The 72,089-nt window shown below is 52.6% G+C and overlaps 1 protein-coding gene across 1 annotated transcript; it reads right to left on the bottom strand.

Annotated features, from left to right (window-relative positions):
* Positions 1 to 15,611: 15,611 nt before the first annotated feature.
* LOC137319223 (rho GTPase-activating protein 30-like) lies at positions 15,612 to 60,876 on the bottom strand. Its single transcript, XM_067981527.1, has 4 exons — positions 60,813 to 60,876; positions 53,976 to 54,411; positions 52,269 to 52,548; positions 15,612 to 18,800 (listed from the first exon to the last, which is right to left on the bottom strand). The coding sequence occupies exons 3-4, from the start codon at positions 52,392 to 52,394 to the stop codon at positions 17,424 to 17,426; spliced, it is 1,503 nt and encodes a 500-aa protein (XP_067837628.1). The 5' UTR covers positions 52,395 to 52,548; positions 53,976 to 54,411; positions 60,813 to 60,876; the 3' UTR covers positions 15,612 to 17,423.
* Positions 60,877 to 72,089: the final 11,213 nt, after the last annotated feature.

Raw genomic sequence — 72,089 nt, 5'->3', positions numbered from 1 at the left:
TTCTATATATAAACCCCCTGAACCCCTCGATTAGATTCCAGTCTGTAACTCACTCCAGGGTATCTGTTATTCTATATATAAACCCCCTGAACCCCTCGATTAGATTCCAGTCTGTAACTCACTCCCGGGTATCTGTTATTCTATATATAAACCCCCCGAACCCCTCGATTAGATTCCAGTCTGTAATTCACTCCCGGGTATCTGTTATTCTATATATAAATCCCCCGAACCCCTAGATTAGATTCCAGTCTGTAACTCACTCCCGGGTATCTGTTATTCTGTATATAAACCCCCCCCGAACCCCTCGATTAGATTCCAGTCTGTAACTCACTCCCGGGTATCTGTTATTCTATATATAAACCCCCCGAACCCCTCGATTAGATTCCAGTCTGTAACTCACTCCCGGGTATCTGTTATTCGATATATAAACCCCCCGAACCCCTCGATTAGATTCCAGTCTGTAACTCACTCCCGGGTATCTGTTATTCTATATATAAACCCCCCGAACCCCTCGATTAGATTCCAGTCTGCAACTCACTCCCGGGTATCTGTTATTCTATAGATAAACCCCCCAAACCCCTCGATTAGATTCCAGTCTGTAACTCACTCCCGGGTATCTGTTATTCTATATATAAACCCCCACCGAACCCCTCGATTAGATTCCAGTCTGTAACTCACTCCCGGGTATCTGTTATTCGAAATATAAACCCTCCGAACCCCTCGATTAGATTCCAGTCTGTAACTCACTCCCGGGTATCTGTTATTCTATATATAAACCCCCCGAACCCCTCGATTAGATTCCAGTCTGTAAGTCACTCCCGGGTATCTGTTATTCTATATATAAACCCCCCGAACCCCTCGATTAGATTCCAGTCTGTAATTCACTCCCGGGTATCTGTTATTCTATATATAAACCCCCCGAACCCCTCGATTAGATTCCAGTCTGTAACTCACTCCCGGGTATCTGTTATTCTATATATAAACCCCCCCGAACCCCTCGATTAGATTCCAGTCTGTAACTCACTCCCGGGTATCTGTTATTCCATATATAAACCGCCCCGAACCCCTCGATTAGATTCCAGTCTGTAACTCACTCCCGGGGATCTGTTATTCTATATATAAATCCCCCGAACCCCTCGATTAGATTCCAGCCTGTAACTCACTCCCGGGTATCTGTTATTCTATATATAAACCCCCAGAACCCCTCGATTAGATTCCAGTCTGTAACTCACTCCCGGGTATCTGTTATTCTATATATAAACCCCCAGAACCACTCGATTAGATTCCAGTCTGTAACTCACTCCCGGGTATCTGTTATTCTATATATAAACCCCCCGAACCCCTCGATTAGATTCCAGTCCGTAACTCACTCCCGGGTATCTGTTATTCTATATATAAACCCCCCGAACCCCTCGATTAGATTCCAGTCTGTAACTCACTCCCGGGTATCTGTTATTCTACATATGAACCCCCCGAAACCCTCGATTAGATTCCAGTCTGTAACTCACTCCCGGGTATCTGTTATTCTATATATAAACCCCCCCGAACCCCTCGATTAGATTCCAGCCTGTAACTCACTCCCGGGTATCTGTTATTCTATACATAAACCCCCCGAACCCCTCGATTAGATTCCAGTCTGTAACTCACTCCCGGGTATCTGTCATTCTATATATAAACCCTCCCGAACCCCTCGATTAGATTCCAGTCTGTAACTCACTCCCGGGTATCTGTTATTCTATATATAAACCCCCCGAACCCCTCGATTAGATTCCAGTCTGTAACTCACTCCTGGGTATCTGTTATTCTATATATAAACCCCCACCGAACCCCTCGATTAGATTCCAGTCTGTAACTCACTCCCGGGTATCTGTTATTCTATATATAAACCCCCCGAACCCCTCGATTAGATTCCAGTCTGTAACTCACTCCCGGGTATCTGTTATTCTATATATAAACCCCCCGAACCCCTCGATTAGATTCCAGTCTGTAACTCACTCCCGGGTATCTGTTATTCTATATATAAACCCCCCGAACCCCTCGATTAGATTCCAGTCTGTAACTCACTCCTGGGTATCTGTTATTCTATATATAAACCCCCACCGAACCCCTCGATTAGATTCCAGTCTGTAACTCACTCCCGGGTATCTGTTATTCTATATATAAACCCTCCGAACCCCTCGATTAGATTCCAGTCTGTAACTCACTCCCGGGTATCTGTTATTCTATATATAAACCCCCCGAACCCCTCGATTAGATTCCAGTCTGTAACTCACTCCCGGGTATCTGTTATTCTATATATAAACCCCCCGAACCCCTCGATTAGATTCCAGTCTGTAATTCACTCCCGGGTATCTGTTATTCTATATATAAACCCCCCGAACCCCTCGATTAGATTCCAGTCTGTAACTCACTCCCGGGTATCTGTTATTCTATATATAAACCCCCCCGAACCCCTCGATTAGATTCCAGTCTGTAACTCACTCCCGGGTATCTGTTATTCTATATATAAACCGCCCCGAACCCCTCGATTAGATTCCAGTCTGTAACTCACTCCCGGGGATCTGTTATTCTATATATAAATCCCCCGAACCCCTCGATTAGATTCCAGCCTGTAACTCACTCCCGGGTATCTGTTATTCTATATATAAACCCCCCGAACCCCTCGATTAGATTCCAGTCTGTAACTCACTCCCGGGTATCTGTTATTCTATATATAAACCCCCCGAACCCCTCGATTAGATTCCAGTCCGTAACTCACTCCCGGGTATCTGTTATTCTATATATAAACCCCCCGAACCCCTCGATTAGATTCCAGTCTGTAACTCACTCCCGGGTATCTGTTATTCTACATATGAACCCCCCGAAACCCTCGATTAGATTCCAGTCTGGAACTCACTCCCGGGTATCTGTTATTCTATATATAAACCCCCCCGAACCCCTCGATTAGATTCCAGCCTGTAACTCACTCCCGGGTATCTGTTATTCTATACATAAACCCCCCGAACCCCTCGATTGGATTCCAGTCTGTAATTCACTCCCGGGTATCTGTCATTCTATATATAAACCCTCCCGAACCCCTCGATTAGATTCCAGTCTGTAACTCACTCCCGGGTATCTGTCATTCTATATATAAACCCCCCGAACCCCTCGATTAGATTCCAGTCTGTAACTCACTCCCGGGTATCTGTTATTCTATATATAAACCCCCCCCGAACCCCTCGATTAGATTCCAGTCTGTAACTCACTCCCGGGTATCTGTTATTCTATATATAAACTCCCCCGAACCCCTCGATTAGATTCCATCCTGTAACTCACTCCCGGGTACCTGTTATTCTATATATAAACCCCCCGAACCCCTCGATTAGATTCCAGTCTGTAACTCACTCCCGGGTATCTGTTATTCTGCAGATAAACCCCCCGAACCCCTCGATTAGATTCCAGTCTGTAACTCACTCCCGGGTATCTGTTATTCTATATATAAACCCCCCCGAACCCCTCGATTAGATTCCAGTCTGTAACTCACTCCCGGGTATCTGTTATTCTATATATAAACCCCCCGAACCCCTCGATTAGATTCCAGCCTGTAACTCACTCCCGGGTATCTGTTATTCTATATATAAACCCCCCGAACCCCTCGATTAGATTCCAGTCTGTAACTCACTCCCGGGTATCTGTTATTCTATATATAAACCCCCCGAACCCCTCGATTAGATTCCAGTCTGTAACTCACTCCCGGGTATCTGTTATTCTATATATAAACCCCCCGAACCCCTCGATTAGATTCCAGTCTGTAACTCACTCCCTGGTATCTGTTATTCTGTACATAAACCCCCCCGAACCCCTCGATTAGATTCCAGTCTGTAACTCACTCCCGGGTATCTGTTATTCTATATATAAACCCCCCGAACCCCTCGATTAGATTCCAGTCTGTAACTCACTCCCGGGTATCTGTTATTCTATATATAAACCCCCCGAACCCCTCGATTAGATTCCAGTCTGTAACTCACTCCCGGGTATCTGTTATTCTACATATGAACCCCCCGAAACCCTCGATTAGATTCCAGTCTGTAACTCACTCCCGGGTATCTGTTATTCTATATATAAACCCCCCCGAACCCCTCGATTAGATTCCAGCCTGTAACTCACTCCCGGGTATCTGTTATTCTATATATAAACCCCCCGAACCCCTCGATTGGATTCCAGTCTGTAATTCACTCCCGGGTATCTGTCATTCTATATATAAACCCTCCCGAACCCCTCGATTAGATTCCAGTCTGTAACTCACTCCCGGGTATCTGTCATTCTATATATAAACCCCCCGAACCCCTCGATTAGATTCCAGTCTGTAACTCACTCCCGGGTATCTGTTATTCTATATATAAACCCCCCCCGAACCCCTCGATTAGATTCCAGTCTGTAACTCACTCCCGGGTATCTGTTATTCTATATATAAACTCCCCCGAACCCCTCGATTAGATTCCATCCTGTAACTCACTCCCGGGTACCTGTTATTCTATATATAAACCCCCCCGAACCCCTCGATTAGATTCCAGTCTGTAACTCACTCCCGGGTATCTGTTATTCTGCAGATAAACCCCCCGAACCCCTCGATTAGATTCCAGTCTGTAACTCACTCCCGGGTATCTGTTATTCTATATATAAACCCCCCCGAACCCCTCGATTAGATTCCAGTCTGTAACTCACTCCCGGGTATCTGTTATTCTATATATAAACCCCCGAACCCCTCGATTAGATTCCAGTCTGTAACTCACTCCCGGGTATCTGTTATTCTATATATAAACCCCCCGAACCCCTCGATTAGATTCCAGTCTGTAACTCACTCCCGGGTATCTGTTATTCTATATATAAACCCCCCGAACCCCTCGATTAGATTCCAGTCTGTAACTCACTCCCGGGTATCTGTCATTCTATATATAAACCCCCCGAACCCCTCGATTAGATTCCAGTCTGTAACTCACTCCCGGGTATCTGTTATTCTATATATAAACCCCCGAACCCCTCGATTAGATTCCAGTCTGTAACTCACTCCCGGGTATCTGTTATTCTATATATAAACCCCCCCGAACCCCTCGATTAGATTCCAGTCTGTAACTCACTCCAGGGTATCTGTTATTCTATATATAAACCCCCCGAACCCCTCGATTAGATTCCAGTCTGTAACTCACTCCCGGGTATCTGTTATTCTATATATAAACCCCACGAACCCCTCGATTAGATTCCAGTCTGTAACTCACTCCCGGGTATCTGTTATTCTATATATAAACCCCCCGAACCCCTCGATTAGATTCCAGTCTGTAACTCACTCCCGGGTATCTGTTATTCTATATATAAACCCCCCGAACCCCGAGATTAGATCGCAGTCTTTAACTCACTCCCGGGTATCTGTTATTCTATATATAAACCCCCCCAAACCCCACGATTAGATTCCAGTCTGTAACTCACTCCCGGGTATCTGTTATTCTATATATAAACCCCCCGAACCCCTCGATTAGATTCCAGTCTGTAACTCACTCCCGGGTATCTGTTATTCTATATATAAACCCCCCGAACCCCTCGATTAGATTCCAGTCTGTAACTCACTCCCGGGTATCTGTTATTCTATATATAAACCCCCCGAACCCCTCGATTAGATTCCAGTCTGTAACTCACTCCAGGGTATCTGTTATTCTATATTTCAACCCCCCCGAACCCCTCGATTAGATTCCAGTCTGTAACTCACTCCCGGGTATCTGTTATTATATATATAAACCCCCCCGAACCCCTCGATTAGATTCCAGTCTGGAACTCAATCCCGGGTATCTGTTATTCTATATATAAACCCCCCGAACCCCTCGATTAGATTCCAGTCTGTAACTCACTCCCGGGTATCTGTTATTCTATATATAAACCCCCCGAACCCCTCGATTAGATTCCAGTCTGTAACTCACTCCCGGGTATCTGTTATTCTATATATAAACCCCCCGAACCCCTCGATTAGATTCCAGTCTGTAACTCACTCCCGGGTATCTGTTATTCTATATATAAACCCCCCGAACCCCTCGATGAGATTCCAGTCTGTAACTCACTCCCGGGTATCTGTTATTCTATATATAAACCCCCCGAACCCCTCGATTAGATTCCAGTCTGTAACTCACTCCCGGGTATCTGTTATTCTATATATAAACCCCCCGAACCCCTCGATTGAATTCCAGTCTGTCGCTCACTCCCGGGTATCTGTTATTCTATATATAAACCCCCCGAACCCCTCGATTAGATTCCAGTCTGTCACTCACTCCAGGGTATCTGTTATTCTATATATGAACCCCCCCGAACCCCTCAATTAGATTCCAGTCTGTAACTCACTCCCGGGTATCTGTTATTCTATATATGAACCCCCCGAACCCCTCGATTCGATTCCAGTCTGGAACTCACTCCCGGGTATCTGTTATTCTATATATAAACCCCCGAACCCCTCGATTAGATTCCAGTCTGTAACTCACTCCCGGGTATCTGTTATTCTATATATAAACCCCCCGAACCCCTCGATTAGATTCCAGTCTGTAACTCACTCCCGGGTATCTGTTATTCTATATATAAACCCCCCGAACCCCTCGATTAGATTCCAGTCTGTAACTCACTCCCGGGTATCTGTCATTCTATATATAAACCCCCCGAACCCCTCGATTAGATTCCAGTCTGTAACTCACTCCCGGGTATCTGTTATTCTATATATAAACCCCCGAACCCCTCGATTAGATTCCAGTCTGTAACTCACTCCCGGGTATCTGTTATTCTATATATAAACCCCCCCGAACCCCTCGATTAGATTCCAGTCTGTAACTCACTCCAGGGTATCTGTTATTCTATATATAAACCCCCCGAACCCCTCGATTAGATTCCAGTCTGTAACTCACTCCCGGGTATCTGTTATTCTATATATAAACCCCACGAACCCCTCGATTAGATTCCAGTCTGTAACTCACTCCCGGGTATCTGTTATTCTATATATAAACCCCCCGAACCCCTCGATTAGATTCCAGTCTGTAACTCACTCCCGGGTATCTGTTATTCTATATATAAACCCCCCGAACCCCGAGATTAGATCGCAGTCTTTAACTCACTCCCGGGTATCTGTTATTCTATATATAAACCCCCCCAAACCCCACGATTAGATTCCAGTCTGTAACTCACTCCCGGGTATCTGTTATTCTATATATAAACCCCCCGAACCCCTCGATTAGATTCCAGTCTGTAACTCACTCCCGGGTATCTGTTATTCTATATATAAACCCCCCGAACCCCTCGATTAGATTCCAGTCTGTAACTCACTCCCGGGTATCTGTTATTCTATATATAAACCCCCCGAACCCCTCGATTAGATTCCAGTCTGTAACTCACTCCAGGGTATCTGTTATTCTATATTTCAACCCCCCCGAACCCCTCGATTAGATTCCAGTCTGTAACTCACTCCCGGGTATCTGTTATTATATATATAAACCCCCCCGAACCCCTCGATTAGATTCCAGTCTGGAACTCAATCCCGGGTATCTGTTATTCTATATATAAACCCCCCGAACCCCTCGATTAGATTCCAGTCTGTAACTCACTCCCGGGTATCTGTTATTCTATATATAAACCCCCCGAACCCCTCGATTAGATTCCAGTCTGTAACTCACTCCCGGGTATCTGTTATTCTATATATAAACCCCCCGAACCCCTCGATTAGATTCCAGTCTGTAACTCACTCCCGGGTATCTGTTATTCTATATATAAACCCCCCGAACCCCTCGATGAGATTCCAGTCTGTAACTCACTCCCGGGTATCTGTTATTCTATATATAAACCCCCCGAACCCCTCGATTAGATTCCAGTCTGTAACTCACTCCCGGGTATCTGTTATTCTATATATAAACCCCCCGAACCCCTCGATTGAATTCCAGTCTGTCGCTCACTCCCGGGTATCTGTTATTCTATATATAAACCCCCCGAACCCCTCGATTAGATTCCAGTCTGTCACTCACTCCAGGGTATCTGTTATTCTATATATGAACCCCCCCGAACCCCTCAATTAGATTCCAGTCTGTAACTCACTCCCGGGTATCTGTTATTCTATATATGAACCCCCCGAACCCCTCGATTCGATTCCAGTCTGGAACTCACTCCCGGGTATCTGTTATTCTATATATAAACCCCCCGAACCCCTCGATTAGATTCCAGTCTGTAACTCACTCCAGGATATCTGTTGTTCTATATATAAACCCCCCGAACCCCTCGATTAGATTCCAGTCTGTAACTCACTCCCGGGTATCTGTCATTCTATATATAAACCCCCCGAACCCCTCGATTAGATTCCAGTCTGTAACTCACTCCCGGGTATCTGTTATTCTATATATAAACCCCCCGAACCCCTCGATTAGATTCCAGTCTGTAACTCACTCCCGGGTATCTGTTATTCTATATATAAACCCCCCCCGAACCCCTCGATTAGATTCCAGTCTGTAACTCACTCCCGGGTATCTGTTATTCTATATATAAACCCCCCGAACCCCTCGATTAGATTCCAGTCTGTAACTCACTCCCGGGTATCTGTTATTCTATATATAAACCCCCCGAACCCCTCGATTAGATTCCAGTCTGTAACTCACTCCAGGATATCTGTTATTCTATATATAAACCCCCCCCGAACCCCTCGATTAGATTCCAGTCTGCAACTCACTCCCGGGTATCTGTTATTCTAAAAAAAACCCCCCCGAACCCCTCGATTAGATTCCAGGCTGTAACTCACTCCCGGGTATCTGTTATTCTATATATAAACCCCCCCGAACCCCTCGATTAGATTCCAGTCTGTAACTCTCTCCTGGGTATCTGTTATTCGATATATGAACCCCCCCGAATCCCTCGATTAGATTCCAGTCTGTAACTCACTCCCGGGTATCTGTTATTCTATATATAAACCCCCCGAACCCCTCGATTAGATTCCAGTCTGTAACTCACTCCTGGGTATCTGTTATTCTATATATAAACACCCCCGAATCCCTCGATTAGATTCCAGTCTGTAACTCACTCCCGGATATCTGTTATTCTATATATAAACACCCGAACCCCTCGATTAGATTCCAGTCTGTTGCACACTCCCGGGTATCTGTTATTCTATATATGAACCCACCCGAACCCCTCGATTAGATTCCAGTCTGTAACTCACTCCCGGATATCTGTTATTCTATATATAAACCCCCGAACCCCTCGATTAGATTCCAGTCTGTAACTCACTCCCGGGTATCTGTTATTCTATATATAAATCCCCCGAACCCCTCGATTAGATTCCAGTCTGTAACTCACTCCCGGGTATCTGTTATTCTATATATAAACCCCCCCAAACCCCTCGATTAGATTCCAGTCTGTAACTCACTCCCGGGTATCTGTTATTCTATATATAAATCCCCCTGAACCCCTCGATTAGATTCCAGTCTGTAACTCACTCCCGGGTATCTGTTATTCTATATATAAACCCCCTGAACCCCTCGATTAGATTCCAGTCTGAAACTCACTCCCGGGTATCTGTTATTCTGTATTTAAACCCCCCGAACCCCTCGATTAGATTCCAGTCTGTAACTCACTCCCGGGTATCTGTTATTCTATATATAAACCCCCCGAACCCCTCGATTCGATTCCAGTCTGTAACTCACTCCCGGGTATCTGTTATTCTATATATAAACCCCCCCGAACCCCTCGATTAGATTCCAGGCTGTAACTCACTCCCGGGTATCTGTTATTCTATATATAAACCCCCCGAACCCCTCGATTAGATTCCAGTCTGTAACTCACTCCCGGGTATCTGTTATTCTATATATAAACCCCCCCGAACCCCTCGATTAGATTCCAGTCTGTAACTCACTCCCGGGTATCTGTTATTCTCTGTATAAACCCCCCGAACCCCTCGATTAGATTCCAGTCTGTAACTCACTCCCGGGTATCTGTTATTCGAAATATAAACCCCCCGAACCCCTCGATTAGATTCCAGTCTGTAACTCACTCCCGGGTATCTGTTATTCTATGTATAAACCACCCCGAACCCCTCGATTAGATTCCAGTCTGTAACTCACTCCCGGGTATCTGTTATTCTATATATAACCCCCCCGAACCCCTCGATTAGATTCCAGTCTGTAACTCACTCCCGGGTATCTGTTATTCTATATATAAACCCCCCCGAACCCCTCGATTAGATTCCAGTCTGTAACTCACTCCCGGGTATCTGTTATTCTATATATAAACCCCCCGAACCCCTCGATTAGATTCCAGTCTGTAACTCACTCCCGGGTATCTGTTATTCTATATATAAACCCCCCGAACCCCTCGATTAGATTCCAGTCTGTAACTCACTCCCGGGTATCTGTTATTCTATATATAAACCCCCGAACCCCTCGATTAGATTCCAGACTGTAACTCACTCCCGGATATCTGTTATTCTGTATATAAACCCCCCGAACCCCTCGATTAGATTCCAGTCTGTAACTCACTCCCGGGTATCTGTTATTCTATATATAAATCCCCCCCCGAACCCCTCGATTAGATTCCAGTTTGTAACTCACTCCCGGGTATCTGTTATTCTATATATAAATCCCCCCCCGAACCCCTCGATTAGATTCCAGTCTGTAACTCACTCCCGGGTATCTGTTATTCTATATATAAACCCCGCCGAACCCCTCGATTAGATTCCAGTCTGTAACTCACTCCCGGGTATCTGTTATTCTATATATAAACCCCCCCGAACCCCTCGATTAGATTCCAGTCTGTAACTCACTCCCGGGTATCTGTTATTCTATATATAAACCCCCCGAACCCCTCGATTAGATTCCAGTCTGTAACTCACTCCCGGGTATCTGTTATTCGATATATAAACCACCCGAACCCCTCGATTAGATTCCAGTCTGTAACTCACTCCCGGGTATCTGTTATTCTATATATAAACCCCCCGAACCCCTCGATTAGATTCCAGTCTGCAACTCACTCCCAGGTATCTGTTATTCTATATATAAACCCCCCGAACCCCTCGATTAGATTCCAGTCTGTAACTCACTCCCGGGTATCTGTTATTCTATATATAAACCCCCCCCCGAACCCCTCGATTAGATTCCAGTCTGTAACTCACTCCCGGGTATCTGTTATTCTATATATAAATCCCCCCGAACCCCTCTATTAGATTCCAGTCTGTAACTCACTCCCGGGTATCTGTTATTCTATATAAAAACCCCCCGAACCCCTCGATTAGATTCCAGTCTGTAACTCACTCCCGGGTATCTGTTATTCTATATATAAACCCCCCGAACCCCTCGATTAGATTCCAGTCTGTAACTCACTCCCGGGTATCTGTTATTCTATATATAAACCGCCCCGAACCCCTCGATTAGATTCCAGCCTGTAACTCACTCCCGGGTATCTGTTATTCTATATATAAACCCCCCCGAACCCCTCGATTAGATTCCAGTCTGTAACTCACTCCCGGGTATCTGTTATTCTATATATAAACCCCCCGAACCCCTCGATTAGATTCCAGTCTGTAACTCACTCCCGGGTATCTGTTATTCTATATATAAACCCCCCGAACCCCTCGATTAGATTCCAGTCTGTAACTCACTCCCGGGTATCTGTTATTCGATATATAAACCGCCCCGAACCCCTCGATTAGATTCCAGCCTGTAACTCACTCCCGGGTATCTGTTATTCTATATATAAACCCCCCGAACTCCTCGATTAGATTCCAGCCTGTCACTCACTCCTGGGTATCTGTTATTCTATATATAAACCCACCCGAACCCCTCGATTAGATTCCAGTCTGCAACTCACTCCCGGGCATCTGTTATTCTATATATAAACCCCCCCGAACCCCTCGATTAGATTCCAGTCTGTAACTCACTCCCGGGTATCTGTTATTCTATATATAAACCCCACGAACCCCTCGATTAGATTCCAGTCTGTAACTCACTCCCGGGTATCTGTTATTCTATATATAAACCCCCCCGAACCCCTCGATTAGATTCCAGTCTGTAACTCACTCCCGGGTATCTGTTATTCTATATATAAACCCCCCCGAACCCCTCGATTAGATTCCAGTCTGTAACTCACTCCCGGGTATCTGTTATTCTATATATAAACCCCCCGAACCCCTCGATTAGATTCCAGTCTGTAACTCACTCCCGGGTATCTGTTATTCTATATATAAACCCCCCGAACCCCTCAATTAGACCCCAGTCTGCAACTCACTCCCGGGTATCTGTTATTCTATATATAAACCCCCCGAACCCCTCGATTAGATTCCAGTCTGTAACTCACTCCCGGGTATCTGTTATTCTATATATAAACCCCCCCGAACCCCTCGATTAGATTCCAGTCTGTAACTCACTCCCGGGTATCTGTTATTCTATATATAAACCCCCCGAACCCCTCGATCAGATTCCAGTCTGTAACTCACTCCCGGGTATCTGTTATTCTATATATAAACCCCCCGAACCCCTCGATCAGATTCCAGTCTGTAACTCACTCCCGGGTATCTGTTATTCTATATATAAACCCCCCGAACCCCTCGATCAGATTCCAGTCTGTAACTCACTCCCGGGTATCTGTTATTCTATATATAAACCCCCCGAACCCCTCGATTAGATTCCAGTCTGTAACTCAATCCCGGGTATCTGTTATTCTATATATAAACACCCCCGAACCCCTCGATTAGATTCCAGTCTGTAACTCACTCCCGGGTATCTGTTATTCTATATATAAACCCCACGAACCCCTCGATTAGATTCCAGTCTGTAACTCACTCCCGGGTATCTGTTATTCTATATATAAACCCCCCCGAACCCCTCGATTAGATTCCAGTCTGTAACTCACTCCCGGGTATCTGTTATTCTATATATAAACCCCCCGAACCCCTCGATTAGATTCCAGTCTGTAACTCACTCCCGGGTATCTGTTATTCTATATATAAACCCCCCGAACCCCTCAATTAGACCCCAGTCTGCAACTCACTCCCGGGTATCTGTTATTCTATATATAAACCCCCCGAACCCCTCGATTAGATTCCAGTCTGTAACTCACTCCCGGGTATCTGTTATTCTATATATAAACCCCCCGAACCCCTCGATTAGATTCCAGTCTGTAACTCACTCCCGGGTATCTGTTATTCTATATATAAACCCCCCGAACCCCTCAATTAGACCCCAGTCTGCAACTCACTCCCGGGTATCTGTTATTCTATATATAAACCCCCCGAACCCCTCGATTAGATTCCAGTCTGTAACTCACTCCCGGGTATCTGTTATTCTATATATAAACCCCCCCGAACCCCTCGATTAGATTCCAGTCTGTAACTCACTCCCGGGTATCTGTTATTCTATATATAAACCCCCCGAACCCCTCGATTAGATTCCAGTCTGTAACTCACTCCCGGGTATCTGTTATTCTATATATAAACCCCCCGAACCCCTCAATTAGACCCCAGTCTGCAACTCACTCCCGGGTATCTGTTATTCTATATATAAACCCCCCGAACCCCTCGATTAGATTCCAGTCTGTAACTCACTCCCGGGTATCTGTTATTCTATATATAAACCCCCCCGAACCCCTCGATTAGATTCCAGTCTGTAACTCACTCCCGGGTATCTGTTATTCTATATATAAACCCCCCGAACCCCTCGATCAGATTCCAGTCTGTAACTCACTCCCGGGTATCTGTTATTCTATATATAAACCCCCCGAACCCCTCGATTAGATTCCAGTCTGTAACTCACTCCCGGGTATCTGTTATTCTATATATAAACCCCCCGAACCCCTCGATTAGATTCCAGTCTGTAACTCAATCCCGGGTATCTGTTATTCTATATATAAACACCCCCGAACCCCTCGATTAGATTCCAGTCTGTAACTCACTCCCGGGTATCTGTTATTCTATATATAAACCCCCCGAACCCCTCGATTAGATTCCAGTCTGTAACTCACTCCCGGGTATCTGTTATTCTATATATAAACCCCCCGAACCCCTCGATTAGATTCCAGTCTGTAACTCACTCCCGGGTATCTGTTATTCTATATATAAACCCCCCGAACCCCTCGATTAGATTCCAGTCTGTAACTCACTCCCGGGTATCTGTTATTCTACATATAAACCCCACCGAACCCCTCGATTAGATTCCAGTCTGTAACTCACTCCCGGGTATCTGTTATTCTATATATAAACCCCCCGAACCCCTCGATTAGATTCCAGTCTGTAACTCACTCCCGGGTATCTGTTATTCTATATATAAACCCCCCGAACCCCTCGATTAGATTCCAGTCTGTAACTCACTCCCGGGTATCTGTTATTCTATATATAAACCCCCCGAACCCCTCGATTAGATTCCAGTCTGTAACTCACTCCCGGGTATCTGTTATTCTATATATAAACCCCCCCGAACCCCTCGATTAGATTCCAGTCTGTAACTCACTCCCGGGTATCTGTTATTCTATATATAAACCCCCCGAACTCCTCGATTAGATTCCAGTCTGTAACTCACTCCCGGGTATCTGTTATTCTATATATAAACCCCCCGAACCCCTCGATTAGATTCCAGTCTGTAACTCACTCCCGGGTATCTGTTATTCTATATATAAACCCCCCGAACCCCTCGATTAGATTCCAGTCTGTAACTCACTCCCGGGTATCTGTTATTCTATATATAAACCCCCCGAACCCCTCGATTAGATTCCAGTCTGTAACTCACTCCCGGGTATCTGTTATTCTATATATAAACCCCCCGAACCCCTCGATTGGATTCCAGTCTGTAAATCACTCCCGGGTATCTGTTATTCTATATATAAACCCCCCCGAACCCCTCGATTAGATTCCAGTCTGTAACTCACTCCCGGGTATCTGTTATTCTATATATAAACCCCCCGAACCCCTCGATTAGATTCCAGTCTGTAACTCACTCCCGGGTATCTGTTATTCTATATATAAACCCCCCGAACCCCTCGATTAGATTCCAGTCTGTAACTCACTCCCGGGTATCTGTTATTCTATATATAAACCCCCCGAACCCCTCGATTAGATTCCAGTCTGTAACTCACTCCCGGGTATCTGTTATTCAATATATAAACCCCCCGAACCCCTCGATTAGATTCCAGTCTGTAACTCACTCCCGGGTATCTGTTATTCTATATATAAACCCCCCGAACCCCTCGATTAGCTTCCAGTCTGTAACTCACTCCCCGGTATCTGTTATTCTATATATAAACCCCCCGAACCCCTCGATTAGCTTCCAGTCTGTAACTCACTCCCGGGTATCTGTTATTCTATATATAAACCCCCCCGAACCCCTCGATTAGATTCCAGTCTGTAACTCACTCCTGGGTATCTGTTATTCTATATATAAACCCCCCCGAACCCCTCGATTCGATTCCAGTCTGTAACTCCCTTTCTGTTCTTCGTGTGATGCATCACACGGTGGACTAGCCGGCCATCCCCAACCGTTTGGTGACAGAGACCCAGTTCGCCAGAGGGCTCCCGAATCGCGGCAGGAGACAGACCAGAGCCCATTGGCAGACAGGCAGACAGAAAGCCAGACAGACAGACGCCTCTCTCTCTCTATCCTGCTTTTATTGACCGGAAAACAAATCTTTTTGCACAAAAACTCGTTCAGTTCACACCCAGTCTGCTTTGACCGTTCGGTGTGACATTATGTGACGCTCCCTCAGCGTGACGTTATGTGACACTCCCTGAGTGTGACGCTATGTGACGCTCCCTCAGCGTGACATTATATGACGCTCCCTCAGTGTGACATTATGTGACGCTCCCTCAGGGTGACGTTACGTGACGCTCCCTCAGCGTGTCATTATGTGACGCTCCCTCAGTGTGACGTTATGTGACGCTCCCTCAGTGTGACGTTATGTGGTGCTCCCTCATTGTGACGTTATGTGACACTCCCTCAGTGTGACGTTATGTGATGCTCCCTCAGTGTGACGTTATGTGGCGCTCCCTCAGTGTGACGTTATGTGACACTCCCTCAGTGTGACGTTATGTGACGCTCCCTCAGTGTGACGTTATGGGACCCTCCCTCAGTGTGACGTTATGGGACCCTCCCTCAGTGTGACGTTATGGGACCCTCCCTCAGTGTGACGTTATGTGACGCTCCCTCAGTGTGACGTTATGGGACCCTCCCTCAGTGTGACGTTATGTGACCCTCCCTCAGTGTGACGTTATGTGACCCTCCCTCAGTGTGACGTTATGTGACGCTCCCTCAGCGTGACTTTATAAGACGCTCCCTCAGTGTGATGTTATGTGACGCTCCCTCAGTGTGACGTTATGTGACGCTCCCTCAGTGTGACGTTATGTGACGCTCCCTCAGTGTGACATTACGTGACGCTCCCTGAGTGTGACATTCTGTGGCGCTCCCTCAGTGTAACATTCTGTGACACTCCCTCAGTGTGATGTTATGTGACGCTCCCTCAGTGTGATGTTTTGTGACGCTCCCTCAAAGTGACATTTTGTGACGCTCCCTCAGTGTGACATTATGTCATGCTCCCTCAGTGTGATGTGACGAGACGCTCCCCGAGTGTGACGTTATGTGACACTCCCTCAGTGTGACGTTATGTGACACTCCCTCAGTGTGATGTGATAAGACGCTCCCTGAGAGTGACGTTATGTGACACTCCCTCAGTGTGACGTTATGTGACACTCCCTCAGTGTGACGTTATGTGACACTCCCTCAGTGTGACGTTATGTGACGCTCCCTCAGTGTGACGTTATGTGACGCTCCCTCAGTGTGACATTATGTCATGCTCCCTCAGTGTGATGTGACGAGACGCTCCCCGAGTGTGACGTTATGTGACACTCCCTCAGTGTGATGTGATGAGACGCTCCCTGAGAGTGACGTTATGTGACACTCCCTCAGTGTGAAGTTATGTGACACTCCCTCAGTGTGACGTTATGTGACACTCCCTCAGTGTGACGTTATGTGACACTCCCTCAGTGTGACTTTATGTGGCGCTCCCTCAGTGTGACATTATGTGACGCGCCCTCAGCGTGACATCATGTGACACTCGCTCAGTGTGACGTTATGTGACGCTACCTCAGTGTGACGTTATGTGATGCTCCCTCAGTGTGACGTTATGTGACGCTCCCTCAGTGTGACGTTTTGTGACGCTCCCTCAGTGTGACATTATGTGACGCTCCCTCAGTGTGACGTTTTGTGACGCTCCCTCAGTGTGACATTATGTGACGCTCCCTCAGTGTGACGTTTTGTGACGCTCCCTCAGTGTGACGTTTTGTGACGCTCCCACAGAGTGATGTTATGTGACGCTCCCTCAGCAAGACGTTACGTGACGCTCCCTTCGGGTGACGTGACATGACCTGACGCCGTTCCCGGGAGCGCCTCCTCACCAGGCCCCCTCCCTCACTCCGACTCCTCCCCCTCCAGTGCCAGGGAGCGGCAGCGGGGCTGGCATTCGGGGGCTGGCGCCCCGATTGGCGGCCGCAGCGGGTCGGGGAGGCGGGGCAGGCTCAGCCTGTCCCTGGGGCACGGCAGCTGGCCCCCTCCGAGGGGCGGAGGAGGAGGAGGAGAAGGAGAGTGGGGAAGAGGAGAAGACGGGAGAGAGTCTCCCCGGCGAAAGGCCAGCGGGCGCTGGCAGGGAGCATTCTTGCGCTGTCGGGCGAGGGCGACGGCCTCATCGAAGGAGAGACTCCCGCTGCTCCGCCAGGCGGCACACCGGACGGCGGGGGGAGGGGGAGCGGAGGCCTCGGGGGGGTCGGCAGACGGCCGGAGGTCGCCGGCCTGCGGCTCCACGAACTCGTGCCTCCTCTTCACCTTCAGGGCCGGGGGGAGTTTGGCGTAATGGGGCTTGGGGGGCACGACGGGCAGGGCCTTCACCTGTTGGACCCTCACCACCGAGGACTCCAGCCTCATGGGCGCGGGCGCGGGGACACCCGGATGCTCCTCCCGTCCCGCGAAGCCCCCCCCAGTCGAGCGGCCAACGGCCCCCAGCTCCGTCCTCGCCCCGCCGGCTTCCTCCTGCTCCGTGATGCCCCCGTCGGTCGAGCGGTTGCGGCTCCCGGCCACCGCGCACTGCCCGCCGCATTCCTCCCGCTCCGCGAAGCCCCCGTCGGTCGAGCAGCCGTCATCGCCGGGCTCCGCGCTCCCCCCGTCAGGCTCCCCCTGCTCTGAGAAGCACCCATTGGTCGAGCAGCCGGCATTATCGGGCTGCGGGCACCCTTCGCCAGGCTTCTCCCGGTCCGTGAAGCCGCGCCCAGTTGAGCAGCTGGCATTCACGGACTCCGTGCTACTCTCACTGGGCTGCACGCTCTCCGAGACGCCCCCCTCAGTCGAGCGGTCGGGGTTCTCGGAATCAGTGCTCCCAGCGACGTGTTCCTCCTGCTTTGCGAAGCCCCCCTCAGTCGAGCAGTCAGTGTTCCCCGGCTCTGTGCTCCCTTGGACAAGATCCTGCTGCTTTGCGAAGCCCCCCTCGGTCGAGCAACCGTCGTTTGCGAGCTCCCTGCTGCACTTGCCGGCCTCCTCCTCCAACGCGAAGCCCCATAAGGTCGAGCAGCCATCGTGCCCAGCCTCCACGCTCCACTCCACCAGCCCGGGCAGGCTCTGGGGATGGTGGTCGGGGAGCATCGGCTCAGTTTCTTGCGCGGGGATCGTCCCTGTCCCTCCCGATTGCGGGCGGTCGGGTGGGGGACATTGGTGAGGCACCTCGGGCGGAGTGGAGGGTTCCTCCTGGCTCCAGATCTCCTCGAGGGGGGGCTCGACGGAGAATTCCTCGTAATGGACCTGGGGAGAGAGGGAGGAGACAGGTCAACGGGGCCATGGACAAGTCTTCAGACCCGGGAGACATCTCGACACCAACCTCCCCAGTCCCTCAATCCCTCACCTACCCACCTTCTCCCCAATCCCTCAATCCCACACCTACCCACCTTCTCCCCAATCCCTCAATCCCACACCTACCCACCTTTTCCCCAATCCCTCAATCCCACACCTACCCACCTTCTCCCCAATCCCTCAATCCCACACCAACCCACCTTCTCCCCAATCCCTCAATCCCTCACCTACCCACCTTCTCCCCAATCCCTCAATCCCTCACCTACCCACCTTCTCCCCAATCCCTCAATCCCACACCTACCCACCTTCTCCCCAATCCCTCAATCCCACACCGACCCACCTTCTCCCCAATCCCTCAATCCCACACCTACCCACCTTCTCCCCAATCCCTCAATCCCACACCTACCCACCTTCTCCCCAATCCCTCAATCCCACACCGACCCACCTTCTCCCCAGTCCCTCAATCCCTCACCGACCCACCTTCTCCCCAGTCCCTCAATCCCACACCGACCCACCTTCTCCCCAATCCCTCAATCCCTCAACTACCCACCTTCTCCCCAGTCCCTCAATCCCTCAACTACCCACCTTCTCCCCAATCCCTCAAACCCACACCGACCCGCCTTCTCCCCAATCCATCAATCCCTCACCTACCCACCTTCTTCCCAATCCCTCAATCCCACACCTACCCACCTTCTCCCCAATCCCTCAAACCCACACCTACCCACCTTCTTCCCAATCCCTCAATCCCACACCTCCCCACCTTCTCCACAATCCCTCAATCCCTCACCTACCCACCTTCTCCCCAATCCCTCAATCCCACACCTACCCACCTTCTCCCCAATCCCTCAATCCCACACCTACCCACCTTCTCCCCAATCCCTCAATCCCACACCTACCCACCTTCTCCCCAATCCCTCAATCCCACACCTACCCACCTTCTCCCCAATCCCTCAATCCCACACCTACCCACCTTCTCCCCAATCCCTCAATCCCACACCAACCCACCTTCTCCCCAATCCCTCAATCCCACACCTACCCACCTTCTCCCCAATCCCTCAATCTCACACCTACCCACCTTCTCCCCAATCCCTCAATCTCACACCGACCCACCTTCTCCCCAATCCCTCAATCCCACACCTACCCACCTTCTCCCCAATCCCTCAATATCACACCTACCCACCTTCTCCCCAATCCCTCAATCCCACACCTACCCACCTTCTCCCCAATCCCTCAATCCCACACCTACCCACCTTCTCCCCAATCCCTCAATCCCTCACCTACCCACCTTCTCCCCAATCCCTCAATCCCTCACCTATCCACCTTCTCCCCAATCCCTCAATCCCTCACCTACCCACCTTCTCCCCAATCCCTCAATCCCTCACCTATCCATCTTCTCCCCAATCCCTCAATCCCACACCTACCCACCTTCTCCCCAATCCCTCAATCCCACACCTACCCACCTTCTCCCCAATCCCTCAATCCCACACTGACCCACCTTCTCCCCAATCCCTCAATCCCACACCTACCCACCTTCTCCCCAATCCCTCAATCCCACACCTACCCACCTTCTCCCCAATCCCTCAATCCCACACCGACCCACCTTCTCCCCAATCCCTCAAACCCTCACCTACCCACCTTCTCCCCAATCCCTCAATCCCACAGCTACCCACCTTCTCCCCAATCCCTCAATCTCACACCGACCCACCTTCTCCCCAATCCCTCAATCCCACACCTACCCACCTTCTCCCCAATCCCTCAATATCACACCTACCCACCTTCTCCCCAATCCCTCAATCCCACACCTACCCACCTTCTCCCCAATCCCTCAATCCCACACCTATCCACCTTCTCCCCAATCCCTCAATCCCACACCTACCCACCTTCTCCCCAATCCCTCAATCCCACACCTACCCACCTTCTCCCCAATCCCTCAATCCCACACTGACCCACCTTATCCCCAATCCCTCAATCCCACACCTACCCACCTTCTCCCCAATCCCTCAATCCCACACCGACCCACCTTCTCCCCAATCCCTCAATCCCTCACCTACCCACCTTCTCCCCAATCCCTCAATCCCACACCTACCCACCTTCTCCACAATCCCTCAATCCCACACCAACCCACCTTCTCCCCAATCCCTCAATCCCTCACCCACCCACCTTCTACCCAATCCCTCAATCCCACACCTACCCACCTTCTCCCCAATCCCTCAATCCCACACCCACCCACCTTCTCCCCAATCCTTCAATCTCACACCAACCCACCTTCTCCCCAATCCCTCAATCCCTCACCTACCCACCTTCTCCCCAATCCCACACCTACCTACCTTCTCCCCAATCCCTCAATCCCACACCGACCCACCTTCTCCCCAATCCCTCACCTACCCACCTTCTCCCCAATCCCTCAATCCCTCACCTACCCACCTTCTCCCCAATCCCTCTATCCCACACCTACCCACCTTCTCCCCAATCCCTCAATCCCACACCGACCCACCTTCTCCCCAATCCCTCAATCCCACACCTACCCACCTTCTCCCCAATCCCTCAATCCCACACCTACCCACCTTCTCCCCAATCTCTCAATCCCACACCTACCCACCTTCTCCCCAATCCCTCAATCCCACACCTACCCACCTTCTCCCCAATCCCTCAATATCACACCTACCCACTTTCTCCCCAATCCCTCAATCTCACACCGACCCACCTTCTCCCCAATCCCTCAATCCCACACCTACCCACCTTCTCCCCAATCCCTCAATATCACACCTACCCACCTTCTCCCCAATCCCTCAATCCCACACCTACCCACCTTCTCCCCAATCCCTCAATCCCACACCTACCCACCTTCTCCCCAATCCCTCAATCCCTCACCTACCCACCTTCTCCCCAATCCCTCAATCCCTCACCTATCCACCTTCTCCCCAATCCCTCAATCCCTCACCTACCCACCTTCTCCCCAATCCCTCAATCCCTCACCTATCCATCTTCTCCCCAATCCCTCAATCCCACACCTACCCACCTTCTCCCCAATCCCTCAATCCCACACCGACCCACCTTCTCCCCAATCCCTCAATCCCACACTGACCCACCTTCTCCCCAATCCCTCAATCCCACACCTACCCACCTTCTCCCCAATCCCTCAATCCCACACCTACCCACCTTCTCCCCAATCCCTCAATCCCACACCGACCCACCTTCTCCCCAATCCCTCAAACCCTCACCTACCCACCTTCTCCCCAATCCCTCAATCCCACAGCTACCCACCTTCTCCCCAATCCCTCAATCTCACACCGACCCACCTTCTCCCCAATCCCTCAATCCCACACCTACCCACCTTCTCCCCAATCCCTCAATATCACACCTACCCACCTTCTCCCCAATCCCTCAATCCCACACCTACCCACCTTCTCCCCAATCCCTCAATCCCACACCTATCCACCTTCTCCCCAATCCCTCAATCCCACACCTACCCACCTTCTCCCCAATCCCTCAATCCCACACCTACCCACCTTCTCCCCAATCCCTCAATCCCACACTGACCCACCTTATCCCCAATCCCTCAATCCCACACCTACCCACCTTCTCCCCAATCCCTCAATCCCACACCGACCCACCTTCTCCCCAATCCCTCAATCCCTCACCTACCCACCTTCTCCCCAATCCCTCAATCCCACACCTACCCACCTTCTCCACAATCCCTCAATCCCACACCAACCCACCTTCTCCCCAATCCCTCAATCCCTCACCCACCCACCTTCTACCCAATCCCTCAATCCCACACCTACCCACCTTCTCCCCAATCCCTCAATCCCACACCCACCCACCTTCTCCCCAATCCTTCAATCTCACACCAACCCACCTTCTCCCCAATCCCTCAATCCCTCACCTACCCACCTTCTCCCCAATCCCACACCTACCTACCTTCTCCCCAATCCCTCAATCCCACACCGACCCACCTTCTCCCCAATCCCTCACCTACCCACCTTCTCCCCAATCCCTCAATCCCTCACCTACCCACCTTCTCCCCAATCCCTCTATCCCACACCTACCCACCTTCTCCCCAATCCCTCAATCCCACACCGACCCACCTTCTCCCCAATCCCTCAATCCCACACCTACCCACCTTCTCCCCAATCCCTCAATCCCACACCTACCCACCTTCTCCCCAATCTCTCAATCCCACACCTACCCACCTTCTCCCCAATCCCTCAATCCCACACCTACCCACCTTCTCCCCAATCCCTCAATATCACACCTACCCACCTTCTCCCCAATCCCTCAATCTCACACCTACCCACCTTCTCCCCAATCCCTCAATCTCACAACAACCCACCTTCTCCCCAATCCCTCAATCCCACACCTCCCCACCTTCTCCCCAATCCCTCAATCCCACACTGACCCACCTTCTCCCCAATCCCTCTATCCCACACCTCCCCACCTTCTCCCCAATCCCTCAATCACACACCTACCCACCTTCTCCCCAATCCCTCAATCCCACATTCTCCCCAATCCCTCAATCCCACACCTCCCCACCTTCTCCCCAATCCCTCAATCCCACCTTTTCCCCAATCCCTCAATCCCACACTGACCCACCTTCTCCCCAATCCCTCAATCCCACACCTACCCACCTTCTCCCCAATCCCACAATCCCACACCTACCCACCTGCTCCCCAATCACTCAATCCCACACCTACCCACATTCTCCCCAATCCCTCAATCCCTCACCTACCCACCTTCTCCCCAATCCCTCAATCCCACACCTACCCACCTTCTCCCCAATCCCACAATCCCACACCTACCCACCTGCTCCCCAATCACTCAATCCCACACCAACCCACCTTCTCTCCAATCCCTCTATCCCACACCTCCCCACCTTCTCCCCAATCCCTCAATCACACACCTACCCACCTTCTCCCCAATCCCTCAATCCCACACCTACCCACCTTCTCCCCAATCCCACAATCCCACACCGACACACCTGCTCCCCAATCACTCAATCCCACACCTACCCACCTTCTCCCCAATCCCTCAATGCTACACCTACCCACCTTCTCCCCAATCCCTCAATCCCACACCTACCCACCTTCTCCCCAATCCCTCAATGCTACACCTACCCACCTTCTCCCCAATCCCTCAATCCCACACCTACCCACCTTCTCCCCAATCCCTCAATGCTACACCTACCCACCTTCTCCCCAATCCCTCAATGCTACACCTACCCAGCTTCTCCCCATTCCCTCAATCCCACACCTACCCACCTTCTCCCCAATCCCTCAATCCCACACCTACCCACCTTCTCCCAAATCCCTCAATCCCGCACCGACCCACCTTCTCCCCAATCCCTCAATCCCACACCTACCTACCTTCTCCCCAATCCCTCAATCCCTCACCCACCCACCTTCTCCCCAATCCCTCAATCCCACACCTACCCACCTTCTCCCCAATCCCTCAATCCCACACCTACCCACCTTCTCCCCAATCCCTCAATCTCACACCAACCCACCTTCTCCCCAATCCCTCCATCCCACACCGACCCACCTTCTCCCCAATCCCTCAATCCCACACCTACCCACCTTCTCCCCAATCCCTCAATCCCACACCTACCCACCTTCTCCCCAATCCCTCAATCCCACACCTCCCCACCTTCTCCCCAATCCCTCAATCACACACCTACCCACCTTCTCCCCAATCCCTCAATCTCACACCAACCCACCTTCTCTCCAATCCCTCTATCCCACACCTCCCCACCTTCTCCCCAATCCCTCAATCACACACCTCCCCACCTTCTCCCCAATCCCTCAATCCCACACCTACCCACCTTCTCCCCAATCCCTCAATCTCACACCAACCCACCTTCTCTCCAATCCCTCTATCCCACACCTCCCCACCTTCTCCCCAATCCCTCAATCACACACCTACCCACCTTCTCCCCAATCCCTCAATCCCACACCTACCCACCTTCTCCCCAATCCCTCAATCTCACACCAACCCACCTTCTCTCCAATCCCTCTATCCCACACCTCCCCACCTTCTCCCCAATCCCTCAATCCCACACCTACCCACCTTCTCCCCAATCCCTCAATCCCACACCTACCCACCTTCTCCCCAATCGCTCAATCCCACACCTACCCACCTTCGCCCCATCCCTCAATCCCACACCTACCCACCTACTCCCCAATCACTCAATCCCACACCTACCCACCTTCTCCCCAATCCCTCAATCCCACACCTACCCACCTTCTCCCCAATCCCTCAATCCCACACCTAGCCACCTTCTCCACAATCCCTCAATCCCACACCGACCCACCTTCTCCCCAATCCCTCAATCCCTCACCTACCCACCTTCTCCCCAATCCCTCAATCCCACACCGACCCACCTTCTCCCCAATCCCTCAATCCCACACCGACCCACCTTCTCCCCAATCCCTCAATCCCACCTTTTCCCCAATCCATCAATCCCACACCTACCCACCTTCTCCCCAATCCCTCAATCCCACACCGACCCACCTTTTCCCCAATCCCTCAATCCCACAGCGACCCACCGTCTCCCCAATCCCTCAATCCCACCTTCTCCCCAATCCCTCAATCCCACACCTACTCACCTTCTCCCCAATCCCTCAATCCCACACCGACCCACCTTCTCCCCAATCCCTCAATCCCTCACCTACCCACCTTCTCCCCAATCCCTCAATCCCACCTTCTCCCCAATCCCTCAATCCCTCAATCCCACCTTCTCCCCAATCCCTCACTCCCACACCTACCCACCTTCTCCCCAATCCCTCAATGCTACACCTACCCAGCTTCTCCCCATTCCCTCAATCCCACACCTACCCACCTTCTCCCCAATCCCTCAATCCCACACCTACCCACCTTCTCCCAAATCCCTCAATCCCGCACCGACCCACCTTCTCCCCAATCCCTCAATCCCACACCTACCCACCTTCTCCCCAATCCCTCAATCCCTCACCCACCCACCTTCTCCCCAATCCCTCAATCCCACACCGACCCACCTTCTCCCCAATCCCTCAATCCCACACCTACCCACCTTCTCCCCAATCCCTCAATCTCACACCAACCCACCTTCTCCCCAATCCCTCCATCCCACACCGACCCACCTTCTCCCCAATCCCTCAATCCCACACCTACCCACCTTCTCCCCAATCCCTCAATCCCACACCTACCCACCTTCTCCCCAATCCCTCAATCCCACACCTCCCCACCTTCACCCCAATCCCTCAATCACACACCTACCCACCTTCTCCCCAATCCCTCAATCCCACACCTCCCCACCTTCTCCCCAATCCCTCAATCACACACCTACCCACCTTCTCCCCAATCCCTCAATCCCACACCTACCCACCTTCTCCCCAATCCCTCAACCTCACACCAACCCACCTTCTCTCCAATCCCTCTATCCCACACCTCCCCACCTTCTCCCCAATCCCTCAATCACACACCTACCCACGTTCTCCCCAATCCCTCAATCCCACACCTACCCACCTTCTCCCCAATCCCTCAATCTCACACCAACCCACCTTCTCACCAATCCCTCTATCCCACACCTCCCCACCTTCTCCCCAATCCCTCAATCCCACACCTACCCACCTTCTCCCCAATCCCTCAATCCCACACCTACCCACCTTCTCCCCAATCCCTCAATCCCACACCTACCCACCTTCTCCCTAATCCCTCAATCCCACACCTCCCCACCTTCTCCCCAATCCCTCAATCCCACACCTACCCACCTTCTCCCCAATCGCTCAATCCCACACCTACCCACCTTCGCCCCATCCCTCAATCCCACACCTACCCACCTTCTCCCCAATCCCTCAATCCCACACCTACCCACCTTCTCCCCAATCCCTCAATCCCACACCTACCCACCTTCTCCCCAATCCCTCAATCCCACACCTACCCACCTTCTCCACAATCCCTCAATCCCACACCGACCCACCTTCTCCCAAATCCCTCAATCCCGCACCGACCCACCTTCTCCCCAATCCCTCAATCCCACACCTACCCACCTTCTCCCCAATCCCTCAATCCCTCACCCACCCACCTTCTCCCCAATCCCTCAATCCCACACCTCCCCACCTTCTCCCCAATCCCTCAATTCCACACCTACCCACCTTCTCCCCAATCCCTCAATCTCACACCAACCCACCTTCTCCCCAATCCCTCCATCCCACACTGACCCACATTCTCCCCAATCCCTCAATCCCTCACCTACCCACCTTCTCCCCAATCCCTCAATCCCACACCTACCCACCTTCTCCCCAATCCCTCAATCCCACACCTACCCACCTTCTCCCCAATCCCTCAATCCCACACCTCCCCACCTTCTCCCCAATCCCTCAATCACACACCTACCCACCTTCTCCCCAATCCCTCAATCCCACCTTTTCGCCAATCCATCAATCCCACACCTACCCACCTTCTCCCCAATCCCTCAATCCCACACCTACCCACCTTCTCCCCAATCCCTCAATCCCACTTTTTCCCCAATCCCTCTATCCCACACATCCCCACCTTCTCCCCAATCCCTCAATCACACACCTACCCACCTTCTCCCCAATCCCTCAATCCCACCTTTTCCCCAATCCCTCAATCCCACAGCTACCCACGTTCTCCCCAATCCCTCAATCCCACACCTACCCACCTTCTCCCCAATCCCTCAATCCCACACCTACCCACCTTCTCCCCAATCCCTCAATCCCACACCTACCCACCTTCTCCCCAATCCCTCAATCCCACACCTACCCACCTTCTCCCCAATCCCTCAATCCCACACCTACCCACCTTCTCCCCAATCCCTCAATCCCACACCTACCCACCTTCTCCCCAATCCCTCAATCCCACACCTACCCACCTTCTCCCCAATCCCTCAATCCCTCACCTACCCACCTTCTACCCAATCCCACAATCTCACATCGACCCATCGTCTCCCCAATCCCTCAATCCCTCACCTACCCACCTTCTCCCCAATCCCTCAATCCCACACCTACCCACCTTCTCCCCAATCCCTCAATCCCTCACCTACCCACCTTCTCCCCAATCCCTCAATCCCACACCTACCCACCTTCTCCCCAATCCCTCAATCCCACACCTACCCACCTTCTCCCCAATCCCTCAATCCCACACCTACCAACCTTCTCCCCAATCCCTCAATCCCTCACCGACCCACCTTCTCCCCAATCCCTCAATCTCACATCGACCCACCGTCTCCCCAATCCCTCAATCCCTCACCTACCCACCTTCTCCCCAATCCCTCAATGCTGCACCTACCCACCTTCTCCCCATTCCCTCAATCCCACACCTACCCACCTTCTCCCAAATCCCTCAATCCCACACCTACCCACCTTCTCCCCAATCCCTCAATCCCACACCTACCCACCTTCTCCCCAATCCCTCAATGCTACACCTACCCACCTTCTCCCCAATCCCTCAATCCCACCTTCTCCCCAATCCCTCAATCCCTCAATCCCACCTTCTCCCCAATCCCTCACTCCCACACCTACCCACCTACTCCTCAATCTCTCAATCCCGCACCTACCCACCTTCTCCCCAATCCCTCACTCCCACACCTACCCACCAACTCCTCAATCCCTCACTCCCACACCTACCCACCTACTCCTCAATCTCTCAATCCCACAACTACCCACCTTCTCCCCAATCGCTCAATCCCACACCTACCCACCTTCGCCCCATCCCTCAATCCCACACCTACCCACCTTCTCCCCAATCCCTCAATCCCACCTATTCCCCAATCCCTCTATCCCACACATCCCCACCTTCTCCCCAATCCCTCAATCACACACCTACCCACCTTCTCCCCAATCCCTCAATCCCACCTTTTCCCCAATCCCTCAATCCCACACCTACCCACGTTCTCCCCAATCCCTCAATCCCACACCTACCCACCTTCTCCCCAATCCCTCAATCCCACACCTACCCACCTTCTCCCCAATCCCTCAATCCCACACCTACCCATCTTCTCCCCAATCCCTCAATCCCACACCTACCCACCTTCTCCCCAATCCCTCAATCCCACACCTACCCACCTTCTCCCCAATCCCTCAATCCCACACCTACCCACCTTCTCCCCAATCCCTCAATCCCACACCTACCCACCTTCTCCCCAATCCCTCAATCCCTCACCTACCCACCTTCTCCCCAATCCCTCAATCTCACATCGACCCACCGTCTCCCCAATCCCTCAATCCCTCACCTACCCACCTTCTCCCCAATCCCTCAATCCCACACCTACCCACCTTCTCCCCAATCCCTCAATCCCACACCTCTCCACCTTCTCCCCAATCCCTCAAACCCACACCTACCAACCTTCTCCCCAATCCCTCAATCCCTCACCTACCCACCTTCTCCCCATTCCCTCAATCCCACACCTACCCACCTTCTCCCAAATCCCTCAATCCCACACCTACCCACCTTCTCCCCAATCCCTCAATCCCACACCTACCCACCTTCTCCCCAATCCCTCAATGCTACACCTACCCACCTTCTCCCCAATCCCTCAATCCCACCTTCTCCCCAATCCCTCAATCCCTCAATCCCACCTTCTCCCCAATCCCTCAATCCCACACCTACCCACCTTCTCCCCAATCCCTCAATCCCACACCTACCCACCTTCTCCCCAATCCCTCAATCCCACACATACCCACCTTCTCCCCAATCCCTCAATCCCACACCTACCCACCTTCTCCCCAATCCCTCAATCCCACACCTACCCACCTTCTCCCCAATCCCTCAATCCCACACCTACCCACCTTCTCCCCAATCCCTCAATCCCACACCTACCCACCTTCTCCCCAATCCCTCAATCCCTCACCTACCCACCTTCTCCCCAATCCCTCAATCTCACATCGACCCACCGTCTCCCCAATCCCTCAATCCCTCACCTACCCACCTTCTCCCCAATCCCTCAATCCCACACCTACCCACCTTCTCCCCAATCCCTCAATCCCTCACCTACCCACCTTCTCCCCAATCCCTCAATCCCACACCTACCCACCTTCTCCCCAATCCCTCAATCCCACACCTACCCACCTTCTCCCCAATCCCTCAATCCCACACCTACCAACCTTCTCCCCAATCCCTCAATCCCTCACCTACCCACCTTCTCCCCAATCCCTCAATCTCACATCGACCCACCGTCTCCCCAATCCCTCAATCCCTCACCTACCCACCTTCTCCCCAATCCCTCAATGCTGCACCTACCCACCTTCTCCCCATTCCCTCAATCCCACACCTACCCACCTTCTCCCAAATCCCTCAATCCCACACCTACCCACCTTCTCCCCAATCCCTCAATCCCACACCTACCCACCTTCTCCCCAATCCCTCAATGCTACACCTACCCACCTTCTCCCCAATCCCTCAATCCCACCTTCTCCCCAATCCCTCAATCCCTCAATCCCACCTTCTCCCCAATCCCTCACTCCCACACCTACCCACCTACTCCTCAATCTCTCAATCCCGCACCTACCCACCTTCTCCCCAATCCCTCACTCCCACACCTACCCACCGACTCCTCAATCCCTCACTCCCACACCTACCCACCTACTCCTCAATCTCTCAATCCCAAACCTACCCACCTTCTCCTCAATCTCTCAATCCCACACCGACCCACCTTCTCCCCAATCTCTCAATCCCACACACACCCACCATCTCCTCAATCCCTCAATCCCAAACCTACCCACCATCTCCCCAGTCCCTCAATCCCACACCTACCCACCTTCTCCCCAATCCCTCAATCCCTCACCTACCCACCTTCTCCCCAATCCCTCAATCACACACCTACCCACCTTCTCCCCAGTCCCTCAATCCCACACCTACCCACCTTCTCTCCAATCCCTCAATCCCACACTTACCCACCTTCTCCCCAATCCCTCAATCCCACACCTCCCCACCTTCTCCACAATCCCTCAATCCCAAACCTACCCACCATCTCCCCAGTCCCTCAATCCCACACCTACCCACCTTCTCCCCAATCCCTCAATCCCTCACCGACCCACCGTCTCCCCAATCCCTCAATCCCACACCTACCCACCTTCTCCCCAATCCCTCAATCCCTCACCTACCCACCTTCTCCCCAATCCCTCAATGCCACACCGACCCACCTTCTCCCCAATCCCTCAATCCCTCACCTAGCCACCTTCTCCCCAATCCCTCAATCCCTCACCTACCCACCTTCTCCCCAATCCCTCAATCCCACACCGACCCACCTTCTCCCCAATCCCTCAATCCCACACCTACCCACCTTCTCCCCAATCCCTCAATCCCACACCTCCCCACCTTCTCCCCAATCCCTCAATCACACACCTACCCACCTTCTCCCGAATCCCTCAATCCCGCACCGACCCACCTTCTCCCCAATCCCTCTATCCCACACCTCCCCACCTTCTCCCCAATCCCTCAATCACACACCTACCCACCTTCTCCCCAATCTCTCAATCCCACACCTACCCACCTTCTCCCCAGTCCCTCAATCCCACACCTACCCACCTTCTCCCCAATCCCTCAATCCCACACCTGCCCACCTTCTCCCCAATCCCTCAATGCTACACCTACCAACCTTCTCCTCAATCCCTCAATCCCTCACCTACCCACCTTCTCGCCAATCCCTCAATCCCACACCTACCCACCTTCTCCCCAATCCCTCAATCCCTCACCTACCCACCTTCTCCCCAATCCCTCAATCCCTCACCTATCCACCTTCTCCCCAATCCCTCAATCCCACACCTACCCACCTTCTCCCCAATCCCTCAATCCCACACCTACCCACCTTCTCCCCAATCCCTCAATCCCACACTGACCCACCTTCTCCCCAATCCCTCAATCCCACACCTACCCACCTTCTCCCCAATCCCTCAATCCCACACCGACCCTCCTTCTCCCCAATCCCTCAATCCCTCACCTACCCACCTTCTCCCCAATCCCTCAATCCCACAGCTACCCACCTTCTCCCCAATCCCTCAATCTCACACCTACCCACCTTCTCCCCAATCCCTCAATCCCACACCTACCCACCTTCTCCCCAATCCCTCAATCTCACACCGACCCACCTTCTCCCCAATCCCTCAATCCCACACCTACCCACCTTCTCCCCAATCCCTCAATATCACACCTACCCACCTTCTCCCCAATCCCTCAATCCCACACCTACCCACCTTCTCCCCAATCCCTCAATCCCACACCTACCCACCTTCTCCCCAATCCCTCAATCCCTCACCTACCCACCTTCTCCCCAATCCCTCAATCCCTCACCTATCCACCTTCTCCCCAATCCCTCAATCCCACACCTACCCACCTTCTCCCCAATCCCTCAATCTCACACCTACCCACCTTCTCCCCAATCCCTCAATCCCACACCTACCCACCTTCTCCCCAATCCCTCAATTCCACACCGACCCACCTTCTCCCCAATCCCTCAATCCCACACCTCCCCACCTTCTCCACAATCCCTCAATCCCTCACCTACCCACCTTCTCCCCAATCCCTCAATCCCACACCTACCCACCTTCTCCCCAATCCCTCAATCCCACACCTACCCACCTTCTCCCCAATCCCTCAATCCCACACCTACCCACCTTCTCCCCAATCCCTCAATCCCACACCTACCCACCTTCTCCCCAATCCCTCAATCCCACACCTACCCACCTTCTCCCCAATCCCTCAATCCCACACCAACCCACCTTCTCCCCAATCCCTCAATCACACACCTACCCACCTTCTCCCCAATCCCTCAATCTCACACCTACCCACCTTCTCCCCAATCCCTCAATCCCACACCTACCCACCTTCTCCCCAATCCCTCAATCTCACACCGACCCACCTTCTCCCCAATCCCTCAATCCCACACCTACCCACCTTCTCCCCAATCCCTCAATATCACACCTACCCACCTTCTCCCCAATCCCTCAATCCCACACCTACCCACCTTCTCCCCAATCCCTCAATCCCACACCTACCCACCTTCTCCCCAATCCCTCAATCCCTCACCTACCCACCTTCTCCCCAATCCCTCAATCCCTCACCTATCCACCTTCTCCCCAATCCCTCAATCCCACACCTACCCACCTTCTCCCCAATCCCTCAATCCCACACCTACCCACCTTCTCCCCAATCCCTCAATCCCACACTGACCCACCTTCTCCCCAATCCCTCAATCCCACACCTACCCACCTTCTCCCCAATCCCTCAATCCCACACCGACCCTCCTTCTCCCCAATCCCTCAATCCCTCACCTGCCCACCTTCTCCCCAATCCCTCAATCCCACAGCTACCCACCTTCTCCCCAATCCCTCAATCTCACACCTACCCACCTTCTCCCCAATCCCTCAATCCCACACCTACCCACCTTCTCCCCAATCCCTCAATCTCACACCGACCCACCTTCTCCCCAATCCCGCAATCCCACACCTACCCACCTTCTCCCCAATCCCTCAATATCACACCTACCCACCTTCTCCCCAATCCCTCAATCCCACACCTACCCACCTTCTCCCCAATCCCTCAATCCCACACCTACCCACCTTCTCCCCAATCCCTCAATCCCTCACCTACCCACCTTCTCCCCAATCCCTCAATCCCTCACCTATCCACCTTCTCCCCAATCCCTCAATCCCACACCTACCCACCTTCTCCCCAATCCCTCAATCCCACACCTACCCACCTTCTCCCCAATCCCTCAATCTCACACCGACCCACCTTCTCCCCAATCCCTCAATCCCACACCTACCCACCTTCTCCCCAATCCCTCAATATCACACCTACCCACCTTCTCCCCAATCCCTCAATCCCACACCTACCCACCTTCTCCCCAATCCCTCAATCCCACACCTACCCACCTTCTCCCCAATCCCTCAATCCCTCACCTACCCACCTTCTCCCCAATCCCTCAATCCCTCACCTATCCACCTTCTCCCCAATCCCTCAATCCCACACCTACCCACCTTCTCCCCAATCCCTCAAACCCACACCTACCCACCTTCTCCCCAATCCCTCAATCCCACACTGACCCACCTTCTCCCCAATCCCTCAATCCCACACCTACCCACCTTCTCCCCAATCCCTCAATCCCACACCGACCCACCTTCTCCCCAATCCCTCAATCCCTCACCTACCCACCTTCTCCCCAATCCCTCAATCCCACACCTACCCACCTTCTCCACAATCCCTCAATCCCACACCAACCCACCTTCTCCCCAATCCCTCAATCCCTCACCCACCCACCTTCTACCCAATCCCTCAATCCCACACCTACCCACCTTCTCCCCAATCCCTCAATCCCACACCCACCCACCTTCTCCCCAATCCTTCAATCTCACACCAACCCACCTTCTCCCCAATCCCTCAATCCCTCACCTACCCACCTTCTCCCCAATCCCACACCTACCCACCTTCTCCCCAATCCCTCAATCCCACACCGACCCACCTTCTCCCCAATCCCTCACCTACCCACCTTCTCCCCAATCCCTCAATCCCTCACCTACCCACCTTCTCCCCAATCCCTCTATCCCACACCTACCCACCTTCTCCCCAATCCCTCAATCCCACACCGACCCACCTTCTCCCCAATCCCTCAATCCCACACCTACCCACCTTCTCCCCAATCCCTCAATCCCACACCTACCCTCCTTCTCCCCAATCCCTCAATCCCACACCTACCCACCTTCTCCCCAATCCCTCAATCTCACAACAACCCACCTTCTCCCCAATCCCTCAATCCCACACCTCCCCAGCTTCTCCCCAATCCCTCAATCCCACACTGACCCACCTTCTCCCCAATCCCTCTATCCCACACCTACCCACCTTCTCCCCAATCCCTCAATCCCACCTTCTCCCCAATCCCTCAATCCCACACCTCCCCACCTTCTCCCCAATCCCTCAATCCCACCTTTTCCCCAATCCCTCAATCCCACACTGACCCACCTTCTCCCCAATCCCTCAATGCTACACCTACCCACCTTCTCGCCAATCCCTCAATCCCACACTGACCCACCTTCTCCCCAATCCCTCAATCCCACACCAACCCACCTTCTCCCCAATCACTCAATCCCACACCTACCCACCTTCTCCCCAATCCTTCAATGCTACACCTACCCACCTTCTCCCCAATCCCTCAATCCCTCACCTATCCACCTTCTCCCCAATCCCTCAATCCCACACCTACCCACCTTCTCCCCAATCCCTCAATCCCACACCTACCCACCTTCTCCCCAATCCCTCAATCTCACACCGACCCACCTTCTCCCCAATCCCTCAATCCCACACCTACCCACCTTCTCCCCAATCCCTCAATATCACACCTACCCACCTTCTCCCCAATCCCTCAATCCCACACCTACCCACCTTCTCCCCAATCCCTCAATCCCACACCTACCCACCTTCTCCCCAATCCCTCAATCCCTCACCTACCCACCTTCTCCCCAATCCCTCAATCCCTCACCTATCCACCTTCTCCCCAATCCCTCAATCCCACACCTACCCACCTTCTCCCCAATCCCTCAATCCCACACCTACCCACCTTCTCCCCAATCCCTCAATCCCACACTGACCCACCTTCTCCCCAATCCCTCAATCCCACACCTACCCACCTTCTCCCCAATCCCTGAATCCCACACCGACCCACCTTCTCCCCAATCCCTCAATCCCTCACCTACCCACCTTCTCCCCAATCCCTCAATCCCACACCTACCCACCTTCTCCATAATCCCTCAATCCCACACCAACCCACCTTCTCCCCAATCCCTCAATCCCTCACCCACCCACCTTCTACCCAATCCCTCAATCCCACACCTACCCACCTTCTCCCCAATCCCTCAATCCCACACCCACCCACCTTCTCCCCAATCCTTCAATCTCACACCAACCCACCTTCTCCCCAATCCCTCAATCCCTCACCTACCCACCTTCTCCCCAATCCCACACCTACCCACCTTCTCCCCAATCCCTCAATCCCACACCGACCCACCTTCTCCCCAATCCCTCACCTACCCACCTTCTCCCCAATCCCTCAATCCCTCACCTACCCACCTTCTCCCCAATCCCTCTATCCCACACCTACCCACCTTCTCCCCAATCCCTCAATCCCACACCGACCCACCTTCTCCCCAATCCCTCAATCCCACACCTACCCACCTTCTCCCCAATCCCTCAATCCCACACCTACCCACCTTCTCCCCAATCCCTCAATCCCACACCTACCCACCTTCTCCCCAATCCCTCAATCCCACACCTACCCACCTTCTCCCCAATCCCTCAATATCACACCTACCCACCTTCTCCCCAATCCCTCAATCTCACACCTACCCACCTTCTCCCCAATCCCTCAATCTCACAACAACCCACCTTCTCCCCAATCCCTCAATCCCACACCTCCCCAGCTTCTCCCCAATCCCTCAATCCCACACTGACCCACCTTCTCCCCAATCCCTCTATCCCACACCTACCCACCTTCTCCCCAATCCCTCAATCCCACCTTCTCCCCAATCCCTCAATCCCACACCTCCCCACCTTCTCCCCAATCCCTCAATCCCACCTTTTCCCCAATCCCTCAATCCCACACTGACCCACCTTCTCCCCAATCCCTCAATGCTACACCTACCCACCTTCTCGCCAATCCCTCAATCCCACACTGACCCACCTTCTCCCCAATCCCTCAATCCCACACCAACCCACCTTCTCCCCAATCACTCAATCCCACACCTACCCACCTTCTCCCCAATCCCTCAATGCTACACCTACCCACCTTCTCCCCAATCCCTCAATGCTACACCTACCCACCTTCTCCCCAATCCCTCAATCCCACACCTACCCACCTTCTCCCCAATCCCTCAATGCTACACCTACCCACCTTCTCCCCAATCCCTCAATGCTACACCTACCCACCTTCTCCCCATTCCCTCAATCCCACACCTACCCACCTTCTCCCCAATCCCTCAATCCCACACCTACCCACCTTCTCCCAAATCCCTCAATCCCGCACCGACCCACCTTCGCCCTAATCCCTCAATCCCACACCTACCCACCTTCTCCCCAATCCCTCAATCCCTCACCCACCCACCTTCTCCCCAATCCCTCAATCCCACACCTACCCACCTTCTCCCCAATCCCTCAATCCCACACCTACCCACCTTCTCCCCAATCCCTCAATCTCACACCAACCCACCTTCTCCCCAATCCCTCCATCCCACACCGACCCACCTTCTCCCCAATCCCTCAATCCCACACCTACCCACCTTCTCCCCAATCCCTCAATCCCACACCTACCCACCTTCTCCCCAATCCCTCAATCCCACACCTCCCCACCTTCTCCCCAATCCCTCAATCACACACCTACCCACCTTCTCCACAATCCCTCAATCTCACACCAACCCACCTTCTCTCCAATCCCTCTATCCCACACCTCCCCACCTTCTCCCCAATCCCTCAATCACACACCTACCCACCTTCTCCCCAATCCCTCAATCCCACACCTACCCACCTTCTCCCCAATCCCTCAATCTCACACCAACCCACCTTCTCTCCAATCCCTCTATCCCACACCTCCCCACCTTCTCCCCAATCCCTCAATCACACACCTACCCACCTTCTCCCCAATCCCTCAATCCCACACCTACCCACCTTATCCCCAATCCCTCAATCTCACACCAACCAACCTTCTCTCCAATCCCTCAATCCCACACCTACCCACCTTCTCCCCAATCCCTCAATCCCACACCTCCCCACCTTCTCCCCAATCCCTCAATCCCACACCTACCCACCTTCTCCCCAATCCCTCAATCCCACACCTACCCACCTTCTCCCCAATCGCTCAATCCCACACCTACCCACCTTCGCCCCATCCCTCAATCCCACACCTACCCACCTTCTCCCCAATCCCTCAATCCCACACCTACCCACCTTCTCCCCAATCCCTCAATCCCACACCTACCCACCTTCTCCCCAATCCCTCAATCCCACACCTAGGCACCTTCTCCACAATCCCTCAATCCCACACCGACCCACCTTCTCCCCAATCCCTCAATCCCTCACCTACCCACCTTCTCCCCAATCCCTCAATCCCACACCTACCCACCTTCTCCCCAATCCCTCAATCCCACACCGACCCACCTTCTCCACAATCCCTCAATCCCACCTTTTCCCCAATCCATCAATCCCACACCTACCCACCTTCTCCCCAATCCCTCAATCCCACACCGACCCACCTTCTCCCCAATCCCTCAATCCCACAGCGACCCACCTTCTCCCCAATCCCTCAATCCCACCTTCTCCCCAATCCCTCAATCCCACACCTACTCACCTTCTCCCCAATCCCTCAATCCCACACCGACCCACCTTCTCCCCAATCCCTCAATCCCTCACCTACCCACCTTCTCCCCAATCCCTCAATCCCACCTTCTCCCCAATCCCTCAATCCCTCAATCCCACCTTCTCCCCAATCCCTCACTCCCGCACCTACCCACCTTCTCCCCAATCCCTCAATGCTACACCTACCCACCTTCTCCCCATTCCCTCAATCCCACACCTACCCACCTTCTCCCCAATCACTCAATCCCACACCTACCCACCTTCTCCCAAATCCCTCAATCCCGCACCGACCCACCTTCTCCCCAATCCCTCAATCCCACACCCACCCACCTTCTCCCCAATCCCTCAATCCCACACCTACCCACCTTCTCCCCAATCCCTCAATCCCACACCTACCCACCTTCTCCCCAATCCCTCAATCTCACACCAACCCACCTTCTCCCCAATCCCTCCATCCCACACCGACCCACCTTCTCCCCAATCCCTCAATCCCACACCTACCCACCTTCTCCCCAATCCCTCAATCCCACACCTACCCACCTTCTCCCCAATCCCTCAATCCCACACCTCCCCACCTTCACCCCAATCCCTCAATCACACACCTACCCACCTTCTCCCCAATCCCTCAATCCCACACCTCCCCACCTTCTCCCCAATCCCTCAATCACACACCTACCCACCTTCTCCCCAATCCCTCAATCCCACACCTACCCACCTTCTCCCCAATCCCTCAATCTCACACCAACCCACCTTCTCTCCAATCCCTCTATCCCACACCTTCCCACCTTCTCCCCAATCCCTCAATCCCACACCTACCCACCTTCTCCCCAATCCCTCAATCTCACACCAACCCACCTTCTCTCCAATCCCTCTATCCCACACCTCCCCACCTTCTCCCCAATCCCTCAATCCCACACCTACCCACCTTCTCCCCAATCCCTCAATCCCACACCTACCCACCTTCTCCCCAATCCCTCAATCCCACACCTACCCACCTTCTCCCCAATCCCTCAATCCCACACCTACCCACCTTCTCCCCAATCCCTCAATCCCACACCTACCCACCTTCTCCCCAATCCCTCAATCCCACACCTACCCACCTTCTCCCCAATCCCTCAATCCCACACCTACCCACCTTCTCCCCAATCCCTCAATCACACACCTACCCACCTTCTCCCCAATCCCTCAATCCCACACCTACCCACCTTCTCCCCAATCCCTCAATCTCACACCAACCCACCTTCTCTCCAATCCCTCTATCCCACACCTTCCCACCTTCTCCCCAATCCCTCAATCCCACACCTACCCACCTTCTCCCCAATCCCTCAATCCCACACGTACCAACCTTCTCCCCAATCCCTCAATCCCTCACCTACCCACCTTCTCCCCAATCCCTCAATCTCACATCGACCCACCGTCTCCCCAATCCCTCAATCCCTCACCTACCCACCTTCTCCCCAATCCCTCAATGCTGCACCTACCCACCTTCTCCCCATTCCCTCAATCCCACACCTACCCACCTTCTCCCAAATCCCTCAATCCCACACCTACCCACCTTCTCCCCAATCCCTCAATCCCACACCTACCCACCTTCTCCCCAATCCCTCAATGCTACACCTACCCACCTTCTCCCCAATCCCTCAATCCCACCTTCTCCCCAATCCCTCAATCCCTCAATCCCACCTTCTCCCCAATCCCTCACTCCCACACCTACCCACCTACTCCTCAATCTCTCAATCCCGCACCTACCCACCTTCTCCCCAATCCCTCACTCCCACACCTACCCACCGACTCCTCAATCCCTCACTCCCACACCTACCCACCTACTCCTCAATCTCTCAATCCCAAACCTACCCACCTTCTCCTCAATCTCTCAATCCCACACCGACCCACCTTCTCCCCAATCTCTCAATCCCACACACACCCACCATCTCCTCAATCCCTCAATCCCAAACCTACCCACCATCTCCCCAGTCCCTCAATCCCACACCTACCCACCTTCTCCCCAATCCCTCAATCCCTCACCTACCCACCTTCTCCCCAATCCCTCAATCACACACCGACCCACCTTCTCCCCAGTCCCTCAATCCCACACCTACCCACCTTCTCTCCAATCCCTCAATCCCACACTTACCCACCTTCTCCCCAATCCCTCAATCCCACACCTCCCCACCTTCTCCACAATCCCTCAATCCCAAACCTACCCACCATCTCCCCAGTCCCTCAATCCCACACCTACCCACCTTCTCCCCAATCCCTCAATCCCTCACCGACCCACCGTCTCCCCAATCCCTCAATCCCACACCTACCCACCTTCTCCCCAATCCCTCAATCCCTCACCTACCCACCTTCTCCCCAATCCCTCAATGCCACACCGACCCACCTTCTCCCCAATCCCTCAATCCCTCACCTAGCCACCTTCTCCCCAATCCCTCAATCCCTCACCTACCCACCTTCTCCCCAATCCCTCAATCCCACACCGACCCACCTTCTCCCCAATCCCTCAATCCCACACCTACCCACCTTCTCCCCAATCCCTCAATCCCACACCTCCCCACCTTCTCCCCAATCCCTCAATCACACACCTACCCACCTTCTCCCGAATCCCTCAATCCCGCACCGACCCACCTTCTCCCCAATCCCTCTATCCCACACCTCCCCACCTTCTCCCCAATCCCTCAATCACACACCTACCCACCTTCTCCCCAATCTCTCAATCCCACACCTACCCACCTTCTCCCCAGTCCCTCAATCCCACACCTACCCACCTTCTCCCCAATCCCTCAATCCCACACCTGCCCACCTTCTCCCCAATCCCTCAATGCTACACCTACCAACCTTCTCCTCAATCCCTCAATCCCTCACCTACCCACCTTCTCGCCAATCCCTCAATCCCACACCTACCCACCTTCTCCCCAATCCCTCAATCCCACACCGACCCACCTTCTCCCCAATCCCTCAATCCCTCACCTACCCACCTTCTCCCCAATCCCTCAATCCCACACCTACCCACCTTCTCCCCAATCCCTCAATCCCACACCAACTCACCCTCTCCCCAATCCCTCAATCCCACACCTACCCACCTTCTCCCCAATCCCTCAATCCCTCACCCACCCACCTTCTCCCCAATCCCTCAATCCCACACCTACCCACCTTCTCACCAATCCCTCAATCCCTCACCCACCCACCTTCTCCCCAATCCCTCAATCCCTCACCCACCCACCTTCTCCCCAATACCTCAATCCCACACCTACCCACCTTCTCCCCAATCCCTCAATCCCACACCGACCCACCTTCTCCCCAATCCCTCAATCCCACACCTACCCACCTTCTCCCCAATCCCTCAATCCCACACCTCCCCACCTTCTCCCCAATCCCTCAATCACACACCTACCCACCTTCTCCCGAATCCCTCAATCCCGCACCGACCCACCTTCTCCCCAATCCCTCTATCCCACACCTCCCCACCTTCTCCCCAATCCCTCAATCACACACCTACCCACCTTCTCCCCAATCTCTCAATCCCACACCTACCCACCTTCTCCCCAGTCCCTCAATCCCACACCTACCCACCTTCTCCCCAATCCCTCAATCCCACACCTGCCCACCTTCTCCCCAATCCCTCAATGCTACACCTACCAACCTTCTCCTCAATCCCTCAATCCCTCACCTACCCACCTTCTCGCCAATCCCTCAATCCCACACCTACCCACCTTCTCCCCAATCCCTCAATCCCACACCGACCCACCTTCTCCCCAATCCCTCAATCCCTCACCGACCCACCTTCTCCCCAATCCCTCAATCCCACACCTACCCACCTTCTCCCCAATCCCTCAATCCCACACCAACTCACCCTCTCCCCAATCCCTCAATCCCACACCTACCCACCTTCTCCCCAATCCCTCAATCCCTCACCCACCCACCTTCTCCCCAATACCTCAATCCCACACCTACCCACCTTCTCCCCAATCCCTCAATCCCACACCTACCCACCTTCTCCCCAATCCCTCAATCTCACACCAACCCACCTTCTCCCCAATCCCTCCATCCCACACCGACCCACCTTCTCCCCAATCCCTCAATCCCTCACCTACCCACCTTCTCCCCAATCCCTCAATCCCACACCTACCCACCTTCTCCCCAATCCCTCAATCCCACACCTACCCACCTTCTCCCCAATCCCTCAATCCCACACCTCCCCACCTTCTCCCCAATCCCTCAATCCCACCTTTTCCCCAATCCATCAATCCCACACCTACCCACCTTCTCCCCAATCCCTCAATCCCACACCTACCCACCTTCTCCCCAATCCCTCAATCCCACCTTTTCCCCAATCCCTCTATCCCACACATCCCCACCTTCTCCCCAATCCCTCAATCACACACCTACCCACCTTCTCCCCAATCCCTCAATCCCACCTTTTCCCCAATCCCTCAATCCCACACCTACCCACCTTCTCCCCAATCCCTCAATCCCTCACCTACCCACCTTCTCCCCAATCCCTCAATCCCACACCTACCCACCTTCTCCCCAATCCCTCAATCCCACACCTACCCACCTTCTCCCCAATCCCTCAATCCCACACCTACCAACCTTCTCCCCAATCCCTCAATCCCTCACCTACCCACCTTCTCCCCAATCCCTCAATCTCACATCGACCCACCGTCTCCCCAATCCCTCAATCCCTCACCTACCCACCTTCTCCCTAATCCCTCAATGCTGCACCTACCCACCTTCTCCCCATTCCCTCAATCCCACACCTACCCACCTTCTCCCAAATCCCTCAATCCCACACCTACCCACCTTCTCCCCAATCCCTCAATCCCACACCTACCCACCTTCTCCCCAATCCCTCAATGCTACACCTACCCACCTTCTCCCCAATCCCTCAATCCCACCTTCTCCCCAATCCCTCAATCCCTCAATCCCACCTTCTCCCCAATCCCTCACTCCCACACCTACCCACCTACTCCTCAATCTCTCAATCCCGCACCTACCCACCTTCTCCCCAATCCCTCACTCCCACACCGACCCACCGACTCCTCAATCCCTCACTCCCACACCTACCCACCTACTCCTCAATCTCTCAATCCCAAACCTACCCACCTTCTCCTCAATCTCTCAATCCCACACCGACCCACCTTCTCCCCAATCTCTCAATCCCACACACACCCACCATCTCCTCAATCCCTCAATCCCAAACCTACCCACCATCTCCCCAGTCCCTCAATCCCACACCTACCCACCTTCTCCCCAATCCCTCAATCCCTCACCTACCCACCTTCTCCCCAATCCCTCAATCACACACCTACCCACCTTCTCCCCAGTCCCTCAATCCCACACCTACCCACCTTCTCTCCAATCCCTCAATCCCACACTTACCCACCTTCTCCCCAATCCCTCAATCCCACACCTACCCACCTTCTCCCCAATCCCTCAATCCCACACCTCCCCACCTTCTCCCCAATCCCTCAATCACACACCTACCCACCTTCTCCCGAATCCCTCAATCCCGCACCGACCCACCTTCTCCCCAATCCCTCTATCCCACACCTCCCCACCTTCTCCCCAATCCCTCAATCACACACCTACCCACCTTCTCCCCAATCCCTCACTCCCACACCTACCCACCTTCTCCCCAGTCCCTCAATCCCACACCTACCCACCTTCTCCCCAATCCCTCAATCCCACACCTGCCCACCTTCTCCCCAATCCCTCAATGCTACACCTACCAACCTTCTCCTCAATCCCTCAATCCCTCACCTACCCACCTTCTCGCCAATCCCTCAATCCCACACCTACCCACCTTCTCCCCAATCCCTCAATCCCACACCGACCCACCTTCTCCCCAATCCCTCAATCCCTCACCTACCCACCTTCTCCCCAATCCCTCAATCCCACACCTACCCACCTTCTCCCCAATCCCTCAATCCCACACCTACTCACCCTCTCCCCAATCCCTCAATCCCACACCTACCCACCTTCTCCCCAATCCCTCAATCCCTCACCCACCCACCTTCTCCCCAATCCCTCAATCCCACACCTACCCACCTTCTCCCCAATCCCTCAATCCCACACCTACCCACCTTCTCCCCAATCCCTCAATCCCACACCTACCCACCTTCTCCCCAATCCCTCAATCCCACACCTACCCACCTTCTCCCCAATCCCTCAATCTCACACCAACCCACCTTCTCCACAATCCCTCCATCCCACACCTACCCACCTTCTCTCCAATCCCTCAATCCCACACTTACCCACCTTCTCCCCAATCCCTCAATCCCACACCTCCCCACCTTCTCCACAATCCCTCAATCCCAAACCTACCCACCATCTCCCCAGTCCCTCAATCCCACACCTACCCACCTTCTCCCCAATCCCTCAATCCCTCACCGACCCACCGTCTCCCCAATCCCTCAATCCCACACCTACCCACCTTCTCCCCAATCCCTCAATCCCTCACCTACCCACCTTCTCCCCAATCCCTCAATGCCACACCGACCCACCTTCTCCCCAATCCCTCAATCCCTCACCTAGCCACCTTCTCCCCAATCCCTCAATCCCTCACCTACCCACCTTCTCCCCAATCCCTCAATCCCACACCGACCCACCTTCTCCCCAATCCCTCAATCCCACACCTACCCACCTTCTCCCCAATCCCTCAATCCCACACCTCCCCACCTTCTCCCCAATCCCTCAATCACACACCTACCCACCTTCTCCCGAATCCCTCAATCCCGCACCGACCCACCTTCTCCCCAATCCCTCTATCCCACACCTCCCCACCTTCTCCCCAATCCCTCAATCACACACCTACCCACCTTCTCCCCAATCTCTCAATCCCACACCTACCCACCTTCTCCCCAGTCCCTCAATCCCACACCTACCCACCTTCTCCCCAATCCCTCAATCCCACACCTGCCCACCTTCTCCCCAATCCCTCAATGCTACACCTACCAACCTTCTCCTCAATCCCTCAATCCCTCACCTACCCACCTTCTCGCCAATCCCTCAATCCCACACCTACCCACCTTCTCCCCAATCCCTCAATCCCACACCGACCCACCTTCTCCCCAATCCCTCAATCCCTCACCTACCCACCTTCTCCCCAATCCCTCAATCCCACACCTACCCACCTTCTCCCCAATCCCTCAATCCCACACCAACTCACCCTCTCCCCAATCCCTCAATCCCACACCTACCCACCTTCTCCCCAATCCCTCAATCCCTCACCCACCCACCTTCTCCCCAATCCCTCAATCCCACACCTACCCACCTTCTCCCCAATCCCTCAATCCCACACCTACCCACCTTCTCCCCAATCCCTCAATCTCACACCAACCCACCTTCTCCCCAATCCCTCCATCCCACACCGACCCACCTTCTCCCCAATCCCTCAATCCCTCACCTACCCACCTTCTCCCCAATCCCTCAATCCCACACCTACCCACCTTCTCCCCAATCCCTCAATCCCACACCTACCCACCTTCTCCCCAATCCCTCAATCCCACACCTCCCCACCTTCTCCCCAATCCCTCAATCCCACCTTTTCCCCAATCCATCAATCCCACACCTACCCACCTTCTCCCCAATCCCTCAATCCCACACCTACCCACCTTCTCCCCAATCCCTCAATCCCACCTTTTCCCCAATCCCTCTATCCCACACATCCCCACCTTCTCCCCAATCCCTCAATCACACACCTACCCACCTTCTCCCCAATCCCTCAATCCCACCTTTTCCCCAATCCCTCAATCCCACACCTACCCACCTTCTCCCCAATCCCTCAATCCCTCACCTACCCACCTTCTCCCCAATCCCTCAATCCCACACCTACCCACCTTCTCCCCAATCCCTCAATCCCACACCTACCCACCTTCTCCCCAATCCCTCAATCCCACACCTACCAACCTTCTCCCCAATCCCTCAATCCCTCACCTACCCACCTTCTCCCCAATCCCACAATCTCACATCGACCCACCGTCTCCCCAATCCCTCAATCCCTCACCTACCCACCTTCTCCCCAATCCCTCAATGCTGCACCTACCCACCTTCTCCCCATTCCCTCAATCCCACACCTACCCACCTTCTCCCAAATCCCTCAATCCCACACCTACCCACCTTCTCCCCAATCCCTCAATCCCACACCTACCCACCTTCTCCCCAATCCCTCAATGCTACACCTACCCACCTTCTCCCCAATCCCTCAATCCCACCTTCTCCCCAATCCCTCAATCCCTCAATCCCACCTTCTCCCCAATCCCTCACTCCCACACCTACCCACCTACTCCTCAATCTCTCAATCCCGCACCTACCCACCTTCTCCCCAATCCCTCACTCCCACACCTACCCACCGACTCCTCAACCCTCACTCCCACACCTACCCACCTACTCCTCAATCTCTCAATCCCAAACCTACCCACCTTCTCCTCAATCTCTCAATCCCACACCGACCCACCTTCTCCCCAATCTCTCAATCCCACACACACCCACCATCTCCTCAATCCCTCAATCCCAAACCTACCCACCATCTCCCCAGTCCCTCAATCCCACACCTACCCACCTTCTCCCCAATCCCTCAATCCCTCACCTACCCACCTTCTCCCCAATCCCTCAATCACACACCTACCCACCTTCTCCCCAGTCCCTCAATCCCACACCTACCCACCTTCTCTCCAATCCCTCAATCCCACACTTACCCACCTTCTCCCCAATCCCTCAATCCCACACCTACCCACCTTCTCCCCAATCCCTCAATCCCACACCTCCCCACCTTCTCCCCAATCCCTCAATCACACACCTACCCACCTTCTCCCGAATCCCTCAATCCCGCACCGACCCACCTTCTCCCCAATCCCTCTATCCCACACCTCCCCACCTTCTCCCCAATCCCTCAATCACACACCTACCCACCTTCTCCCCAATCCCTCAATCCCACACCTACCCACCTTCTCCCCAGTCCCTCAATCCCACACCTACCCACCTTCTCCCCAATCCCTCAATCCCACACCTGCCCACCTTCTCCCCAATCCCTCAATGCTACACCTACCAACCTTCTCCTCAATCCCTCAATCCCTCACCTACCCACCTTCTCGCCAATCCCTCAATCCCACACCTACCCACCTTCTCCCCAATCCCTCAATCCCACACCGACCCACCTTCTCCCCAATCCCTCAATCCCTCACCTACCCACCTTCTCCCCAATCCCTCAATCCCACACCTACCCACCTTCTCCCCAATCCCTCAATCCCACACCTACTCACCCTCTCCCCAATCCCTCAATCCCACACCTACCCACCTTCTCCCCAATCCCTCAATCCCTCACCCACCCACCTTCTCCCCAATCCCTCAATCCCACACCTACCCACCTTCTCCCCAATCCCTCAATCCCACACCTACCCACCTTCTCCCCAATCCCTCAATCTCACACCAACCCACCTTCTCCCCAATCCCTCCATCCCACACCGACCCACCTTCTCCCCAATCCCTCAATCCCTCACCTACCCACCTTCTCCCCAATCCCTCAATCCCACACCTACCCACCTTCTCCCCAATCCCTCAATCCCACACCTACCCACCTTCTCCCCAATCCCTCAATCCCACACCTCCCCACCTTCTGCCCAATCCCTCAATCACACACCTACCCACCTTCTCCCCAATCCCTCAATCCCACCTTTTCCCCAATCCATCAATCCCACACCTACCCACCTTCTCCCCAATCCCTCAATCCCACACCTACCCACCTTCTCCCCAATCCCTCAATCCCACCTTTTCCCCAATCACTCTATCCCACACATCCCCACCTTCTCCCCAATCCCTCAATCACACACCTACCCACCTTCTCCCCAATCCCTCAATCCCACCTTTTCCCCAATCCCTCAATCCCACACCTACCCACCTTCTCCCCAATCCCTCAATCCCACACCTACCCACCTTCTCCCCAATCCCTCAATCCCACACCTACCCACCTTCTCCCCAATCCCTCAATCCCACACCTACCCACCTTCTCCCCAATCCCTCAATCCCACACCTACCCACCTTCTCCCCAATCCCTCAATCCCACACCTACCCACCTTCTCCCCAATCCCTCAATCCCACACCTACCCACCTTCTCCCCAATCCCTCAATCCCACACCTACCCACCTTCTCCCCAATCCCTCAATCCCACACCTACCCACCTTCTCCCCAATCCCTCAATCTCACATCGACCCACCGTCTCCCCAATCCCTCAATCCCTCACCTACCCACCTTCTCCCCAATCCCTCAATCCCACACCTACCCACCTTCTCCCCAATCCCTCAATCCCTCACCGACCCACCTTCTCCCCAATCCCTCAATCTCACATCGACCCACCGTCTCCCCAATCCCTCAATCCCTCACCTACCCACCTTCTCCCCAATCCCTCAATGCTGCACCTACCCACCTTCTCCCCATTCCCTCAATCCCACACCTACCCACCTTCTCCCAAATCCCTCAATCCCACACCTACCCACCTTCTCCCCAATCCCTCAATCCCACACCTACCCACCTTCTCCCCAATCCCTCAATGCTACACCTACCCACCTTCTCCCCAATCCCTCAATCCCACCTTCTCCCCAATCCCTCAATCCCTCAATCCCACCTTCTCCCCAATCCCTCACTCCCACACCTACCCACCTACTCCTCAATCTCTCAATCCCGCACCTACCCACCTTCTCCCCAATCCCTCACTCCCACACCTACCCACCTACTCCTCAATCCCTCACTCCCACACCTATCCACCTACTCCTCAATCTCTCAATCCCACACCTACCCACCTTCTCCTCAATCTCTCAATCCCACACCGACCCACCTTCTCCCCAATCTCTCAATCCCACACACACCCACCATCTCCTCAATCCCTCAATCCCAAACCTACCCACCATCTCCCCAGTCCCTCAATCCCACACCTACCCACCTTCTCCCCAATCCCTCAATCCCTCACCTACCCACCTTCTCCCCAATCCCTCAATCACACACCTACCCACCTTCTCCCCAGTCCCTCAATCCCACACCTACCCACCTTCTCCCCAATCCCTCAATCCCACACTGACCCACCTTCTCCCCAATCCCTCAATCCCACACCTACCCACCTTCTCCACAATCCCTCAATCCCAAACCTACCCACCATCTCCCCAGTCCCTCAATCCCACACCTACCCACCTTCTCCCCAATCCCTCAATCCCTCACCGACCCACCGTCTCCCCAATCCCTCAATCCCACACCTACCCACCTTCTCCCCAATCCCTCAATCCCTCACCTACCCACCTTCTCCCCAATCCCTCAATCCCACACCGACCCACCTTCTCCCCAATCCCTCAATCCCACACCTACCCACCTTCTCCCCAATCCCTCAATCCCTCACCTACCCACCTTCTCCCCAATCCCTCAATCCCACACCGACCCACCTTCTCCCCAATCCCTCAATCCCACACCTACCCACCTTCTCCCCAATCCCTCAATCCCACACCTCCCCACCTTCTCCCCAATCCCTCAATCACACACCTACCCACCTTCTCCCGAATCCCTCAATCCCGCACCGACCCACCTTCTCCCCAATCCCTCTATCCCACACCTCCCCACCTTCTCCCCAATCCCTCAATCACACACCTACCCACCTTCTCCCCAATCCCTCAATCCCACACCTGCCCACCTTCTCCCCAGTCCCTCAATCCCACACCTACCCACCTTCTCCCCAATCCCTCAATCCCACACCTACCCACCTTCTCCCCAATCCCTCAATGCTACACCTACCAACCTTCTCCTCAATCCCTCAAACCCTCACCTACCCACCTTCTCGCCAATCCCTCAATCCCACACCTACCCACCTTCTCCCCAATCCCTCAATCCCACACCGACCCACCTTCTCCCCAATCCCTCAATCCCTCACCTACCCACCTTCTCCCCAATCCCTCAATCCCACACCTACCCACCTTCTCCCCAATCCCTCAATCCCACACCTACTCACCTTCTCCCCAATCCCTCAATCCCACACCGACCCACCTTCTCCCCAATCCCTCAATCCCACACCTACCCACCTTCTCCCCAATCCCTCAATCCCACACCTCCCCACCTTCTCCCCAATCCCTCAATCCCACACCGACCCACCTTCTCCCCAATCCCTCAATCCCACACCTACCCACCTTCTCCCCAATCCCTCAATCCCACACCTACCCACTTTCTCCCCAATCCCTCAATCCCTCACCTCCCCACCTTCTCCCCAATCTGTCAATCCCACCTTCTCGTATTTTTTTATGCAGTGAGTTGTTGTGATCTGGAGTTAAGTGGCTGACAGGGAGCTGCGAGCAGAGTCACTGGGAAGTCGAAAGGTCTGGGCTGGAATGGGTCTAATTGGATATATCTTTGAACGAGCTGTCACAGGCACGATGGACTGATTGGCCTCCTTCTGCGCTGTACGATTTGATGAACTCTGTTCAAATCCCCTCCGCGGCCCTCGCCCCTCCTCCCAGATCTCTGTAATCTCCTCCAACCCCTCCAACCCTCCCAGATCTCTGTAACCTCCTCCAGCCCCTCCGACCCTCCAAGATCTCTGTAACCTCCTCCAGCCCCTCCGACCCTCCCAGATCTCCGTAACCCTCCTCCAGCCCCTCCGACCCTCCCAGATCTCTGTAATCTCCTCCAACCCCTCCAACCCTCCCAGATCTCTGTAACCTCCTCCAGCCCCTCCGACCCTCCCAGATCTCTGTAACCTCCTCCAGCCCTTCCGACCCTCCCAGATCTCTGTAACCTCCTCCAGCCCCTCCGACCCTCCAGATCTCTGTAACCTCCTCTAGCCCCTCCCAGATCTCTGTAACCCTCCTCCAGCCCCTCCAACCCTCCAAGATCTCTGTAACCTCCTCCAGCCCCTCCGACCCTCCCAGATCTCTGTAACCTCCTCCAGCCCCTCCGACCCTCCCAGATCTCTGTAATCTCCTCCAACCCCTCCAACCCTCCCAGATCTCTGTAACCTCCTCCAGCCCCTCCCAGATCTCTGTAACCTCCTCCAGCCCTCCGACCCTCCAGATCTCTGTAACCTCCTCCAGCCCCTCCAACCCTCCAAGATCTCTGTATCCTCCTCCAGTTCCTCCGACCCTACCAGATCTCTGTAACCTCCTCCAGCCCCCTCCGACCCTCCGAGATCTCTGCAACCTCCTCCAGCCCCCTCCGACCCTCCCAGATCTCTGTAACCCTCCTCCAGCCCCTCCGACCCTCCCAGATCTCTGTAACCTCCTCCAACCCTCCCAGATCTCTGTAACCTCCTCCAGCCCCTCCAACCCTCCAAGATCTCTGTAACCTCCTCCAGCCCCTCCGACCATCCCAGATCTCTGTAACCCCTCCTCCAGCCCTCCGACCCTCCCAGATCTCTGTAACCTCCTCCAGCCCCTCCGACCCTCCCAGATCTCTGCGCTCCTCCAATTCTGGCCTCTTGCACATCTCCCTCCTCCCGATTCCCATCACTCCATCATTGACGGCCGTGCCTTCAGCTGCCTGGGGCCTCTGTGCTCTGGAATTCCCTCCCTAAACCTCTCCGCCTCTCCCTCTCTCTCCTCCGTTAAGGCCCTCCTTAAACCCTCCCTCTTTGACCGAGGTTTGGTCACCTGTCCTCATGTCGAGCGAGAGAGAGCGAGAAGGAGAGCCAGTGATTTTTTTTATGCTGGTTTCATTCTGACCCGGAGCACGTCGCCATCCCTGCCCACCCCCTCCTCCTCCTCCTCCAAAGGCGAGGGGCCGCGAATTAACAGGCGGCTGCCAATCTCCGGAAACTTCCCGTGGCCTCGAATCGACCTCTGGATGTGCCTATTCGGTCCGCGCTCCCCCTAACCCCCACCCCCCCGCCTACCCTCACCCTTAAACGGACAAGCCAGGCAGGTAGGCGCCATCGAGAGCAGTGGCGGAGTCGGCGGGGGAGGGGGCCAACTGGTTTTGTTTCAAAAGTCTCACGTGTGGAACTTTATCAAGTGCCTTCCTAAAAAAAAAAATTTTTTTTTTCCTTCCTGTAATTGGGGCTCCCAGGTTGGAGAAATGGGAGAGGCACGGAAGGGTGGGGCCTTTATTAGGACCTCGTCGTACCTGTGTGCAGTGAGCCCTCAGCTCCCGCCCATCGATGTCGTCGCCCATCAGCTCCGACTCGATGCTCATGGCCAGCAGTCCTGTCCTGTGGCGGTCGCAGTCGGTGAAGTGGTCGAAGGGCTCCATCTCCTCCAGGGATCTGAGGGGCTGGCCCCAGCTCCCCGGGGTATTCCGCCTCCCAGTCGCAGGCTTCGGCCGCCCTCCTGGCTGTCCAGGAAGGAGAAGGAGTCCAAGAGCTCGAGGGGCAGGTCCGTGCCGATCGGCAGGGCTGAGGCAGGCTCTGAGAGGAGGAAGAGAGGGAGAGGGAATCAGTTCATCTCTCCGCCCCGCTCTCCCTCCTTCTCTCCCTCTCTCTGTCTGTCTCTCTCTGTCTCTCTCTCTCTCCCCCTCTCTCCGTCCCTCTCTCTCTCCCTCTCTCTCTCTCTCTCTATCACTCCCTCTCTTTCCCTCCATCTCTCTCTCTGTCTCTGTCTCTCTCTCTCTCTCTCTCTCTCCCTCCCTGTCTCACTCTCTCTCTCCCTCCCTCTCTCTCTCCCTCCCTGTCTCACTCTCTCTCTCCCTCTCTCTCTCTCTCCCCCTCTCTCCCTCTCTCCCCCTCTCTCTCTCCCACCCTGTCTCTCTCTCTCTCTCCCTCCCTCTCTCTCTCCCTCCCTGTCTCACTCTCTCTCTCCCTCTCTCTCTCTCTCCCCCTCTCTCCCTCTCTCCCCCTCTCTCTCTCCCACCCTGTCTCTCTCTCTCTCTCTCTCCCTCTCTCCCTCTCCCTCTCTCTCCCTCTCTCCCTCCCTGTCTCTCTCTCTATCCCCCCTCTCTCTCTCTCTCCCTCCCTGTCTCTCTCTCTCTCTCTCCCTCTCTCTCCCTCTCCCTCTCCCTCTCTCTCTCCCTCCCTGTCTCTCTCCCTCTCTCTCCCTCTCTCTCTCCCTCTCTCTCTCTCTATCACCCCCTCTCTCTCTCTCTCTCCCCCCCTCTAACCCTCTCTCCCCCTCTCTCTCTCTCTCTCCCTGCCCCATCTTTCTCTCTCTCTCTTCCTCTCCCTCTCTCTCTCTCCCCCTCTCTCTAGCCCTCTCTCACTTTCTCTCTCCCCCACCCTCTATCCCTCTCTCTCTCCCTCTCTCTCCCCCTCTCTCTCTCCCTCTCTCCCTCCCCGTCTCTCCCTCTCCCTCTCTCTCCCCCTATATCCCTCTCTCCCCCTCTCTCTCTCCCTCTCTCCTCTCCCCGTCTCTCCCTCTCCCTCTCTCACTCTCTTCCTCTCTCTCTCTCTCACTCTCTCGCTCTCTCCCCCCTCTCTCTCTCTCTCTCCCTCCCCATCTCCCTCTCTCTCCCTCTCCCTCTCTCTCCCCCATATCCCTCTCTCCCCCTCTCTCTCTGTCTCTCCCTCCCCGTCTCTCTCTCTCTCTCTCTCTCTCCCTCCCTCCCCTTCTCTCTCTCTCTCCCTCTCTCTCACTCTCTCTCTCTCTCCCCCTCTCTCTCTCTCTCTCTCCCTCTCTCTTTCCCTCTCTCCCTCTCCCCCTCTCTCTCTCTCCCCCTCTCTCTCTCTCTCTCTCCCTCTCTCTCTCCCCCTCTCTCTCTCCCTCTCTCCCTCTCCCTCTCTCTCTCTCTCCCCCTCTCTCTCTCTCTCTCTCCCTCTCTCTCTCCCTCCCCCTCTCTCTCTCCCTCCCCCTCACTCCCTCACTCTCTCCCTCCATCCCTCCCTCTCTCCGTCTCACTCACCGCTATGTTCCGGGCTGCCTGCCTCCTCCTTGGCAGCTCCCGCTGTTCCACTCACGAGCTGCTCCTGGGCTCCCACTCCTCTCCGCCCCCGGGCTGCGGCCCCTGCTCCCCGCCCCCAGGCTCGGGCCCCGGCTCGGGGGCTTTCAGCAGGAGGGTGGAGACGTGGTCAGGCAGGGTGACTGAGAAGGGCCCGGATATGTGCATGGCCACTCTTTTGTCCGCCCTCTGGCGAGCGGCCTTGGCAGAGCGCGGAGAGTCCGCCGATCCAGGGCGCAGGACGGCGGCGGGCTGCCCTCCCCGGTCGAGCAGCTCGCAGTCCAGCGAGGCGAAGGCGGGGGGCTCGCGGAGGAGGGGCTGAGGCGGGCTGAATTCAGGCTGTCGCGTCGGACGATGGATTTCCGTGCCGGGGAGCGGTGATCGGCCGGCGCTGAGCCGTCTGCGGGAGAGAGGGAAGAGGGCGGTGAGACGGACGGAGAGAGATCGAGGGGGAGAGAGAGGGAGAGAGATCGAGGGGGGGAGAGAGAGTGAAGGAGAGAGATCGAGAGGAAGAGAGAAGGAGAGAGATCGAGAGGGAGAGAGAAGGAGAGAGATCGAGGGGGAGAGAGAGGGAGAGAGATCGAGGGGGAGAGAGAGGGAGAGAGATCGAGGGGAGAGAGAGGGAGGAGAGAGATCGAGGGGAGAGAGAGAGAGGAGAGAGATCGAGGGGAGAGAGAGAGGAGAGAGAGATCGAGGGGAGAGAGAGAGGAGAGAGATCGAGGGGAGAGAGAGAGAGGAGAGAGATCGAGAGGGAGAGAGAGAGAGGAGAGAGATCGAGGGGAGAGAGAGGGAGAGAGATCGAGAGGGAGAGAGAGAGTGAAGGAGAGAGATCGAGGGGGAGAGAGAGTGAAGGAGAGAGATCGAGGGGGAGAGAGAGAGAGGAGAGAGATCGAGGGAGAGAGAGTGAAGGAGAGAGATCGAGGGGGAGAGAGAAGGAGAGAGATCGAGAGGGAGAGAGAGAGGGAGAGAGATCGAGGGGGAGAGAGAGTGAAGGAGAGAGATCGAGGGGGAGAGAGAGAGGAGAGAGATCGAGAGGGAGAGAGAGTGAAGGAGAGAGATCGAGGGGGAGAGAGATCGAGAGGGAGAGAGAGGGAGAGAGATCGAGGGGGAGATAGAGAGTGAAGGAGAGAGATCGAGGGGGAGAGAGAGTGAAGGAGAGAGATCGAGGGGAGAGAGAGTGAAGGAGAGAGATCGAGGGGGAGAGAGAGTGAAGGAGAGAGATCGAGGGGGAGAGAGAGTGAAGGAGAGAGATCGAGGGGGAGAGAGAGTGAAGGAGAGAGATCGAGGGGGAGAGAGAGAGAGGAGAGAGATCGAGGGGAGAGAGAGAGGAGAGAGATCGAGAGGGAGAGAGAGGGAGAGAGATCGAGAGGGAGAGAGAGGGAGAGAGATCGAGGGGGAGATAGAGAGTGAAGGAGAGAGATCGAGGGGGAGAGAGAGAGGAGAGAGATCGAGGGGGAGAGAGAGTGAAGGAGAGAGATCGAGGGGAGAGAGAGGGAGAGAGATCGAGAGGGAGAGAGAGGGAGAGAGATCGAGGGGGAGATAGAGAGTGAAGGAGAGAGATCGAGGGGGAGAGAGAGAGGAGAGAGATCGAGGGGGAGAGAGAGTGAAGGAGAGAGATCGAGGGGGAGAGAGAAGGAGAGAGATCGAGAGGGAGAGAGAGGGAGAGAGATCGAGGGGGAGATAGAGAGTGAAGGAGAGAGATCGAGGGGGGAGAGAGAGGGAGAGAGATCGAGAGGGAGAGAGAGTGAAGGAGAGAGATCGAGGGGAGAGAGAGAGTGAAGGAGAGAGATCGAGGGGGAGAGAGAGGAGAGAGATCGAGGGGGAGAGAGAGTGAAGGAGAGAGATCGAGGGGGAGAGAGAGTGAAGGAGAGAGATCGAGAGGGAGAGAGAGTGAAGGAGAGAGATCGAGGGGGAGAGAGAAGGAGAGAGATCGAGGGGGGAGAGAGATTGAAGGAGAGAGATCGAGGGGGAGAGAGAAGGAGAGAGATCGAGAGGGAGGAGAGAGGGAGAGAGATCGAGGGGGAGAGAGAGTGAAGGAGAGAAATCGAGGGGGAGAGAGAGGAGAGAGATCGAGGGGGAGAGAGATTGAAGGAGAGAGATCGAGGGGGAGAGAGAAGGAGAGAGATCGAGAGGGAGAGAGAGTGAAGGAGAGAGATCGAGGGGGAGAGAGATTGAAGGAGAGAGATCGAGGGGGAGAGAGAAGGAGATAGATCGAGGGGGAGAGAGAGTGAAGGAGAGAGATCGAGGGGGAGAGAGAGTGAAGGAGAGAGATCGAGGGAGAGAGAGAGTGAAGGAGAGAGATCGAGAGGGAGAGAGAGTGAAGGAGAGAGATCGAGAGGGAGAGAGAGAGAGGAGAGAGATCGAGGGGAAGAGAGAGTGAAGGAGAGAGATCGAGGGAGAGAGAGAAGGAGAGAGATCGAGGGGGAGAGAGAAGGAGTGGGGGAGAGAGAGGGAGAGAGAAGGAGAGAGATCGAGGGGGAAGAGGAGAGTGAAGGAGAGAGATCGAGGGGGAGAGAGAGTGAAGGAGAGAGATCGAGGGGGAGAGAGAGGAGAGAGATCGAGAGGGAGAGAGAGTGAAGGAGAGAGATCGAGGGGGAGAGAGAGTGAAGGAGAGAGATCGAGGGGGAGAGAGAGGAGAGAGATCGAGAGGGAGAGAGAGTGAAGGAGAGAGATCGAGGGAGAGAGAGAGTGAAGGAGAGAGATCGAGGGGGAGAGAGAGAGAGGAGAGAGAGAGAGGGGGAGAGAGAGTGAAGGAGAGAGGAAGAGAGAAGGAGAGAGATCGAGAGGGAGAGAGAAGGAGAGAGATCGAGGGGGAGAGAGAGGGAGAGAGATCGAGGGGGAGAGAGAGGGAGAGAGATCGAGGGGGAGAGAGAGGGAGGAGAGAGATCGAGGGGAGAGAGAGAGAGGAGAGAGATCGAGGGGAGAGAGAGAGGAGAGAGAGATCGAGGGGAGAGAGAGAGGAGAGAGATCGAGGGGAGAGAGAGAGAGGAGAGAGATCGAGAGGGAGAGAGGGAGAGAGATCGAGAGGGAGAGAGAGAGTGAAGGAGAGAGATCGAGGGGGAGAGAGAGTGAAGGAGAGAGATCGAGGGGGAGAGAGAGAGAGGAGAGAGATCGAGGGGAGAGAGAGTGAAGGAGAGAGATCGAGGGGAGAGAGAGTGAAGGAGAGAGATCGAGGGGGAGAGAGAGTGAAGGAGAGAGATCGAGGGGGAGAGAGAAGGAGAGGGGAGAGAGAGGGAGAGAGAGATGAGGAGAGAGAGAGTGAAGGAGAGAGATCGAGGGGGAGAGAGAGTGAAGGAGAGAGATCGAGGGGGAGAGAGAGTGAAGGAGAGAGATCGAGGGGGAGAGAGAAGGAGAGGGGGAGAGAGAGGGAGATCGAGAGGGAGAGAGAGAGTGAAGGAGAGAGATCGAGGGGGAGAGAGAGTGAAGGAGAGAGATCGAGGGGGAGAGAGAGAGAGGAGAGAGATCGAGGGGAGAGAGAGTGAAGGAGAGAGATCGAGGGGGAGAGAGAAGGAGAGAGATCGAGAGGGAGATAGAGAGGAGAGAGATCGAGAGGGAGAGAGAGTGAAGGAGAGAGATCGAGGGGAGAGAGAAGGAGAGAGATCGAGAGGGAGAGAGAGGGAGAGAGATCGAGGGGGAGATAGAGAGTGAAGGAGAGAGATCGAGGGGGAGAGAGAGAGTGAAGGAGAGAGATCGAGGGGGAGAGAGAGTGAAGGAGAGAGATCGAGGGGGTGAGAGAGAGTGAAGGAGAGAGATCGAGGGGGAGAGAGAGAGAGGGAGAGAGATCGAGGGGAGGAGAGAGAGGAGAGAGATCGAGAGGAGAGAGAGAGAGGAGAGAGATCGAGGGGAGAGAGAGGGAGAGAGATCGAGAGGGAGAGAGAGGGAGAGAGATCGAGGGGAGATAGAGAGTGAAGGAGAGAGATCGAGGGGGAGAGAGAGAGGAGAGAGATCGAGGGGGAGAGAGAGTGAAGGAGAGAGATCGAGGGGGAGAGAGAAGTGGAGAGATCGAGAGGGAGAGAGAGGGAGAGAGATCGAGGGGAGATAGAGAGTGAAGGAGAGAGATCGAGGGGGAGAGAGAGGGAGAGAGATCGAGAGGGAGAGAGAGTGAAGGAGAGAGATCGAGGGGGAGAGAGAGTGAAGGAGAGAGATCGAGGGGGAGAGAGAGGAGAGAGATCGAGGGGGAGGAGAGAGTGAAGGAGAGAAATCGAGGGGGAGAGAGAAGGAGAGAGATCGAGGGGGAGAGAGATTGAAGGAGAGAGATCGAGGGGAGAGAGAAGGAGAGAGATCGAGGGGGAGAGAGAGTGAAGGAGAGAGATCGACGGGGAGAGAGAAGGAGAGAGATCGAGGGGGAGAGAGAGTGAAGGAGAGAAATCGAGGGGGAGAGAGAAGGAGAGAGATCGAGGGGGAGAGAGATTGAAGGAGAGAGATCGAGGGGGAGAGAGAAGGAGAGAGATCGAGAGGGAGAGAGAGTGAAGGAGAGAGATCGAGGGGGAAGAGATTGAAGGAGAGAGATCGAGGGGGAGAGAGAAGGAGAGAGATCGAGGGGAGAGAGAGTGAAGGAGAGAGATCGAGGGGGAGAGAGAGTGAAGGAGAGAGATCGAGGGAGAGAGAGAGTGAAGGAGAGAGATCGAGAGGAGAGAGAGTGAAGGAGAGAGATCGAGAGGGAGAGAGAGAGAGGAGAGGAGATCGAGGGAAGAGAGAGTGAAGGAGAGAGATCGAGGGAGAGAGAGAAGGAGAGAGATCGAGGGGGAGAGAGAAGAGAAGGAGAGGAGGAGCGAGAGGAGAGAGAAGGAGAGAGATCGAGGGGGAGAGAGAGTGAAGGAGAGAGATCGAGGGGGAGAGAGAGTGAAGGAGAGAGATCGAGGGGGAGAGAGAGGAGAGAGATCGAGAGGGAGAGAGAGTGAAGGAGAGAGATCGAGGGGGAGAGAGAGTGAAGGAGAGAGATCGAGGGGGAGAGAGAGGAGAGAGATCGAGAGGGAGAGAGAGTGAAGGAGAGAGATCGAGGGAGAGAGAGAGTGAAGGGAGAGAGATCGAGGGGAGAGAGGAGAGGAGAGAGTTCGAGGGGGAGAGAGAGTGAAGGAGAGAGATCGAGTGGAGAGAGAGAGGAGAGAGATCGAGGGGGAGAGAGAAGGAGAGAGATCAAGGGAGAGAGAGAGGAGAGAGATCGAGGGGGAGATGAGAAGGAGAGAGATCGAGAGGGAGAGAGAGTGAAGGAGAGAGATCGAGGGGGAGAGAGAGGAGAGAGATCGAGGGGGAGAGAGAGTGAAGGAGAGAAATCGAGGGGGAGAGAGAAGGAGAGAGATCGAGGGGGAGAGAGATTGAAGGAGAGAGATCGAGGGGGAGAGAGAAGGAGAGAGATCGAGGGGAGAGAGAGAGAGGAGAGAGTTCGAGGGGGAGAGAGAGTGAAGGAGAGAGATCGAGTGGAGAGAGAGAGGAGAGAGATCGAGGGGGAGAGAGAAGGAGAGAGATCGAGAGGGAGAGAGAGTGAAGGAGAGAGATCGAGGGAGAGAGAGAGTGAAGGAGAGAGATCGAGGGGGAGAGAGAGAGGAGAGAGATCGAGGGGGAGAGAGAGAGTGGGGGAGAGAGATCGAGGGGGAGAGAGAAGGAGAGAGATCCCGGGGGAGAGAGAGTGAAGGAGAGAGATCGAGGGGAGAGAGAGAGGAGAGAGATCAAGGGAGAGAGAGAGGAGAGAGATCGAGGGGGAGAGAGAGTGAAGGAGAGAGATCGAGGGGCGGAGAGAGTGAAGGAGAGAGATCGAGGGGGAGGGAGAGTGAAGGAGAGAGATCGAGGGGGAGGGAGAGTGAAGGACAGAGATCGAGGGGAGAGAGAGTGAAGGAGAGAGATCGAGGGGGAGAGAGAGTGAAGGAGAGAGATCGAGGGGGGGGAGAGAGAGAGTGCAGGAGAGAGATCGAGGGGGAGAGAGAGTGAAGGAGAGAGATCGAGGGGGAGGGAGAGTGAAGGAGAGAGATCGAGGGGGAGGGAGAGTGAAGGAGAGAGATCGAGGGGGAGGGAGAGTGAAGGAGAGAGATCGAGGGGGAGAGAGAGTGAAGGAGAGAGATCGAGAGGGAGAGAGAGTGAAGGAGAGAGATCGAGGGGGAGAGCGAGTGAAGGAGAGAGATCGAGGGGCGGAGAGAGTGAAGGAGAGAGATCGAGGGGGAGGGAGAGTGAAGGAGAGAGATCGAGGGGGAGGGAGAGTGAAGGACAGAGATCGAGGGGGAGAGAGAGTGAAGGAGAGAGATCGAGGGGGAGAGAGAGTGAAGGAGAGAGATCGAGAGGGATAGAGAGTTAAGGAGAGGATCGAGGGGGAGAGAGAGTGAAGGAGAGAGATTGAGGGGGAGAGAGAGTGAAGGAGAGAGATCGAGGGGGAGAGAGAGTGAAGGAGAGAGATCGAGAGGGATAGAGAGTTAAGGAAGAGAGATCGAGGGGGAGGGAGAGTGAAGGAGAGAGATCGAGGGGGAGAGAGAGTGAAGGAGAGAGATCGAGGGGGAGAGAGAGTGAAGGAGAGAGATCGAGGGGGAGAGAGAGTGAAGGAGAGAGATCGAGGGGGAGAGAGAGTGAAGGAGAGAGATCGAGGGGGAGAGAGAGTGAAGGACAGAGATCGAGGAGGAGGGAGAGTGAAGGAGAGAGATCGAAGGGAGAGAGAGTGAAGGAGTGAGATCGAGGCGGGAGGGAAGAGAGTGATGGAGTGAGATCGAGAGGGATAGAGAGTGATGGAGAGAGATCTCGTCTACATTCAGTTAAATGGCGTTTCCCTTTTAAGATGTGGGTCCCACTCTCCCAATTCATTGCCTGGCGATAACTCACCGTCATTGGTGAATGGGGACACAGCTGAGTGAGTCCATACTCTTGGCCGGACGCAGGCTCCGGGTTTCCGACTTTTTGGTCTGAACGGTTGTTGGGAGAGAGAGGGAAAGAGTTGACATGAAGGAGGGAGAGAGACAATAAATAAACCCCTTCCCATTCACTCCCACTGTCCACAATCCCAATGGATCAAACCCCTTCCCATTCACTCCCACTGTCCACAATCCCAATGGATCAAACCCCTTCCCGTTCACTCCCACTGTACACAATCCCAATGGATCAAACCCCTTCCCATTCACCCCCACTGTACACAATCCCAATGGATCAAACCCCTTCCCATTCACTCCCACTGTACACAATCCCAATGGACCAAACCCCTTCCCATTCACTCCCACTGTACACAATCCCAATGGACCAAACACCTTCCCATTCACTCCCACTGTACACAATCCCAATGGACCAAACCCCTTCCATTCACTCCCACTGTACACAATCCCAATGGATCAAACCCCTTCCCATTCACTCCCACTGCACACAATCCCAATGGACCAAACCCCTTCCATTCACTCCCACTGTACACACTCCCAATGGGACCAAACCCCTTCCCATTCACTCCCACTGTACACAATCCCAATGGATCAAACCCCTTCCCATTCACTCCCACTGTACACAATCCCAATGGACCAAACCCCTTCCCATTCACTCCCACTGTCCACAATCCCAATGGACCAAACCCCCTTCCCATTCACTCCCACTGTACACAATCCCAATGGATCAAACCCCTTCCCATTCACTCCCACTGTACACAATCCCAATGGATCAAACCCCTTCCCATTCACTCCCACTGTACACAATCCCAATGGATCAAACCCCTTCCCATTCACTCCCACTGCACACAATCCCAATGGGATCAAACCCCTTCCCATTCACCCCCCACTGTACACAATCCCAATGGACCAAACCCCTTCCCATTCACTCCCACTGTACACAATCCCAATGGATCAAACCCCTTCCATTCACTCCCACTGTACACAATCCCAATGGACCAAACCCCTTCCCATTCACTCCCACTGTACACAATCCCAATGGATCAAACCCCTTCCCATTCACTCCACTGTACACAATCCCAATGGACCAAACCCCTTCCCATTCACTCCCACTGTACACAATCCCAATGGATCAAACCCCTTCCCATTCACCCCCACTGTACACAATCCCAATGGATCCAAACCCCTTCCCATTCACTCCCACTGTACACAATCCCAATGGAACAAACCCCTTCCCGTTCACTCCCACTGTACACAATCCCAATGGACCAAACCCCTTCCCATTCACTCCCACTGTCCACAATCCCAATGGACCAAACCCCTTCCCATTCACTCCCACTGTACACAATCCAATGGATCAAACCCCTTCCCATTCACCCCCACTGTACACAATCCAATGGATCCAAACCCCTTCCCATTCACTCCCACTGCACACAATCCCAATGGACCAAACCCCTTCCATTCACTCCCACTGTACACAATCCCAATGGACCAAACCCCTTCCCATTCACTCCCACCGTACACAATCCCAATGGATCAAACACCTTCCCATTCACTCCCACTGTACACAATCCCATGGATCCAAACCCCTTCCCATTCACTCCACCGTACACAACCCCAATGGGAGCAAACCCCTTCCCATTCACTCCCACTGTACACAATCCCAATGGATCAAACCCCTTCTCATTCACTCCCACTTTACACAATCCCAATGGACCAGACCCCTTCCCATTCACTCCCACTGTACACAATCCCAATGGATCAAACCCCTTCTCATTCAATCCCACTTTGCACAATCCCAATGGACCAGACCCCTTCCCATTCACTCCCACTGTACACAATCCCAATGGACCAAACCCCTTCCCATTCACTCCCACTGTACACAATCCAATGGATCAAACCCCTTCCCATTCACTCCCACTGTCCACAATCCAATGGATCAAACCCCTTCCCATTCACTCCCACTGTCCACAATCCCAATGGACCAAACCCCCTTCCCATTCACTCCCACTGTACACAATCCCAATGGACCAAACCCCTTCCCATTCACTCCCACTGTACACAATCCCAATGGGATCAAAACCCCTTCCCATTCACTCCCACCGTACACGATCTGACTCTCAGTCTGTGTCTCCTCTCCTCTCCCCGCCTCTTTCCCTTCCTTTCTCTCTCCCAGTCGCCCTCACGTTGGATCCAATCCGACTTTCTCCGGACTCACCTTTCGCCTCATTCCGGCAAAATTTTCCGTTTCGAGTCTGTCGCTGATCGACCAAGGTTAAAGATCGATCTCCACTTCTTCACTTTCAGAGAGCCCTTCCTTCTAAACACAGGGGGAGAAGAGGGAATCAGTGAGGTACAAAGTGGAGGGAAGATCCCAGTCTGTAACTCACTCCCGGGTATCTGTTATTCTATATATAAACCCCACCGAACCCCTCGATTAGATTCCAGTCTGTAACTCACTCCCGGGTATCTGTTATTCTATATATAAACCCCCCCGAACCCCTCGATTAGATTCCAGTCTGTAACTCACTCCCGGGTATCTGTTATTCGATATATAAACCCCCGAACCCCTCGATTAGATTCCAGTCTGTAACTCACTCCCGGGTATCTGTTATTCTATATATAAACCCCCCCGAACCCCTCGATTAGATTCCAGTCTGTAACTCACTCCCGGGTATCTGTTATTCTATATATAAACCCCCCGAACCCCTCGATTAGATTCCAGTCTGTAACTCACTCCCGGGTATCTGTTATTCTATATATAAACCCCCCCAAACCCCTCGATTAGATCCCAGTCTGTAACTCACTCCCGGGTATCTGTTATTCTATATAAACCCCCCAGAACCCCTCGATTAGATTCCAGTCTGTAACTCACTCCCGGGTATCTGTTATTCTATATATAAACCCCCGAACCCCTCGATTAGATTCCAGTCTGTAACTCACTCCCGGGTATCTGTTATTCTATATATAAACCCCCCCGAACCCCTCGATTAGATTCCAGTCTGTAACTCACTCCCGGGTATCTGTCATTCTATATATAAACCCCCCCGAACCCCTCGATTAGATTCCAGTCTGCAACTCACTCCCGGGTATCTGTTATTCTATATATAAACCCCCCCGAACCCCTCGATTAGATTCCAGTCTGTAACTCACTCCCGGGTATCTGTTATTCTATATATAAACCCCCCGAACCCCTCGATTAGATTCCAGTCTGTAACTCACTCCCGGGTATCTGTCATTCTATATATAAACCCCCCCGAACCCCTCGATTAGATTCCAGTCTGTAACTCACTCCCGGGTATCTGTTATTCTATATATAAACCCCCCTGAACCCCTCGATTAGATTCCAGTCTGTAACTCACTCACAGGTATCTGTTATTCTATATATAAACCCCCCGAACCCCTCGATTAGGTTCCAGTCTGTAACTCACTCCCGGGTATCTGTTATTCTATATATAAACCCCCCCGAACCCCTCGATTAGATTCCAGTCTGTAACTCACTCCCGGGTATCTGTTATTCTATATATAAACCCCCCCGAACCCCTCGATTAGATTCCAGTCTGTAACTCACTCCCGGGTATCTGTTATTCTATATATAAACCCCCCGAACCCCTCGATTAGATTCCAGTCTGTAACTCACTCCCGGGTATCTGTTATTCTATATATAAACCCCCCGAACCCCTCGATTAGATTCCAGTCTGTAACTCACTCCCGGGTGTCTGTTATTCTATATATAGACCCCCCCCGAACCCCTCGATTAGATTCCAGTCTGTAACTCACTCCCGGGTATCTGTTATTCTATATATAAACGCCCCCGAACCCCTCGATTAGATTACAGTCTGTAACTCACTCCCGGGTATCTGTTATTCTATATATAAACCCCCCGAACCCCTCGATTAGATTCCAGTCTGTAACTCACTCCCGGGTATCTGTTATTCTATATATAAACGCCCTCCGAACCCCTCGATTAGATTCCAGTCTGTAACTCACTCCCGGGTATCTGTTATTCTATATATAAACCCCCCGAACCCCCTCGATTAGATTCCAGTCTGTAACTCACTCCCGGGTATCTGTTATTCTATATATAAACGCCCTCCGAACCCTCGATTAGATTCCAGTCTGTAACTCACTCCCGGGTATCTGTTATTCTATATATAAACCCCCCGAACCCCTCGATTAGATTCCAGTCTGTAACTCACTCCCGGGTATCTGTTATTCTATATATAAACCCCCCGAACCCCTCGATTAGATTCCAGTCTGTAACTCACTCCCGGGTATCTGTTATTCTATATATAAACCCCCCGAACCCCTCGATGAGATTCCAGTCTGTAACTCACTCCGGGTATCTGTTATTCTATATATAAACCCCCCCGAACCCCTCGATTAGATTCCAGTCTGTAACTCACTCCCGGGTATCTGTTATTCTATATATAAACCCCCCGAACCCCTCGATTAGATTCCAGTCTGTAACTCACTCCCGGGTATCTGTTATTCTATATATAAATCACCCCCGAACCCCTCGATTAGATTCCAGTCTGTAACTCACTCCCGGGTATCTGTTATTCTATATATAAACCCCCCGAACCCCTCGATTAGATTCCAGGCTGTAACTCACTCCCGGGTATCTGTTATTCTATATATAAACCCCCCCGAACCCAGCGACCGCAGGGTCAGGAGGAGGCCGCTCTGCCCCTCGAGCCCGTTACGCCCTTCAATTAATCTTTTCCCCGTTTGCCTGCCTCGTTCATGTCACCTTTCGCTCCCTTCTCCGACAAAAATCGATCGTTCTCCTCATCTCAGTCTTGGATGGCCGACCCCTGATCCTGAGACGATGCCCCCCTCGTTCCGTCCTCTCCAGCCAGGGAGGGGGAACCAGCCTCTCAGCGTCTACCCTGTGAGAACTTTTCGATGAGATCCCCTCTCGTCCTTCTGAACTCGAGTGAATACAGGCCGAGTCGGCCCAATCGTACGACAGTCCTGCCATCCCAGGGATCAGTCTGGTGAACCTTCGTTGCACTCCCTCCATGGCGAGGACAACCTTCCTCAGATAAGGAGACCAAAACTGCACACAGCACTCCAGGTGTGGTCTCACCAAGACCCCGGATAATAGATCACCCGTTAATGTTCGACACTCGAGGGAATGCAAGCCTGGTCTTTGCAACCTCTCCTCGCAAATTAACAGTTTTAGCCCTGGGATCATTCTGGGGAATCTGCCCTATGAACCCAAGGCTGATACATTCATCCTGTGGTCCGGTGCCCAGGACTGAACGCAGTCTCTCCAGATGGGGTCTGACCAGAGTAACTCGAGAACCTGTCCCTCACTGAAAGACCGCTGTACGATCGCATTGAGAAAGAGACACCCAATCCCATCTCATCCCATCTCACCACCATCCAATCCCAACACAGCCATCACATCATCATCACATCACATCACATCACATCACATCACTTCATCACATCATCACATCACATCATCACATCATCACATCACAGCATCACATCATCACATCATCACATCATCACATCACATCATCACATCACATCATCACATCACATCACATCACATCACATCACATCACATCACATCATCACATCATCACATACATCATCACATATCACATATCATCACATAACCATCATCACATCATCAACATCACATCATCATCAGATCACATATCACATCACATCACATCATCACATCATCACATCATCACATCACATCACATCATCACATCATCACATCATCACATGCAAATCATATCACATCATATCATCACATCACATCATCAAATCTACGATCATCACTGATGATATCACATCATCACATCATCTCATCATCACATCACATCACATCATCACATCATCGACTATCATCACTCACATCACATCACATCACATCACATCATCACATCATCACATCACATCATCACATCATCACATCATCACATCACATCATCACATCACATCACATCATCACATGCACATCGATATGATCACATCACATCACATCATCACATACATCACATCATCACATCACATCACTTCACATCATCACATCATCACATCATCACATCACATCACATCATCACATCATCACATCACATCATCACATCATCACATCACATCATCACATCATCACATCACATCATCACATCACATCAGCATCATCACATCACATCATCACATCACATCATCACAATCACATCATCACATCACATCACATCATCACATCATCTCATCACATCATCACATCACATCATCACATCACATCATCACATCATCACATCACATCACATCACATTCACATCATCACATCACATCACATCATCACATCATCACATCACATCACATCATCACATCATCTCATCACATCATCACATCACATCACATCATCACATCACATCATCACATCAATCACATCATCACATCACATCATCACATCACATCATCACATCATCACATCATCAATCATCACATCACATCATCACATCACATCATCACATCATCACATCATCATCATCACATCATCACATCAATCATCACATCACATCATCACATCACATCACATCATCACATCATCATCATCACATCATCACATCACATCATCACATCACATCATCACATCACATCATCACATCACATTATCACATCACATCATCACATCATCACATCACATCACATCATCACATCACATCACATCATCACATCACATCACATCACATCATCACATCACATCACATCATCACATCACATCACATCATGCACATCACATCACATCACATCATGCAGCATCATCACATCACATCAATCATCACATCACATCACATCATCACATCATCACATCACATCACATCATCGACATCACATCACATCACATCACATCATCACATCACATCACATCACATCACATCATCACATCACATCACATCATCACATCACATCACATCACATCATCACATCACATCATCACATCACATCATCACATCACATCATCACATATCACATCATCACATCACATCACATCATCACATCACATCATCAATCATCACATCATCACATCACATCATCACATCACATCACATCATCACATCTCATCACATCTCATCACATCATCACAGTCACATCATCACATCACATCACATCATCACATCACATCACATCATCACATCACATCATCACATCATCACATCACATCACATCATCACATCACATCATCACATCACATCATCATCACATCACATCATCACATCACATCATCACATCACATCATCTCATCACATCATCACAATCTATCATGCTCATCATCACATCATCACATCACATCACATCAATCATCACATCACATCACATCATCACATCACATCACATCATCACATCATCACATCACATCATCACATCACATCATCACATCACATCACATCACATCACATCATCCATCACGATAAGATCAAGATGATCATGCATCACATCACATATCGATCACATCCATCACTCACATCATCAATCACATCATGCTATCGATCAATCATCAGCACATCACATCACATCACATCATCACATCACATCATCACATCACATCACATCATCACATCACATCACACATCACATCACATCACATCATCACATCATCACATCATCACATCACATCACATCACATCATCACATCACATCACATCACATCACATCACATCATCACATCACATCACATCACATCATCACATCACATTCATCATCATCTCATCACATCACATCACATCACATCACTTCACATCACATCACATCATCACATCATCACATCACATCATCACATCACACATCACATCATCACATCACATCATCACATCGATGCACATCACATCAGATCAGCATCACATCACATCATCATCATCACATCACATCATCACATCATCAGCATCATCACATCACATGCATCACATCACATCATCACATCGACATCATCACATCATCACATCATCACATCACATCATCACATCACATCATCCATCAACATCACATCACATCACATCACATCACATCTCGATCATCAATCACACACATCATCACATCACATCATCACATCACATCATCACATCATCACATCAATCATCACATCACATCATCACATCACATCATGCACATCACATCATCACATCACATCACATCATCTCATCACATCATCATATACTATCAGCATCAATCACATCATCGACATCTACATCGACATCATCAAATCATCACATCACATCTACATCACATCAATCACATCATCACATCACATCACATCATCACATCACATCATCACATCACTTCATCACATCACATCATCACATCACATATCACAATCACATCAATCACATCATCACATCACATCACATCACATCAATCAACATCATCACACACATCACATCACATCATCACATCACATCATCACATCATTCACATCACATCACAACACATCACATCATCACATCACATCACATCATCACATCACATCACATCATCATCATCACTCACATCATCATCATCACATCACATCATCACATCATCACATCACATCATCACATATCACATCATCACATCACATCATCACATCACATCATCACATCATCACATCACATCACATCACATCACATCACATCACATCATCACATCATCACATCACTTCATCACATCACATCACATCATCACAATCACATCATCACATCACATCATCACATCATCACATCATCATCATCACATCAAATCACATCATCACATCATCACATCACATCATCACATCACATCATCACATCACATCATCACATCACATCACACATCACATCACATCACATCATCACATCACATCATCACATCACATCACATCACATCACATCACATCATCACATCATCACATCACATCATCACATCACACATCACATCATCACATCATCACATCACATCATCACATCACATCAATCACATCACATCATCACATCACATCACATCACATCACATCATCACATCATCACATCACATCATCACATCACATCACATCACATCATCATCACATCACATCATCACATCACATCATCACATCATCACATCACATCATCACATCACATCACATCATCACATCACATCATCACATCACATCATCATCACATCATCACATCACATCACATCACATCACATCATCACATCACATCACATCATCACATCATCACATCACATCATCACATCACACATCACATCATCACATCACATCACATCATCACATCACATCTCATCACATCACATCACATCATCACATCACATCACATCACATCATCACATCACATCACATCACATCATCACATCACATCACATCATCACATCATCACATCACATCACATCATCACATCATCACATCACATCACATCACTCATCATCACATCATCACATCACATCACATCATCACATTCACATCACATCACATCATCACATCACATCATCACATCACATCACATCATCACATCATCACATCACATCACATCACATCATCACATCACATCATCACATCACATCACATCATCATCACATCACATCATCACATCACATCATCACATCACATCATCACATCATCACATCACATCATCACATCACATCACATCATCACATCATCACATCACATCATCACATCATCACATCACATCACATCACATCATCACATCATCACATCACATCATCACATCATCACATCATCACATCACATCAGCATCACATCACATCATCACATCACATCATCACATCACATCACATCATCACATCATCACATCATCACATCAATCACATCACATCATCACATCACATCACATCACATCATCACATCATCCATCATCACATCACATCACATCATCACATCATCACATCACATCATCACATCATCACATCACATCATCATCACATCATCACATCACATCATCACATCACATCATCATCATCACATCACATCACATCACATCATCACATCACATCATCACATCACATCACATCACATTCATCACATCATCACATCATCACATCATCACATCACATCATCACATCACATCACATCACATCATCACATCATCACATCATCACATCACATCACATCATCACATCATCACATCACATCATCACATCATCACTATCACATCATCACATCACATCATCACATCATCACATCACATCACATCACTCATCATCACATCATCACATCACATCATCACATCACATCACATCACATCACTTCATCACATCACATCATCACATCACATCACATCACATCACATCATCACATCACATCATCACATCACATCACATCATCACATCACATCACATCACATCATCATCACATCATCACATCACATCATCACATCACATCACAATCACATCACATCACATCACATCATCACATCACATCATCACATCACATTCATCACATCACATCATCACATCACATCATCACATCATCACATCATCATCATCATCACATCATCACATCATCACATCACATCACATCATCACATCACATCATCACATCACATCACATCATCACATCATCACATCACATCACATCACAATCACATCATCACATCACACATCATCACATCACATCATCACATCATCACATCATCATCATCACATCACTCATCACATCATCACATCACATCACATAATCACATCACATCATCACATCATCACATCACATCATCACATCACACATCACATCATCACATCATCAATCATCATCACATCATCATCATCACATCACATTATCACATCACATCATCACATCATCACATCACATCATCACATCACATCATCACATCATCATCACATCACATCATCACATCACATCATCACATCACATCATCACATCATCACATCACATCACATCATCACATCACATCATCACATCATCACATCATCACATCACATCACATCATCACATCACATCATCACATCATCACATCACATCATCACATCACATCATCACATCATCACATCACATCATCACATCACACATCACATCACATCATCACATCACATCATCACATCACATCATCACATCACATCAATCACATCATCACATCACATCACTCATCACATCACATCACATCATCACATCACATCATCACATCACATCATCACATCACATCATCACATCACATCATCACATCACATCATCACATCACATCATCACATCATCACATCACATCATCACATCACATCA

This window comes from Heptranchias perlo, unplaced genomic scaffold (genome assembly GCF_035084215.1).
Source record: "Heptranchias perlo isolate sHepPer1 unplaced genomic scaffold, sHepPer1.hap1 HAP1_SCAFFOLD_768, whole genome shotgun sequence".
Taxonomy (NCBI): Eukaryota; Metazoa; Chordata; class Chondrichthyes; order Hexanchiformes; family Hexanchidae; genus Heptranchias; species Heptranchias perlo.
This window is presented reverse-complemented; position numbering and strand designations above follow the sequence as displayed.

Coding starts and splice junctions, on each gene's coding strand:
- LOC137319223 (XM_067981527.1), bottom strand. CDS start 52,394: ATGGAGCCCTTCGACCACTTCACCGACTGCGACCGCCACAGGACAGGA. Junction 18,801..52,268: donor TGAGGGCTCACTGCACACAG/GTACGACGAGGT, acceptor CTCTCTCCCCAG/GTCCATTACGAGGAATTCTC.